This window comes from Trachinotus anak, unplaced genomic scaffold (assembly GCF_046630095.1).
Source record: "Trachinotus anak isolate AG129_WGS33_773 ecotype Australia unplaced genomic scaffold, CSIRO_AGI_Tana_v1 ptg000014l, whole genome shotgun sequence".
NCBI classification, from domain to species: Eukaryota; Metazoa; Chordata; class Actinopteri; order Carangiformes; family Carangidae; genus Trachinotus; species Trachinotus anak.
The window spans coordinates 1590537-1651484 of record NW_027273865.1 but is presented as its reverse complement, the minus strand read 5'-3'; the positions used below and the strand labels follow the sequence as shown (position 1 = coordinate 1651484).

Sequence of the window (60948 nt, the reverse complement as noted above, 5' to 3'; positions counted from 1 at the left end):
AGAGTGAGGACATCCTAAATAGCTATCACCACCTAGCTACATGCATTAAAAGTAGCGTCAGAAAAATGGTGACAAGGGCAAAACAAAACAAAATAACCTTCCTAACTGCAAGTCAACAAGAACACAATGTCAGACTGAGTCTGAAATAAAGTGGCAGTTCATTCTGATTTTCGGGGCTCCCTCCTAGCTTCTATTTCATCTCTGGTGTTCCAAATAAGCACAAAATTAAAGTCATTTATGTATTTTTTTCTTGCCAACCATGCTGCTTTTGTGTCTTGCCATGCATAACAACAAGACGTTTTAGCCACAAAGAAGAAGAAGAAATGTCCATAACACCGATACTGTGTGGTGCCTTAAAGGTTCTGTAAACAAGATTTTAATCAATAATACAGCAGCAAACAACTATTTTCCATGTAAGGCTATAGTGAAGTGATGGCATCCTGAGCAGAGAACTAAGCCACGCCCCCTCTGTGTGTAATGTGATCTGAGTTTCTCTGTTCTTTGTTTTGATAGCCAGTCTGGTAGCGTGTGCATGTTAGTTCATGTATGTGCACATATTAGTGCATGTGAGTCCCTCCTGTTAAACTGTTGGTCCTCCCCACATTTAAAAATACACGGGCACCGCCCACAGGTGAGATGGCGCAGTGCAGTACTCAGCATTCAAGTGCGAGCCACCTTCCAGAATTTCCTCCAAGAAACCACGTTTTCCTCTAAAAAGGCCTCAGGCAAAGAAAGAGATGAGACATACTGACTGCACAGACACAGGCAGACTGGCCATGGGGACTACTTGTACAGTCGGGCAGTGGCCCGTCAAAACATGCATAAAGTTTTTACCTGCTCTGTTGGAGCAACTGCGGTCCAAGAGGATAAGGCTGAATTTCTTTCCCAGTCCGACTGTGGAGCCAATACTGGTCTGGCTTCACTGAGATGGAAGAACCCTATGAGCTGCTAAAGGGCTCCAGCTTGATTCAGAAGAAGCTTTTCTTCCCCTTGAAGAAAAGCTAGATAAAGCTACATGTCTGTTTTCATTGGTGACCGGCTACAGTAGGCATGTTAACATTAGCTAACTTGCTGTTACCAATATTATTAATGCATTCAGCACTGCTGTGGAGCATATCAGGGCAATGGTAGCGTGGGCTAATGGTTGTGGCTAGATTGTTTTATGTTGGCTCTTATGTACACAGGGTAACTTTATTCAGTTAAGCTCCTTGTACTGTGTTTAGTGAACGCTTTCACTGGGCTTCGTAACACCTTGCTGACTGAAGGGTGACAAGAGTGGGAGGGGGGTTGGAGCCAAACAGAGGCCAGAAGTGTGGCTGATGAAGTATTTGTTTTGGTCTGAGATGGTGGTGGTCTAGTGCGCCATCTATTGGCAGTGACAATCATTCACAGAACCTTTAACAAATCTGCCTTTTGAAAGTGCCATGACTCTGCACTACTTTCTTTTGAAAGGGAAGATAAACAAAATGTGTACATAAAAGCTTTTTTTTTTCTTATTTGAGCTGAATCTTTTCAAGTGCTCATTTTGTCTCTTCTTGATCCTTTCTGTCAGGATTTGTCTTTGGATGTTGTTTAGTCTCTCCCCATGGGCCAAGTATGACATTCTAGTGTTTTCTGTCAAAATTAAATATACAAAGGCAGCCAGAGCTTTGACATTACTGTTGGACACAGAGCTTAACCAATTCAAGAGAGGGCGATGTTGTGATATAGACAGAAAATAATTCATAAGACTGCATTCTTCTTTTTTTTCCATGATGAAATTATGACTCAACCCTTCAACCATCTTTTAAATCTTTTGGGGGAATGTGGGACAAAAACATCAGACTTCACTCTTAGCTCCCTTCTCCTGCTCAGGCTATATATTAAAAATTATAATCCTTGAGATTTTAATCCTGGTTGATTTGCAGACACCTGCAGTTCCTGGTGGTATGTTTGAGTTCCACTGGAAACAGAATATGTATCGACCACTGCAGAAAGCAAACACACCTTGAACACCTACTCTGTCAGAAATGCAAGAGAGGAGGAGCAACTGCTGTATCTGGAAGTCAGCACTAACCTCAGGGACAGATACACTGCATCCGGAAGCTTCAGTCCCATTGTTTGCCACAAGAAATGAGTCAGTTAATACAGCTCTGATACAGCTGAAGGAGAGTGAGGCTGATATCTGAGGTAGAATTACATAAAAGCTGCAGTTGCAACATTACAGTGACACTGCAGTACATGTAGCATCATTTCCTGTGAATCCTGTGCTTGTTTCTGAGAGGTTATTACAGAATGCAATTACCATGAATGGCAATCGATAAAAAAAAGAATTAGGTTTGAAATGATGAAAAGCTTAAGGATAATAACTTTTATTTTGTTACTATATGTCTTTTTTTTTAGTGTTTAATAGGTGAAGTCATTGCTGGCATGAAAAGAGCTGCTACAAAGAATAGAAGTTTCCAAATATATCTATTGTTTCAAGCTTCGAGTTCCGTCTGCAGCCTCTACATCTATACGTTGCTGAGGTAAGACCATACTTTTACCAATCCGTCAACGAATGATGTTAGTTTATGTCTACATTTGGCTGGCGGGCCTGATGTCCCTGTAGGGTGAGTTATTTCCCATCATTTGGGTGCTAGGCTGTCGTGGCACACTCACACTATATATCAGTGAATGGAGCAACAAGAACTGCCTCCTTCTGAACACCTCCAAGACCAAGGAGATGGTCAATGACTTTTACAGGTCTAGGCTCACGCTTCAGCCAGTCAATGTTCAAGGGAAGGACATTGCCATGGTGCACACTTATAAATACCTTTGTGTGCACCGGTATAGTAAACTGGACTGGTCTTTGAACACAAATGCCATCTGCAGGAAGGGGCAGAGCTGACTCTTTTTCCTCAGGAAACTCAGGTCCTTTGATGTTTACAGTGAAATGCTGCATATGTTTTATTAGTCAATGCTGACAAGTGCTCTTTTTTATGCTGCGGTCTGCTGGGGCAGCAGCATAGGTCTGTTCTTGGAAGGAGTCGGGACTCATCGAAGACTGACACATGCATTTTAGAATGAAGGCCATCTTGGACAATACCGACCATCCTCTCAACAACATCCCTGTAAGCCAGAGAAGCAGCTACAGCAGCAGCCAACGTCTTATCTCTCTGCACTGCGTGACTGAGCAGTTCAGAAAATCCTTTGTTCCCACTGCCATCAGACTATTTAACAACTCAGACAAAGGGAGTGGATAATGACACAGACTCAATCTTAATTTAACTAAACACGTGATTAAGCTACTGGATAATTCTGAATTTTCCTATAGGGATAAATAAAGTATTTCTTATCTTATCTTATCCTTTGATAAAGGGCCCCTGCACAAGACTCAGATATAGGTAATAACCAAACAACAATCTTTTTCCTGTTGTAGTTGCATCTGTCAACAGGGTGCTGAGGGAGAGATGCCCTTTGGTTTGCGAACAACAACCTTTATAAATGCAGGTGTTTTCTACCAGGCACTCAGTGTAAGTCACCCCGAATAGGAGAACCTGACAAATGTAATGTAGCAACTCCAGGAGGGGGGTAAAGATAACACTGCCCCATCCAACCCCAGTTTCCACCTCCTCACTGGGCAGCCGGAACAGACAGGGGTTAAGCACCTTGCTCAGGGGCACTTCAACTCTATTTACTGAGACAGAACAGCTTTGGCTGATTTCCCATACCATAGTGGGGCTTTGAACTGCTGACCTTCCAATCACAAGTCCACTTCTCTAACCCCCCCGGGCTGGGAGTGAACCCTAAACCACCCTGACCGGGCCTGGATCAATGTAGGAGGGTAAAGTGGATGAGACAGAGGAGGCAGAGGTTGCTTTTCCTCTCTGTCACACTTACTCTTTCCATCTCACTGTATCTATCCGCAAGCGTTTTTTTCGCGCTTTACCGTGCTTCTTAGTTAGACCTGGGCTTCAGTTCTTAACAGTTGTACCCCTGGTGTGTTTGTGCATTGATGGGCATGACGCTGCATTGGAACATATGCAATTGAAATGCAGCACTGATTCTGTGTGAAATTTGTCTTGTGAAGCTCAGTTGCTTTGACTTGTGTTGCTGCTTGAGGCTGGAATATAAAACTTTCTTTTTCTTTTCTTTTCTACTGTGTAGCATCTCAATGATGTGACGAGTCAAACCATGATTGAAATTCAGCTGAAATTCAGTTACTGCTTTGGCAAGTGTCTGCAGACAGTATGAAGGTTAATGTCTTTGTCCTTCTCTTGTATTTTTGTTTTAATCGATACACAACTTTTATACTTCACCCAAGCATAAAAAAAATTTTGAGTTTTTTTCTAATTTTTGGTTTTCCAATCAATTTTTTTTCTGTGTAAATTGAAAATGTACTATAAAACTGGTGGATGAAAACCCAGTTTTTGACTATCAGTAAGGAACAGAAATGGGCGATGATGTCTTTTTTTGTTTTTTTTCTGATGGCACAGTTCAGAAGATTGTGGGGGGCAAATTGTGGGAAAAAATTCTCTTACTCTCAGCTGGACACAAACTAAAGAAGCCAGGCTGTATTCATGTTACCTAGAGGGAAAGTTTCTAATTTCTAATATATTTTTAATATTTCAATTTCACTTGTACCAATATGTATCTTGGGGCTAATTTTAAAAGTTATTGTTCCATTAAGGCATTGCTGTTCTGTTTTGTTTTTGTTTCACTAGACTTGTTCTGGTGGTTGCCACCAGGATCATATTAGTTAGTTCCACTCATAGATGAAAGCATAACCCAAAGTGTCCACATCAAAATATCCCTGTAGAAACATATGATATGATCTCAGATATGATATGTACATGCTTTATATAGTAAATAAAGTATTCAGAGAAGGTCTCAGTATTACTCTTGTCTTGATGTATTGGAATGATGGTTGGCATAGTAATCACGATAATCCACCAAAAAGCATTTGTTGTAATATTGGCTCAGTAGTGGAGGATGAGAATAGTGGAGGACCCACTTTAAACACAGATGGTCCAAACATTCTTTTCTTTCAATATATTCTGTTGAATAGAGACCAATCGATAAGTGTGAAGAACTCTGTCTCCTATCACCAGAAAGGAGAGAACCCAGACAGGAACTGTTGAAGACTGAGGGTGAGACAATGTGAGGGAGCAGGATGGAAAGCTCTTCTGTTTGCCATCTCTCCTTTGTATAGATTTCTTCTCTTTTTTGCTGTTACTGCCCTTGGGACATGACAGTGTCCTCTCACCTTGGTCATCTTGCCTTTTGAACACATAATATGTCATGTTCAACACTGATTTATAAAGGACTATATTCTAATATTCTATATCTCTGCTAAACCAAAATCTGAATGTGGGCCTTTTTTTTTCTTTAGTCAGTCAAATGCTGGCTTAAGAAATATGTATTGATTTTTCCACAGGACCGTAAACTGCTTATGTAGGGTGTAGTGTCTGGCATGTCTAAAACAAGAGCCACTGGAAACTCTTCTCAAGTTTGGCATCAACATGCCAACAGATGCAAATGGCAGTTAACAACAAAGCATCTCATGGTTGTTAATGGTAATATTCCCTTAAAGATGCTGACACTGATGACCCTCACTTAGGGTTAATGGATGAAAAGGATGTTGATGAAAGGGGACTGAGCACTGTTTATGTATGCCCCATTTTAAACTCTAAACTCTGCAGTCAGCAGCAGATTGGTTATGAGCAGATTTAACTGTTAGACAGCCCTTGCAACCCCCAAAACCCAACTACCACTGTCTTTACGTTGCATATGTGCTGTTACCTCCAAGTTCCTCTCCATGCATTGCAGCAGACAGCAGAGTAGGGCAGTTTCATTACTCTTTCTGTGTCACTGAGTTTGTGGTAGTTTAATTTTGACACAGGGCTTCTCTATGAGACAAAGCCAAAAAAAAATTAGCTAGCTAGACAATGTCAGATCCATTTTTACAAAGACTGTACTGCTTTTTTTTAGTTCAAAAAACCAATTGGCCCTGGCTGTCTGAACCTTGGAGCAATTGTCTCTTTCACCCATTTAGTAATCCATTCTTGCAAGTAATGAGACTGCTCCATGATCATCTCAGAAGTAAATAAATAATCACATCTTAAAATCAAAAAATTTTAAAAAATCAAAAAATTAAAAATAACTTCCCATAGTTGCAGTTTGAAACATGTCTGTCATTTATTCATTGTTTGTTTGTGCAGGAGGATATGGATATCTGAGCCTGTACGAAATATTCCCACAGGCCTTACTAAACATCTTTTCTCAATTTTCAAAATCAGGAAACTGGCAGCAATCATGATCCTGACTCTGAAATTACACAACTACATGAAGAAATTATTTTCCTAGTTTGTAAAATCTTAAATTCCTTCACAAAAGTCACTACCAGGGCATTTGCTCAAAGAAAAAAAACACCACCTGTTTGTAAATGAGTTTATATCCACCTTCTCTGTGGCTTTTCAAATCGCAGACTGACTCAAGTGTCGGAGGGCCTGTGGCTGCTCACGATCCATCTGCTTCAGACTGCAGTGATCAGCCTGTAATGGAACTATCACCCTGACAGAGCAGATGGAGAGAGCAGAGGCTCCGAGAACTAATGGAGGTGTGCTTGGGTCTGCTGTGTGTCTCTGGATGCATGTTTGTGCATTTGTGTGTGTGGAAAAAGTGGAAGCGAGGCAGAGACAAAGGCCAGACATATGTGCATGCTTCTCTGGCCTCCTCGAGGCCGAGCTAAAAGGGGTTAGCTGGTGTTGGTGGTGAAGTCAACCTCACCTCAAATCTATTTGTTTTTCTTTTGTACTATCTTGTACCATTTATTCTTCTCTTCCTCCTGTCTGTCTTTAATCTTCTTTTTGCTATAGCTGGGATGATCAACAGTGGGTCTGAGGGCCTCTTGGGTTCCTCAGCAAGTGCAACAGGGGACATTCAGTCAGAAATCAAAAAGAAGGTGCATGACTGGAAAACATGATCAGTCAATTACTTTTAAAATTGCTAAGGTCATACACTGTGTAAGAGTATAACAAGAGAGTACAAGATTTCTTACATTCCCCATACACAAATGTAATATATGTACATATATTCAGCTTCCATATATGACATGTGTACATATTAGATAAAAGCACATATGTAAAAAATATATATGGAACCTATTAGAAATAGCAATAATTTGTTGACATATGTCTAACCCAGACAAATATATATGTTAATATATGTATGCTTATATTGTAGACATGTTATGTAAATATATATCCATCCCAAAGCCTGTCAATATATGTGGATATTACATACAGTGAGTTCCAGAAGTCTGAGACCAGTTTCCTAGAATGGGAAGATAGACATATTTAAAATGAATTAGAAATAATGAGAAGAACATATATATGCATACGTATGTTGTTTTATTAAACTTGATTATATCTTTTAAAAATGTATCGTTAACATTTCTTATAGCATATAAAAATCCACAGTATAGATATTGCTATGCTATGAGCATATCATAGATGTTATAAACCTATACCCCTGTACCGTAAAACTATACCAGTTTATATCAGCATGATCACATATATCAGTATGTGATCATGATTTCTCCTTGACTAAAAATGCTGACAGAATGAACGCGTGTGGTTCCATCAGGTCAATGACAACTCATTAGTTGTTGAACGTTCTTGTTATTGAAGTTGATGACTCTGATTGGCCCCACCTGAGCTCAAGAGATAAGATGAGACCAGAAATAGACTGATCACATTGAGGGAAAAATCCACTTGTAGATAAGAGTGTTTATCATAAATGCTCAATCAGTGAGAAGAAAAAAATGAAATAGGCTTTATTAGAGACAAATCATTATTTCCCTGTTATATTTTTATCATACTTTAAGTAGAGACATCCTTGTTTTATGATCTTTGCTCATTTAAAATTTCTGTTATTGCAAATCGTTTACCTGTTGTCTTAACAAATTAAGTACAGTGTGGTCCAATGTACATATACATCGCAGTAATAGTGCTGTGGAGTGAGAGCTGTAATATTCTGTATAGACAAAATGAGATGATTGACAGTTTCAGCATTTCAAGGCTGAAAATATGGACATGAAACACTAATGGTTCAATTATCAGTACAACTGAAGAATGAACAACTGTGTTAGAAAATAAAAAGTCCAAGGTACAGGCTCATGGACTTAGAAATTAAAGGAGAGAAGTTATATTTTGGTGAGAAAGATTAACATTCTATTAGATGTGCCACTAACAACAACCAGAGGCAGAAGATGGTGCTTTTTAGAAAACTGATAACAGAATCTACACTTTTTGTATTTTTTTAATGAATTAGCTATGAAATTATGCAACTATTTTTGGTGTATTCAACAACTATGGTAATGTGTTTAGTTCTGAAATACAGCATAAGCCCAGACCGACCACCATGCCAAAATGAAAGAAAACAAGACTGGGTTAGATTAGGCTAGTATATGGCTATGGTCAAATCCTCATTTTATAACGTTACTGGTGTTTCTGTTGTTTACATGCAGTTAAGATCTGCTAGTTTCTTTAGCAGTTACCGATGACCTCCTCCCTCTCTCCTGCTCTCTCTTGTTCAGTGTGTCTTATGTTTAGTTATCCCTCTGCCTCCTTTAGCAGTAATGATACATGTTGCCGTAATGGAGGCAAGACGCAGTGTAGTGGAGTTCCTGCTTCCCTACAGGTCCTGAGCAGCCACGGACCCAGAGCAGCTTGGTAGTGTGCCCACAACAAGAGGTGTCGCCTTAAGTCCCCAATCATGTACCAGGTTTATACCAAATCTGTTTGAAAAAAAGTCTCTAAATCTAGAGACAGTGTGCTAAGTTGGCAATACTGCAGGCTGCAAACACTCCCTACTATAACCTATACTATAACACACACACAGACACACACACACACACAGTTTGTCAGCCCTCTTCAGTCAGTGACAGTGGAGTAGTGTAGTCTCTCCCGGGGCAACACCGACTCAGTAGAGTTCGGGTGAGTGGGGGGCAGCGTGACGGACAGAGCTGATGCCTGATCCCTGGACTTAGACTGTTCCCCCAGAGGAGAATACAGTGGCTGGACACGTTTCCTGTTTGTCATCTTCATGTTTCCTGTTTGTCATCTGCATGACATATACAGATTGAAGTTAAGATGCAAACCTTTGTTCATGAATATATTTTAATGAATTAATCAAATGTTTTGGGGTTTTTTCCCCTTTTTTTCTGAATTGCTAAAACCAAAAGCTAAATTCCATTATTTGAACCAATTGCTCAGTGGCCTGAACCCATTTATTGAATTAGTCACTCTTAAAACTAAAACCATAAACAATATTTACAGTGAGGGAAGCAGGACAAAGCGTACAACCCTCTGTAACCACCATGATCAGGAGGTTCAGAGAAGAGAACTGGTGTAGTATGAATGAATCACCTCTTGAGTTTGATTCCGCAGTTACATTTAGAGTGTAATGTGCTTTTCATTTGTCTTTGTCCCTTGTGTCTTTTGCCGTCCTGAAGTTTTATTGTTTGCAAGTGCTGAATCTGGCCATTCAATACTTTATTGTTTACAATACCGTATTTTCCGGACTATAAGACGCACTTAAAAGCCTTTAATTTTCTCAAAAAACGACAGTGCGCCTTATAATCCGGAGCGCCTTATATATGGATTCATTCTGGTAATGCTTACTGACCTCGAAGTGATTTTGTGTGGTACATGGCGCTCACGGCGCTCTGTCAAAATGTTTTAGTACGACTTTGGTAAACTACAAAGCCGCACCGCTTGCAGCATTACGGCTATTGTGTTATGGCTATGTGGACGAGGAATGAGCTGAAAAAGTGAGTGTATTGTGTTGTATTTTACGTGTTATAACTGAACAATTTTGAGAGTTATTGTGAATACGCTAACGTTTGATTTAGCGGTATCAGACTGTGTTTCTTTTACGTGTTACAACAAGGTTGGGAGTTATTGTGAACACGCTCATTAACGTTTGAATAATGTTGAGAGTTATTGTGAACGCGTTCAATAAAGTTTGACTGACTTATCTGACTGTTTTGTTTCGCTTAATGCGCCTTATAGTCCGGTGCGCTTTATATATGAAAAAAGTTCAAAAATAGACCATTCATTGACAGTGCGCCTTATAATCCAGTGCGTCCTATAGTGCGGAAAATATGGTACTTAAGGTAGGCAATACTGTTACTGAGTTGTGAATATTTTTTAAAAAACATAAAATGCCTTTACTCTATTACAAAGAGGAAACAATTCTGGAGCTACATGCTCTGCACAAGGAACAAAGGTACAAAGTTTGTGGCGGTGTTCCTGGATGACACCTGACCTGGTCAATTAACACCATGGCCATGATTAAATAAGCCCCACAGCGGCTCTACCCACTATTCTGACCTACTCCATCACCTCCTGGTTCAGTAACTGCAAAGTGACCAAACAGTACACGCTGAACAGGATGGTGAAAATTGCGAGGAAGATCACTGGCAACCTAGTGGAGACTTACCACACCAGATAATAACAGAATCACCAGAGACCCCCATCACAGCTTCTTCCCCCAGGTGGTCAAAATCATGAACATATTGTGCCCCCCCAAATCACATCCAGTCTGCCTACTTCCCCCCTAACACCCAAGCACTGCTCACTCTGAACTCCTAAATACACACCCTTATACTGCACAATTAATATAGACAATTAAAATGTTTTAATGCAAATCTAAATGTGGTTTTAGCATCTTATTTATTATCTGTACATTTTATTAGTTCTCAGCATTGGCCCCTGTGACACTGGACAACTTGAACACTAGCTGGTACTTATATTTATCAATTGCTACTGACTATGCCCTGTAGTTGATTTTTTTGTATATATATATATATATATATATATATATATATATATATATATATATATATATTTGTATTTTTTGTATATATATATATATATATATATATATATATATATATATATGTATGTATACAAAAGTTTTTCTAGATATATTATTTATTTTTTATTTTTCAGTGTTTTAGAATGGGAGGAACAACAATTCTTTTTTTTTTTATCTGTAACTGGGTTAAAAAAAAAAAACATGTTGTAATAAAAGTAATGTTAAGTCAAAGATATCTCCTACATATACAATATTAGTTCATGAAAGGTTAAAAGGGTACAGTGTAATAAATACATAAAGAAAATAACTATTCAGATGCATAGTTATAAATACTCTGTTTTATTGTGAAGAGTTCATTGTCATCACTAGTCACTCACACATTGGTTGAGGTGGGTGGAACACAGGGATGTGCAGGTAGCGAGAGAGTGAGGAAGTGAGCGACTGTTATGTTTTCGGTGCCTTGACTGACTAAGTTGCAATCTGTAATGTAGGTGAAGTTTGTACAAGTAAGTATGTAGTCTGTAGTAGTTTCTCAATCTGTGTTCTTCTCTGTACTTGTGTTCTTGCAGACCTGTGAAACGTCATCAGTCATAGCCCAAGTCTACATCTACCCAAGTACATTGGGATGTAACTCGCGTGGACTTGGGACAGCTAAGTATCCCAGAATGTGTTTCGCGCCAGAAATTGACAACGGCAGATATACTGAGCCAGGCCCACATCTGTGACAATTTTCACTCTAGAATTGTAATTATATATTATATATATATTAATTATATATATGTGGTCAGTTTGGAAATTTGATCGGGCATTTGAAAATTTAGTCGGGCGTTTTCAGAGATGTGAGGACCGCCCTATTGGGTGAAATCGGTGAGCTTGGTGTAAAAATGAATTAGATAACTTTTAAGTTTTTAGTTATTGATGGGAAGAAAAAAAAACTTAGGAAAAGAATAACATTCATTTAATTTTGTTTATTCTCAAAGTAAATAACATTAATTTATGCTAAAACTGCTTCCAGTGTGATGTCTGGTTATTTATTTGGTTAGAAGTAGCTAAGCTAAGAGAATATTAATTCATATTCAACTAATTTGTTTAAGAGGTCATAAGTTTTATGGCAGTATTCTAATTGTTTAAGTGTTTTTATTGTATAGATTTGGTACAAGGCTTAAATAAACCAGACCTGAAAATCAGGGTGTTATAGCTCATTAAAAGGTTTAAGAAGACTGGAGAGACTTAAAGGTGTAACAGGAGAGTGTAGGTCATTGACAAACAGAATGAACCTTTACAGGAGAACGTCCTCAAGGATGAGGATCTTAATCTTGGGCCATGAGTATGAAAACTTTCCCTACAGGACTAGATTGATGAAGTGATTCTTATTTCAAAAAGTCTTTTTCCAAAGTCTGGTGTTGTAAAAAGGCTAATATGGTTATTAATCTTCAACAGTGAAGACAAATAACAGATGAGAATTTGCAGTCCCAGATCAAAGTCTGATATATGACAGTTTTGTTCATATGTTTTAAGAATTAAATGAAATGGAAAGAAGCAGGATGCTGGAGGCGGACAGAAAAGAAGAGAAGGATGGAGGGAGGGATATGTAGGGATTAACAGGAGAGGAGAGGCGAATTGGAGCTAAACTAAAGGTCAGTGTGGATCAAACACTTATCCTCAAACCTCTGTGTACTGCTGCCAACCTGCCACACTGGCAGTGTGTGTGTGTATGTGTGTGTGTTGTCTGCAGTCCTCCCAGTAAATCTGTCCCTTCGCTTTGGCTTTGAATGGGATAGGTAAACTGTTGCAACACACATACATGAACACACACACACACACACACACACACACACACACAAACTTGATCATATAACTGCAGTGTGTCATAGCTCATTAGTTGTGGTAACACCACAAGTCTCTCATCCCTTCACACTTCCCTCACACTCCCATTATCCTCGTCTCTTCATATTAATTGGTGTTTGAGGACAGAACATTTGTCACAACAGGAACATGAGGAGAGCAACAGCTTCAGAACATTATGTTTTATTTTACATATTTAATTTTTATCAATATTTGGGATGATTTTAGGAAATAACAAAACAAAAAAAAAGCAGTTTAGGACATACCAGAAACTATTCTGACCATACCTACAACATGCCAATCTGTGCTCTATTTTAAAATGATGGCTATATATTTTTTCCCTTGATAGTCTTGCTAAGCTGTTAATACCACACCCAGTCTCTGAAATACTTACTTACTTTAAATTCTTACTGAGAGCTGCACTTATCAAACATCCTTCAGTGGCTCTTCTGGGTCTCCCTGAATCCTCGTTCTGAAATGTAAGAGCTCTTGAAAAACCCACAGCGCTGAAACCCATCATCATTCTTTTGCCCTTTGACTTGATTGAATCTGGATGCTTTCCCCTGGGGATGCTGGGAAAATTAAACACAAATGACTCCAGTTCGGAAAGACTCTGTTTAGGGCTGTAGGGCCAGTGTCAGCTTGTCTGGCTATGTTGTTTTATCTTACGGTAGGAATGTCAACTTTATTCAATTGTCTTTGTCAAAAAGTATGTGTGGCAATGCTGTCATTTGATATTTTAGTTCAGTAAGGCAGTGATGAGGTGGTCAGGATGGGCTTTTGAACTCTTCAAAAAGACAAGAACATCTACCCTGGAGGCATTCAAGTAAGCACTGACTTAGTGATTTGCAGCTGAAAAAGCAGAGGCCTGAATAATTAGGATAAAACTGGGCATATTTTATATATCAGCCCAGTTTTTACCCATAATTCTAGATCTTTCCCCTTGTAAATCATAGGGTTGCACATCTCTCTGTGATAAACGACTGGATATGCATCTAGATACACAGGTTACGATTCAATTCAAAAATGATATCCTTTTATTACAGACCAATTCGATACGAATCGATTCCATACACTCTAAGAAAAATTGGTTCTTTGTAAGTGCTCTGAAGCACTTTGAGTTCTCTGGAGAACCCTTTTTTGCTGAAGAACCTTTTCTTACTGTTTAAGGTTCTTTGAGGAACTGAATTTTTAAAAAAGAGTTCAATGTAGTACTTTTAGTGCTTTGAAGAACCTTCTTATGTTCCAAGTATGACCTTATGGTTACTGACCATATGCCTAGCCTATAATGACTAAGTTGTTTCTGTGAGTAGAATGGATTGTTGTGGGGACATTTTTATTTTAAATGGTTATATTTTGAAACAACTTTTTAGATAGAGCAGTTATAAGGTAATGTTATTATAAATTATATAAAGTAATTAGTAACTTTCAGCTACTTGATTCCTTTTTAATGACCCAACACTGAATTTGAACAAATTATTACATATTAAACCTTGTACTTTTGTATTTTATTTCATTTAAATGTTTTCTACATCACCTACCAGTTAAAAAATAGACATATAATAATAACATAATTCTCCACCAGTAACTTTACTCATGAGACAGAACCTTTAACAGAACCTGAAAAATTGCCAACAGGCCAAAACAAATCAGATAAAATAAATCTTCAACAAGATACAGGATATATAAATAATAAATAGATCCCTCCCTCTTTCTCGGGCTGTCTCTCTCACTCAAGTTCAGGGTGACAGTATCGTCACAAACGCCGCCATTTTTGTTACGTCGCCGTTTTGCCTCTCTCCTCCCTGCGCTGAACATCTACAGTCACGGTAAGTTCAGTAAAATTAAGTAATAATAAGAAATTGTATTCCTGTTGTGAATTGCTTGCTTGAGTTAACCGTAATTAAACTGTGTACAGAAGCGCGGCACCGAATTCTTCTTTTAAAATGGTTGTGTTTCTCAAACATAGTTAGCCGTCTAACACTAAGCTGGCTAGCTAACTAGCCATTGTAGCTCATTAGCGTTAGCCGCGTCAGCCCCGTTAGCTAACATTATTCGATGTTGTTGGTAAATTAAACTCGTGGACTGGGTATTATGCTATTTTGGGGGTGTAATGAAAAACAGTGTTTGTACGGAGAGAATAAATGTGGGATAATTTGCCCCAACAGTTAGATAAGTAGCGCCACTGGCGCCATAGCTCCTTAATGTTAGCCGTGTTCGCGCCACCTACCTGTCTATCAAACTAGCGCTAGGATGACGCAAGGGGCACTAGGCTCACACTTAAACTTTTTGCCTTGGCTTCCTCATACATAGTTTTTTTTTTTGTTTGTTTTGGGTTTTTTTTCCCAGGATTACTTTTTGGCATATAGATACTATTATGCACTTGCACAGTATTTGGTGAATTACTTGCTAAATCATGATATGATATAGAAGACAAGCAAAGGATGTAAAAAAGTGCAAGATTGTATGATATTAATTTAATGTAAATGCTTAATTGCAGTGATCATTTGTCTGTACTTGTGAATTCGCACTGTTTCTGCTTAGAGGTAATAAAAAATGCATAAATCAGTGGCTTGTTAAAGAGTGATGCCACCATCTTGACCATTCCAGCTGCCCTCATATGTGTCTGACTTCCCCTTTTCACCTCGTTTAATGCTCTTTAGAGGGTAGATAACACAATGGACACTTTACAATTCTGTAATGTTACAGAACAGCTTCAACATTGTTTAGCTGTGCACTAATGGTCTCTGTGTCTTTGTCTCCTCTAGGAATGACAAATTTGTTTTCAGTTGACCAAGTCTGCTCGTGGTTGAAGGTCAATGGATTTGAAGACTTCATACCATCATTCGTCGGTGAGCTGGGCATATGAATGACGGAGGTTTTCCAGTGCCAGAGATGTCCTGTTAAGACCCCAACTCACAAAAAGTGGCTGAAACATCTACAGCTTTACCATGAAAATGAAAGTGATTTTTCAGTAATCTGTGGACTTGATGGTTGTCCTCGAGAGTATTCCAGAGTCAAGTCTTTAAAAAATCACATTCGCCGACATCATCATAATGATGTAAACTGTGATTCATCTTTTGAACAGAAGTTGAGTTCATTAACTGAGGATTCAAACCCAGACTCTACTGTTGAGGGTTCAACTTCAACAGTGTGTGATATTGTTAACCAGCTCATCGACTCTATTCAAAAACAGTTAGCATTATTCTGTCTTAAGTTGCAAGAAAAGCATATTGTTCAGAGAGCAGTACAGTCAGCTGTGATCAATGAGTTGGAGTTACTATTTAGTCATTTTCATCAAACCTATCAGGCTCTTGTTACCACTTGTTTAAACAATGTAAACATAGATATTAATAATCCACACCTAGCTTTGCTCAGAGAGACATTTTTGGTTGAACACTGCTTCAGTGCAGTCAGTAGTGTGTACAAGCTTGACAAGTATTGTCTTGAAAGACTGTCATTAATTGAGCCCATAGAGCATACACTTGGGGGTGATTCTGACAGAACACACACTTTCCAATATATTCCATTACTTGAAGTGCTAAACCTAGTTCTGAGGGACAGAACATATCAGGAACAAATTTTTGATTGTTCTCAAAAAGAGTCGGATGCTTTAACCAACTTCAGTGATGGCACTGCTTTTCAAGAATCTCCATTCTTTAATTGTGGGCAGCCATGTTTAACTCTTCAGTTATACAATGATGAATTTGAGATAGTGAACCCTTTGGGATCTAAGAGAACCTTGCATAAAGTGTCAGCTTTTTATTTTTCTTTGGGAAATCTAAAACCCAAATTTAGATCAGCTTTGAAAAACATACACCTTCTAATTCTTGTGAGACATAGTCTTTTAAAGCAGTATGGTGTAGCAAAAGTTTTAGAACCACTTTTAAGTGATGTTTTAAAATTACAATCTGAAGGTGTGAGAGTCTGTTACAAGGATCAAGAATATTTTGTCAAAGGGACCATTGCAACTGTATGTGCAGATAATTTGTCAGCTCATGCCCTAGCAGGATTTTCTTGCAGTTTCAACAGTGGTAGAGTGTGCAGATATTGCTTATGTCATTACAAGGACATTGCTGCAAAGACAAGAGAGGAGGACTGTGTTCTGCATACACCTGAAGTTCACGAATATCATTTGAAATGTGTCGCAAATGATTCTAGTGCCACTACAGTGTATGGTGTAAATGGACCATGTGCTTTAAGTGTACTGCCTCATTTTGAAGTCAGCAAGTCATTTCCTCCTGATGTTATGCATGATGTTTTAGAGGGGGTTATACCACTCACACTTAGGCTGGTGATCAAGGCACTGCATAAGGACAAACTTTTGACTGTTACTGAACTCAATAATCGCCTGAAGGATTTTAGCTTTGGACATAACGATATTAGGAACAAGCCACCACCTATTCCAGAAAAACTTTCTGCCAATGGCCATTTAATTGGCAAAGCTGTTGAGAAGTGGACATTGTTTCGCTTGATATCTTTTGTAATTGGAGATAAGGTTCCTACTACTAATAAGGACTGGCAGTTGTATCTGCTCCTGCGTGAGATAACTGAAATACTCCTAGCTCCAACAATTGGTAAAAGCTGGGTTAGCTATTTAGATTGTCTAATTGCACAATTCATTGCTAATTTTAAAGACCTGTATCCTGATGCTCTTACTCCAAAGGTGCATTATCTGTTGCACTATCCTCGTCTCATACTGGAATTTGGACCTCCACGGTCCAATTGGTGTATGAGGTATGAATCAAAACATTTGTACTTCAAAAAAGTGGCCCAGGTTATGAATAATTTCAAAAATGTGTGTTACTCGCTGGCCAAAAGAAATCAACTCAGACAGTGCTGGGAGTGGAACACTTCAACTCAATTTGTAACAGACACTGTACCTCATGAAACAACAAAAATCAGACCAGAAGAATTGCCAGAAACTGTATTGACCTACCTCAGGAATCTGCAAACAGTGCTAACGGAGGAGGATGAACTCTGGATGACAAAAGCAGTGACAGTGGACACTGTAAGATATTGCATTGGGGACTTTTTCATCATTGACGTTTTGGAGGGGGAACAAGTACCATTGTTTATGCAAGTCTTTAAGATACTGCATTTTCGGTCAAGCTGGTTTCTAATGGCAAGAATTTTTGCAACTGTGGCATTTTCCAACCATCTACATGCTTTTCATGTGAAAGAAACTGATCATACAGTCATACTGAAGCCTGGAGATGAAATGGACTTCCACCCCCTTGACTGTTACCGCTGTTCAGGCAATGATTATATTGCCCTTTTACATCGTCCATTCAAATCACAAGTTTGAAGGTAAACTAACAGACTGGAGCATCGCACACTTGATTTCTACATTTGTGAGTGAAGTAACGATCTTGGTTTGTGTGTGGATCTGCCTCAGGATGCTTTAGTTAGGGATAAGTTTTATTTATTTTAGGATTTTAATAGAGAAATGTTGTTCTTAACAGCTCATGGAACAACCTCCACAGATTCCAATTACTCAAGTTGTATACGTTTTTCATGTCTACCACAGTTGAATTATTTTTGGTTAAAACTTGGCTAAATGTTCTTTTACTCCAAATAACAGTTTTAATAGTATGGAGAATAACACCAGTGTTGACCCTGTAACTGTGCCTCCATTAAGAAGTAGTACTGCAACAAGCCTATGGTTCATCTTAAGACTTATCTTCTGGCTGTCTTTCTTTTTCTGTCTGTCTTGCCCTTGTGTTCTGTCCCGTTTTTTGTCTATTGTCTATTTTTACTAGAGAATGAAATAGATGGCACAACACTTCTGGGATTATCAGAGCATATGTGTGAGCGGATATTTCCCAAAATTAAGGACCAGGTGCGCTTCATGAAAATCCTCAGCACCCTGAAAGAGTAAGCTAAAATTCATGTATTGACATTTGATTTTCCAAGTATGTGTCCAATATCTGGTGTAAGCAGTGAACATATAAACATTTTTATTAAAAACACTTACCTGTACTATTGTCCTGTGTTAAAGACACATTGAAAAGTATTACACTATCTCAAGGTGGCATTATGTAATTCAAGTAAGCTGACTTAATTTGGTAGTTAACTATTTTACTGGCAGGTAATATAACCTTTTTAATTTAATTTTTTTTTTGTATTTACTTATGTCAACAGAACAGAAATGAATGAAGCGCTGCCACATGAAGAACCAGATGTGCCAGGAAAACCCACCATAATCCTGTGGTGCCTATTTAGGTCTTTTTAAAACCAAAAGGTCATATTTTTAACATATATACTGTATTGTTTTGTTTGGGAGTTAATCAGGACTGACATAAACATAAAACTTGTGTGGCCACTAACTTAACTTACATCCTACCTACCGCCTGACTATCACAAAGTGCACACAATCCCACTACTTGAAGTACACTGGTCAGAGAAGTCAGAGGTGCACACAGTTGTGTGGTGTAATACTGACTTAAATAGCATGATGACTGAACACCCCTGAGAATGGATTTGAATTTTTTTTTTTTTAAACACTGCTTGCAGGTATCCAACACATACCCAGTATGTGGACTTGATGCGAACGCTTCTCATGCAGTACCCATTTTTGCGTGAGAAATGTGGATCAGGATATGTAAGTTTTCTCTAATACTATGCCTCATACAATGTGTAAGAAGTGCTGCTTTTGTTGTTTCCACCTTGTCCCTAATGCCAGTCTTTTGAGCATCAGAATGTCAAGACCATACTTTCAAACCATAAAAAAATTGAATTATTCTAGTGTGGGTCAACTTAAAAATTGTCAGATTTTGGCATCAACTTTGACTTCTTAACAATTAATGTTAGTTTTGTGATCAACTGTTGCTATATTTGGTCAGGATGCCCTGTTGGAGTCGCTGCACAACAAATTTAAAAAAGAGAGAATTCCCCTGATCAGCAACAGTGAAGTTGCAAAAATGAGGAAGAGATTCTCCTTACCAAATGGTGGAAGGAAGCTAAGAGCAGAGTCAGAGGGCAGTGAGTCTTCAGTGAAGAAACTCAGGGCTGTAAGTCATTAGTTCAGATTATCTAAGAGGTTTTGATCATATCCTGTTTAAAAGAGCCAAAATGCTTAAATGCCTAAATGGAATTAGGGAATATTCAAATAAACTTAAAACTGAATAGTACTTCTTTGAAATTGCTTTAATTTTTTTTCTTGCCTATGATTTAGGACTTGGAGATGCATGATGGAGAAGATGAGCACAGCATTCAACACCATAAAGAAGCAATGAAAATAGAAGCTCTAAAACAGGGGCCCAACTACAACCTCATAATTAATGGAATGGTTAAGACACAATAATACAGGGCTAACTTTATTCAGGAGCATTCAACAGTGGCAGTCCTTGAGGAGTTTCCATGTCTTCGCCATCCAATCTTGGTGAGGTCAAAGCACTTGCCTTGTATTACAAACTAAATTGTGGACCATGCCCATCCTCATGGACATTGGCGGATCTACCGGGGTGGCATAGGGTGGCAAATGCCAACCTAAAAGAAAGCCTTGCCACCCCAGCTTCCACCCCAGTTGGCAGCAACGAATTAAAAGAAATGTTATGGCCGATTACGAGCGCGAATCTTCAATGTCCGACTGCAGTGAATGCAGCACGAGATAACGCCAGAGCGGCGTTGTTTTGAAAACTGAGTGGCGCGAAGCGAAGGAGCCAGGAGTCGCGAGGAAAGGAGACACGGGAGGAAAGAGGTAAAAACGGATTAACGGATATAACGGACTGTCATCCACTCCACCTTGGGACAGCATGTAGTTCCAGATAGCAAACACACTTTTTGTGTCTCTGTGTACTATCCAGTTCTGGATAACATGATTGGAGAAATAGGAAGAAGATTTTCTAACACAAACTGTAACATTATGCAGGGTGTCCAGGCACTAAATCCGTCAAGTCCAACTTTTTTGAGAGAGGAGGCTGTTCTATTATTGGCTGAAGCTTATGATTAAAATATTGAGGATCTCAAACACGAGTTACATCAGACGAGGAGAGTACTAGACAGAAAAAAGGGGGGAAAGGAGAGTCCTACCACTCTAATGGAGTTCACTCAGTTTTTGGAACCATACCAGGATGTTTTTTATGAGCTGTTCAGGTTGTGTAAAATAGCGGTTGTCTTAGCTGTGAGCAGTGCATCCTGTGAACGAAGTTTTTCATCTCTCAGGCTCATAAAGACATATTTGCGGTCTACTATGACAGAAAAGAGACTATCAAGTTTGGCTGTACTCAGCATTGAATCAAAACGCACAAAAGCAGTAGATGTAGATAAATTTGTAAAGCGTTTTGCTGAGCAACATGGAAATCGCCGCATTCAGCTGTTATAGGCATAGACAACTTCATGTTATGCTCACTGGTGAGCCTTTACAAAGCTGTTAAAATGATCTTCAACAGAATCTGCACTTTAAATTTTTTCTTTAATAAAACCTAAAGTGTGAGAAAAAAAAGTTTAAAATGTGACACTGATGTAAATGGTGTAAATACTGCTGAACATGAAGCAGTGTTGTTGTTATTGTTGTTTTTTAATGCCTCTTCTTTTGTATATACAGTATGAAACGGGCTGTATGAACCTACTCACAAAATGTTTTTGTATTTTTTCAGACTGGGGGCAAAATGGATTTGGATGGATGGATCTGAGCCCTTTGTGTAATTTGTTGATACAGCAGCTCATATTTACATGCATGAAATGTCCCTTAACTGCTGTGAATATTGTATATACTGTACCATATTTCTCGTTACTTTATCAGTAAACACCTCATCTATCAAAAAATTGTTAAAGCTACTGAGGGACAGATGGGGAGAATGGCTGTTCTGAGTAAACAATAAAAGCGATGTGCAGTACCTCGTTTGAGTGCCGTGAACCATTTATTTCCACAGTGTATTTCTGCTCACCTTAGTACAGCTCAGTCCTCATGGGTAAGTTTTTCTTTGGATAGTTTCTTCTTGTACAAATGCTGCATGCAATGCTGCTTCCCCACTCACACATCTGCCACTCATCACCTGTGTCTTACTTTAATGCCTTTCCTGTGATAATGCCCCATTTACAGTAGTATTACCATACTTTTATTTATTAAATTCAGTATATATACGTCTGCCATATGTTGCCAGCCCTCAAAAATTCTTGCCCCCCTCTTGCCACCCCATAAATATTTTTCTAGATCCGCCCCTGCTCATGGAGCACAAGTTTTGAAAGCCTTTGAAGCAGTTTGAATGTAATGTAGGCCCATTTGACATTTGTGTAAACTGTGGTTTAGAACTCCTTTTCTCAATTTCTCAGAGTCAGTACTGTCAAAAAAAGACCTAGTAAAAGTGAAACATCTTGATAGACTTATTTGCTATTGCAGAAAATCTGATCTGGCAACAGAATGCAACTACAGATAATTTGTATGAGATATAAGCAGTTCTATTGAAAATGTTTATTAAATTCTGTTTACCATTTCCTTGTCATACTTGTGTCTTAGATTTTAGAGGAAATGAAGCTTGTAACCAAAGTAGATGTGGACAAACAAGGGGTTGTTAACCTCACCAAGATGTCAAAAAACATCCTTGACAAGGCTCCTAAAAGTGATCTCAAGGATAAGAGTGTGGCTGCGCTCGATGCCTCCAAGACAGAGGAGGAAAGAAGAGGTATGTTGTGCTCTTGCTCTTAATCCCCAACCTACATGATTGCTAAAACAACTGCCAAGCAGCACTATAGATTTTAACCCCTTTCAAAACCGTTCTTTTGACTCAAGAGAAGTCAACAGATAGGTCTTTATCTACATGGAAAGGATTTTACATTCTTAACATTCTTGCAGTTTCCTTATCTACTGTAAAGATGATAAAAAACAATTTAATGTAAAATTATGCCTTCTAGTTTACCATGCTCATTTGCATGTGTTATTTGAGACCCTCATCCTTTTCTTTACAATTCCTCTGCATTTTTAAGGCCAGATTGTCAATGCTGCAGTACTCCTTCTACCTTCAATCTTCAAAGAGGACCCACAGCAGCTGTTTGTTATTGACAAGGTATTCTGTCCCACATTCTGTAATTATTTTGGATTTTATGTTGCCTTTTAGAATTAGTGAGACATAGAATTTTTGTTGTGCTTTGAGGCTCCAAATTTATGTCACAAGAATGACTACTTTACCAGGAGTGATCTCCAAAATCAAGTGAATCCGGCCCAGCAAATTGACCTATAACCCAAAACTGAAATTTTTAAGGATGTACAGCAAAACTGGTTTGTTTGTGAATTAATTTTTGTTTTCTCAGATATGTACTGTATATGTATAGAATGTTGTGACAATATAATTGTATAAATTCTGCAGAACAAAGTGATATCAAACATTTGGCTACATAGCAATTCCAGCTGTATCTATTCTAGATAAATAAAAGAGTGAAATTGCAAAAAATAGGTTTGGACCCATTAAATTAATGCTATTTTATACTAGATACCATTATTTTTTTTAATGTTAAATGTCTAAATGGGAAAAAATTCTACTTCATTTTAACCTGTCTCTGACAAAGCAGTGTAAAACCTTTTTTTAAAATTACATTTCACAGAATCCAGTGTATGCCACACCAACAATTGTCCTGAGAGACGTCAGGAACGAATGCCCACTGCAGAGCAGTGCCATCACTGTGAAAATGGATGATACAGAGATGATCCTTGATGGTGGCAGTGTGGACATCTCCCCTGCCCTGGCCGTTGCCTTTTCCCTCTACCACGTGATCCAAGTGGAGTATCCCAGAAACTTGAGAAAGACTGTGTCCTTTCTGGAAGCCTTTGTTTTCAAAATCAAGGATCATGCTCCCATTGCAGTGCAAAGGTTTTATAACTCACTGTAAGAGCAGGTCTTATTTTAATGTTTTTATTTCTGGTTTATTTTGTGATTCTGTATGGTTTTGGCAGTTACTCTGTGGTTTGCCAGATGTTTGATTGTATAGTTAATTCTGCATGGTTCAACCTGGCACTAAAGGGATGAATTTTATTGTTGCTGTTTAAGAAAAATATGAAATATAAAATTAATATATGAGTAATTGTATGAATATAAAATATGTTGTCAAAATATATTTTATTGAAATATTGAAATATAAAATTCATGTATTGCAAAGAACTGCATATGTGTCTTTTTTCTCTAGCAGCACAGCAAGCTATTGTAGGCTACACTTGAATTGGTTCTTTAGAGAACCCCTCGATAAAAGGTTCTTTGTGGAACCTTAAAAGGTTCTCCTTTTAAGGTTCCACAAGGAACCTAATAAAGTTCTTTAAAGAACTTGATAATAAAGGGTTCTTTGAAGAACCAATAGGTAATAGGTTCCTCGTGGAACCTAAGAAGGTTCCCCTATGGCATCACTGTGAAGAACCACTTTTGGTTCTAACTTGAACCTTTATTTTTAAGGGTGTACAGTGTAAGAACGATACGATTTGATTTGATGGTTAATATTTGTTGTAGATATTTTATATAATAAAGAAGCCAAGTCTATGAAAGTGACAGTACAATAGTTTCTTTTTAAATATGTAAAAGACTGGCACTGGCAACAAAAACAACAAAATCACATGTCAATGTATTTATTTTTAGACATGGACCAAAAAAAAGTCTTCCTGAATCATTGGATGGGAACTCCAGAGGTAAAAGTAGCACAGAATAGTAACAACAAACTTTGTTCGAGCTTCCCTTCCTTCTCAGCTTCTTAAAACATCGACATGTTGTCTGGACACAATGCCTTCTGACTTTTTTAAAACTATTGTAAGCTCTGTCCAAACAGATCTGCAACAAATAATAAATTGCTCACTTCAATCAGGCACATTTCCTAAAGCCCTAAAAGTAGCTGCCATCAAGCCACTCTTAAAAAAGAGAACATTGGATAATACCATTTTAACCAACTACAGACCCATCTCAAATCTTCCCTTTACAGCCAAGATCGTTGAGAAAGTGGTTTTTAATCAGCTCAGCAACTTCTTGAACTCCAGTGGACTCTTTAACAAATTTCAATCAGGCTTCCGACCTCCCCACAGTACAGAAGCAGGTCTCATTAGAGTGTTAAATGACATAAGGTTGAACACTGACTCAGGCAAGGTGTCAGTTCTGGTCCTGTTGGATCTCAGTGCTGCGTTTGACACTGTGGATCACAGTATACTGTTGGACAGGTTGGAAACCTGGGCAGGACTCAGCGGGACAGTCCTAAAATGGTTCAGGTCCTACTTGGAGGAGCAGAGTTATTTTGTGACCATCGGTAGTTATCAATCTAATCGAGTGGCTATGACATGTGGAGTTCCTCAGGGGTCAGTCCTTGGACCCCTTCTGTTCAACCTGCTGCCTTTGGGTCAAATTCTGCAGAATTCTAATGTCAACTATCATAGTTATGCAGATGACACACAAATATATCTCGCACTGTCTCCAGATGACTGCAGTCCAATAGAATCATTGTGTCACTGTTTAGAGCAAGTCATAAATTGGATGAACCAAAATTCCCTTCAGTTAAATCAAGAAAAAACTGAGGTCATTGTTTTTGGCAATAAAGAGAAGAGGGTTGCTGTCAGTAAACACCTTGAGTCACTGTCTATAGAAACTAAAGACCAAGTCCGAAACCTTGGCGTGCTGATAGACTCAGATCTGACCTTCAACAGCCATATCAAATCAGTCACCAAATCAGCCTTTTATCAACTTAAGAACATATCCAGAATTAAGGGTTTCATGTCCCAAACTGATCAGGAGAAGCTGATTCATGCTTTTATCTCCAGTAGACTTGATTACTGTAACAGTCTTCTGACTGGACTCCCCCAAAAAAGTATCAAACAGCTGCAGCTCATTCAGAACGCTGCAGCTCGAGTTTTAACCAGAACAAAGAGATCAGATCATATCACCCCAGTTCTTAAGACCTTACATTGGCTCCCAGCCAACTACAGAATAGATTTTAAAGTTCTGCTACTGGTCTACAAATCACTGAATGGGTTAGGTCCAGAATACATGAATGACATGTTAGTAGAGTATAAACCCAGTAGAGCTCTGAGATCTACTGACTCAGGTCAGATAGTGGAGCACAGAGTTCAGACCAGACATGGTGCAGCAGCATTTAGTTGTTATGCTGCACACAACTGGAACAAACTACCAGCAGAACTGAGATCAGCCCCAACTGTAAGCACTTTTAAATCCAGGTTAAAAACATTTCTCTTTTCATGTGCTTATAGCTGAGCTCTTTTTAAGAACTTAAAACTCTATTTTCTTCTATTTTACTTTTTTGCCCCTGCTGTTTTCTTTTGTTTTTATGCTGTTTTATGCTGATCCTTTTTTATGTAAAGCACATTGAGTTGCCTTGGTATGAAATGCGCTATATAAATAAAGATGCCTTGCCTTGCCTTGCCTTCTTATAAAACCCAAAAACGGTCCACACCTTGGATTTTTGTTTCCCCGATGCGTTGAAAATCTTTCTCGGTGCATTATCACCTTCAGTCAGGCTGATGCTTTCGTTCTCCACCTCCTCCATTTTCCATGTCGCCCCTTGTTTATCACTCATGATAATACTAGCTAGGCAGCTATGGCGTTTCACGGGCAGCCTCAGCTCTCGCGTTGTTTTAGAGACCTAGCGCGTGTGTAATGCTGCCAACCGATTCAAAGTCTCGCGATACCCGATCCATGACTCTATAACCGATTCATCTAGGAATTCATTGATAATTCGTAACGATTGAGGAGGCTGCTACCGATGCAGCCGTATCTCTCACTTGTTGAACCGAATATCCGGTCACATCGGTTTATCGTTCACAACCCTAGTAAATCACCACATCAATGCATACCACCAAGGGTGTGGTTTCCACTGAGATGGGGGAAAAGATTCAACACTCATCTGAGTCACCTTCCTTTATCACTGTGCAGTCAGAGAATAAGCTTAACAAGCACAGAGATGCTGCGGTAAGAGCCTTGGGGACATTTTCACACTGGATTTGGCCTCTCAGGCTGTTCACAGACTGCCCTGTTCTCATTGGGTAACACTGTTAGGGCTGTATGAAACCTGCAAACAGTCATATTCTCCTAACAAGACGCTAGAATTGAACATCAGAGACAAAACAGTTAAGCACAGAACTCTTAGCAGAGTAAATTCTTCAAAGTAAACATACAAATACAACATTATTAGAAAGTACTAGTAATTTATAAAGACATATCAAGATAACAATAAATGTTTAACAAGCACAAATGCATTAATCATACACTCAACCACACTATAAAATATATGCTCTTGATTCCATCATCATACCTGTTACACTGGAGGTGCAATGCTTCAGTATTAAAGTGTAATTACCAGTCAGTCATTACATTGCAGATGCAACTAGTTGTTCGTATCCACAAAAAATGTTCTAAATAAAACTGAAAGGTTCAGACAAAATCACCTCAAAGACTGTGCTTTGATTTCAGCTATATTAAGTAATAAAATTGTCCCTCAGGGGTGTCTTATGTTCAGTTAGTCCTCTACCTCCTTTAGTAACAATGACAATAGCTGATTTGCTGTAATGGAGGTGAGGCTCAGTGTATTGGAAGCACTCCTCCGCTTCCCTGCAGGTCCTGAGCAGCCAGGAAAGCAGAGCAGCTCGGTAGACTGCCTGTAACAAGAGGTGTAGCCCTAAGCCCCTGGTTGGCATCCATCCACAGTCCAGCCATGTACCAGGTTTATAGTCTGAAAAAAAGTCTTTAAATCTTGTTACAATTCGCTCAGTTGGCCACACTGCAGACTGTAAACACCTCACTAATGGAACCTGTTTGTGCCAGAAACTCCAACTCAGTGATGAGGCATGTGGCTGACTCGTGGTCAGTGGTCAGTCAGTCAGTCAGTCAGTCAGTCAGGGACATGCCAGATTATAGGGCTGATCCCACTGTTGCAGTCCAGCCAAAGATGACTAACAAAATATTGTTTTTAAATTAAAAGATAAAGAGAGAGTTAAAGATAAACCAACTATGAAGGCTGAAGTGACTCTGAACCAAGAACTCCTTTTTTAGCTTTACCTTCATCATCATTTTCATGGTCCTGCACCAAACACCATCAAATCCTCAAGTTACCGTATATTTAGTAGTCAACTTGGCAACAAGGGTAATTCCTCATCTGTAGCATCCATAGGATCCTTGGAGGTGACTAAGGGATAATTGGGAGCACCAGGGAAAAAGAGAGAGGCAATAACTGAGAACGGTGTGAGACTGTAAAAGAGAGAAACTAGGAGACTGAAGTAGACAGAAAAGGGTTGAGAAATGAAGGGAGGGCAGGAGGATGAGTAATCTCTCTGTTCTCTGAGAGTTTGAACAACTTCTCTTCTCTCATCTGACCTCCCCTGTGCCAGTACAGATACACTGAGGAAGTATCGGGATGGAGAAGAGCCAGAACCAGAACCATTCCAGTACAGGACTAAAGTTGGGTTTATACGTGTGCTGACAGTTTATGTGCTACTCGTTAGCAACAGTGTAGCTCTGCCATAGTTGATGTACACCTTTATGAAAATATATCTACACATCAGGGTTACAGCAGCTACAGATAATCCATGTGAAGATGCACTGTGATTGGTCAGCTTGTGTGATTGTTGCTTATTTCTTTCTTCACTATCAACATAGCTTTGCACAAACCTTCTGCTCACAGCAATTGAAGCTCTCAGGCACAGTGGGAATGAGAGATATGAGCGGTTATGTTGGAGTATACACTGGCCTGATGATGTGTGAAGTTTCCACCACGTGATGCTAAAATTTGACACTGAGCTAGAAAACTATTTCTGCATTAGAAGTTCTTACAGATGGACTACAGCACATTGTAAAAGTAGTTCAGAAAAAAAAATCCTACTACATAGAAACATGACCATTCAGAAAAACTATCAGTTAAAAAGTGGGAAAGTGGGCTACTGGGCTTTTTAGAAGCTGACATGCAGTAAGATCAATTCACATAAAATCAATGGAAAAAGAAAAATGTGAATTCCTTGATAGAAATAACTTTTTGGAGTACCACTCACGTTGGAAGGGTCACAGTTCTGAAAAATCAAATCAAGTTTTAACACAAACAAAAACTTCTTCATTGATTTAGTCATGTTTATATATAACCTTTAAATTTCAGACATGCATTTAGTGAATGAAATACACTTCAGTGTAAAAGTGATGAATGTCTGCACTAGCACGACATTTTAAATCTATCACAGAAGTAACAATTTAGCTCATCACTATAGCAAGTCCATTTGCCACTGTGAGTTCCCCTGGCACACAAACTGATACGACCATTCACTTCCAACAGTGACCTTTATTGCACAGCCTGCATACACACACACCGCACTCTCCGCCATGCGTCTCTGGTTGCCTGGTCCTTCGGTGCATACGCTCTTGTCCTTTATCTTGTCTGTTCTCTCAGTAGTTCATGATAGGCCCACTGTGGCTGTCTTTCTACAGCTTCCTGTGGTCCAGCACAACACTGCATTTAACGAAAAGAGTCTGATTAGGTAACGAGTGACAGCTGATCCATCAACTCACCTGGCACCGCTCTCATAAGTCATCCCCACACGCTTTATGCCGACCACGCCCATCCCCACAATCACTATTTTTGTTCGAGCTGACTTTCTTTGTGTTCCAGTTGTACACTGCGATAGCCTCAACAGTGACTGATTTCACAGAAATTATTAAATGAAAATATATTTTTTATTATTAATTTAAAAAATATATATATAATTAATGAATATTCTTACCAGTTCCACCACTGATTAGGGGGATGAGAGAGAGAGAGAGAGTGGGAGTGTGATGCTGTGTGTGTGTTTAGTAGTGTACTGTATATCAAAGCTGACATTAACAGACAGGCCTCCTGCTCTGAGATGAATGAGAGGGCAGATTGTGTTGAAGCTGATGAAGTGGCCTGATGCTCATTAGATGGCTGACGATAGGTTGATGGATGCTTTGCAAGTTTAAGGTGGTTCCCGTGTAATGATGAATAAGGCTGGGCTTTTCTGGGCAGCGCCCCTGTCTCTTTCCTTCTCCCAGTGCAAACAAAATACCTTAGAGTTTATCAAATTATTTGATTTAATAAAGGCAGTCTCATTAAAACAAACGAGGATTCTGTGTGTGTGCGCATGTCTGTGTGTGATTAACGATTGTGATACAAGACTACTGGCTCAGGCTAACTTGTTCAGGCTATTGATTGGCCAATGCTAATTAGGGAAATATTTGCACCCATTCAGAAGAGTGCCTCACAACAATTACTGATAAATAATCTGTAGAGTGAGAGTTCAGTCATGGCTAGATAAACCTGTGTGTGGCTGCAGGGCAGAAATGTGCTGCTGGACCCCATCAGTACACATGGACCACAATAGATTGCAGCTCAGAGAGCCAGAGACAAACCAGTGCTGGAATACTAACTGACTTCAGGATGATCCCACCTGTTTATACAGTAAATGTGTGTGATGCTTGTTAGTCATTCATCTCTTCACCAGGTACAAAGCAGCACTGACAGACTGCAAAACATCAGTTAATAAAGACTCTATAGCCATACTAGCAGCTCCACAAGCCAGTCCATAGGCACAGTGGTGCTTTGAGCTAAAAGCTAACATAGTCACAAAGACAACTCTAACATTATGTTAAGCAGGTACAATGTTTATTATGTTCACCACCTGAGTTGAGCATGTTAAGTATGCCAACACATGCTAATTAGTATAAAACACAGAGTAGGCCTATAGTTTTTAAGTATTTAGTCATGAAAGAAATTATCGGACATCTCAAATTTCTATGTGTTGATGAGATCACTGAAGTACCGACATTTCATCTAAGGAGGGAATGAATGTCTTTGCCAAATTCACTATAGATTATTCTATCTAGTAGATGAGATATTTCAGTCTGGACTGCAGCAGACTGACTGACCAGCCCTGCCATTCCTAGAGCCACGCTGCTTGCATGGCTAGATTTTGTTATGGAAGCAAAGTATGTGAATTCCACTGTTTACCATCATACACGTGTGGAATCTGTTAAGATGTTTTTCTTAACTTGAGTTTTCCTTCATCAGTGGCCCACTTTGCACAGTTCCTCCTCCAGCCTTAGGTTGTTTATCTCTGTTTTACAACTTTAATTTTACAGGTACTTCATTCTAATTAGGATTAGGATTCATCTTCAGGGGACCATGAATATCTGAAAAAATTAATTCACTGGCAAAGCAATTTATTCAGTAGTTGTAATGATATTAGTGTGGACCAAAGTGGTGGACTAAATGACATTCCTGTCCCTGGAGCCACACTCTAGAGTGGTTGAAGCTGAATCTGCAGCAGAGTGAAAATAATAGAGGGATTAAGAGAGACAAATATCTATAAGAACTATAAAGAAGGATTAAACACAGATGATAAGTAACTGGGTGAACCTCAGTCATTATTAGATTATCAATTTTACACACGAGAGACAGAGAGAGAGTAAGAGAGAGAGAAAGACAGAGAGAGAGAGAGAAAGAGGCAGGAGATTGGAGTGTAAGCTATTGATTTCCTAACAGGAAGAACAAACAGCCTCTGAAATGATGCTCTGATTAGGCCAGACAGTATCATTAGTTCATCAATAAGACAAATGAAAACAATCTTTCACTATCTGTCTCTATAGCTGTCACTCTCTGCTATCATACTTTAATTCTGCCTCTCTTTCTGCCCCTGTGCAGTGGGCCTTTGGTGGATAAATCAATAATGTCACTGACACACTGGCTGGTGAATTTATGAAATGACAACATTCTCTTTTTTTCTGTCCTGTCCAGAACTTTGTCCCTGCTGGGACCAATCATGAACTATATCTCTTTATCAAGCTGGCTGCTGATTGGCTATGTCGTGAAGTAATATCTAAACTGCTGAAAATCTACTGAAGAATTGATTCAAGTCACAGCAGATATGAGGATACTGAAATGGCAAAATAAAGGGAGAAAGATTTTTTTACATAAAACTCTACATGACATTACACAATGTCTGATTCTACAGATTAAATATACTTGAGCATCAGCTAAATGAAATATTTGAGTGCCAAGTTCGTGTGTCTATTGATCATTTCAGCAAAATCAGAGACCTCTCACAGGGCTGACATATAGAGACAAACAACCATTCACACTTACCTTCACACCTACCTACTACCTACTACACAGTTTATTATGTTGATATAGCAGCAGAGCCTTGGGTCTTGTGTATCTCTTTATCAATATTAACTGTGGGAGTTTAAGTTGCATGTAGTTATTTGAATTGATAATGTTCTTTGGATAAAATTGTCGCTGGTATAAATGTGACTGGTCCACATGTTCGGGTAAGGATTACCATAAGCATATATGTTGCACTTGCTTCACAGTTTGTGGTCAGCAGATTTAACAGAGACTGAGCTTTTGAAATAATGTAAAAGTGTCCAACTGGAAAAAGCTGTGTTGTTTAGTCCACATCACAACTTTGAACCCCGGTTTAGTCGTGAAGGCCAAGACTGAGTGCATGTGTGCATGGGTGAACGAACGGCTTTGACAAGAACTCTTTTCTACTCAATTGTAAAAGTTCTGTATAAGTCCATTTACAATTACAGAATTCCAGCAAGTCTTAAGAAGTTCAGTTCAATGAGTTTCATACAACAATTAATGGAGACCAATGGCTGCTTGGGATGAAATGAAAATGTAAAGAAGAAAGAAGAAGAAAGAAAGAAGAAAGAGATGTAATGTAAATGTATGCACACACACACACGCACACACACACACACACACACACACGTGAAGTTACATTTCTATACATATAGCAACACCCATACAGATCTTAGCATGTCGCCCACAACAAAAACACATCACACACTCTCACCTTTCTTCTCATGTTCAGCTAAACACACACCACTTCACACAAACTCCACACACTGCACATCACCACCTCTTTCTCAAGACAACACAAACACACATCCACTTCATCTGCTCTCATTTCTCATTACCTCTCCTCATTCATCCTACTGAAAACACTACACACTCAGTGCACACACTCCCTTCTCACACACCACCTTGTGCATCCTACCTTGCCTACACCCCTCGCTTTCAGTTTTACCTGTAAAATCATTCCACGTCTCCAATACCTTTTCCTTTTCTCATCCCTCTGTCTTTATCACCTTTTTTTGCCATTCCTCTCATTTAAATTCATCTTTAATCTCCTGTACTTCTGTTTTAATTTCCCTCACATCAATCAGCTGTCTTGTTCTCTGTGCACTCTCTTTAAGCAAATGATGATACAATCACTGAACTAATGTAAAAGCCCATAAAAGTGATGTAATAAGGGAAGTTTAAGTCAATAGTGTAATAAAAATCATAACTTAAATATACACTCATTTAGGCAAATATCTAATCAGCCAATTGCATGGCAGCAACCCAATGCATTTCAACATGTAGATGTGGCCAGGACGACCAGAGGTCAGAGGAGAATGGCCAGACTGCTTTGAGGTGACAGGAAGGCAACAGTAACTCAAATATGCAGAAGAGCATCTCTGAACACACAGCATGTTGAACCTTGAAGCAGATGGGCTACAGCAGCAGAAGACCACACCGGGGGCCACTCCTGTCAGCTAAGAACAGGAAACTGAGGCTACAGTTCACACAGGCTCAACAAAACTGGACAATAGAAGATTGGGAAAACGTTGCCTGGTCTGATGAGTCCCAACTTCTGCTGTGACATTCTGATGGTAGGGTCAGAATTTGACTTCAACAACATGAAAGCATGGATCCATCCTGCCTTGTATCAACAGTTCAGGCTGGTGTTGGTGGTGTAATGGTGTGGGGGATATTTTCTTGGCACACTTTGGGCCCCTTAGTACCAACTGAGCATCATTTAAATGCCACAGCCTACCTGAGTGTCGTTGCTGACCATGTCCATCCCTTTATGACCACAGTGAACCATCTTCTGATGCTGCTTCCAGCAGGATAATGCACCATGTCACAAAAATTAAATCTTCTCAAACTGGTCAGTCCAATAGAGAACCTTTGGAATGTGGCACCTTCCCACACGGTTGGTATGGACAGGTTTACTTGTGCTTTAGAACACAACCAATGTAAAACAACCACAAAATAATGTTTTATTTCTCCATTTCATTGCGAAAAGCGGCGCTCCCATTAACTCTCTAGCTCGGTCGACCACTGCTGCACATGCTTCCTCTCTCTCTCCCTCTGGCTTGTTGAGCTTATGTGTATGGGCCATATGAGCCATAAACATACTGTGCTTTTAAACAGCAACTAACAAATCCTGCATATTATGCTTTTACTCACTGTTTACAATGTTACGAGATCAGAGAGATTTAAACTATTTAGTCGTGCTTGAAGCGGTGGTGGGAGATACAGATCTGTAGCAGGGTGATTGTAATGGCAAATAATGATTATTGATCATGTCATAATGTATGTTGTGTTGTATTTCGTTTTAACACTTTGACATGGAATAAAATAGAATTTGCCTAACAGTGAACTTCTAAAGTATACTGCATAGCATTTGTGTTTTGTTTTGTTTTATAACACCAAAAATTCCCCTTCATAAAATCAATTAACTTTAACTCATGTGATATTAAGTTACATTATTTTGTTTAATGTACTGTTAAGTTTTACACCCTGATATGTGATACTATAATGTTATGTTACTGTGTATGGTGTCACATGATGTAAAGGCACATTGTTCGGCTACTTAACGTCATGTCCTGTTGTTGTGACGTGGTGGTATGTAAGGTCATGTGACGTCACGTCAAGTGTGGTGTTATGGTATGAGATGTGACTCTATATGACGATGATGTGATGTAGGAAAGGGGCACCACTATGCACTAATAACTAATAAATCCATATACCTCCTTATAAATCTATGCTCTATAAGCTTGCATACTGGTATTTAAATTAGAAATAGCAGTGCAAGTTATTTGAAAATCTTCATTCGAAGAATTGAAAGGGAACTGGAAGGAAGTGATGATGAAAGGTAGGTCTGGACCTGTCTGATGTCTGACGTGCCTCCTGAGCACTTTCAGAGGACTGCCTTGTCTAATGACCATCTGTGGGGAAATGCTTTTAAGGATGCATGAGATTTTTCGGCTCCAGTGCCAACTTGTTAAATTGAACAGCAAGAAGCATCCCACAGGGCTGCCCCTCAACCCTCTCAAAACACACACACACACACACACACACACACACACACACACACACCCCTCTTCTGTACAGTAAGGAGGAGCCACAGCATGCTTTTAATGCAGGGAGCCTCCTCTGGATGAATAAATGATGCTCCTATGTTCAAAATGGAGACATCAATCAGCATCATTTTAATGTTTGCTCCATCGCCGTTTCTGCGTTATCTATATGATGTTCGTGTTGAATGTACTGTAATTTCTGTTTCCAGTGTGATGGAAACATATGAGGCCTGGGAGTGAAGTGAAATTCACTGCTGAGATGAACAGAAGGTATGCTGAATATGGGTTCTCCTAATGACTCTTATGCACTTCCTAAAATAAATATGTTTGTGCTGAATGAAGGCCAGTTCTGATATGAATGCAGTACAGGAGGTGCCAGTGTGATGGTATGGCATTTATTTTTGTGATAATACAACTCAATTCTGAGCTGTATTATTAAAACTACATAAATGACTTTTTATTCTACTTATTTATGTTCATTTCTTTGATTACTCAAATTATTAATTTATGTTTTAAATGTTCATGTTCCCCCCAGATGGTTATTACTTTGCACCAAAAATACATCCACCTGTTTCTAAATAAATCACATTAATTGATTCATTAATTTGCATCTGCTCAGCTTGTAATGAATGTTTTTGACTTTTTCAGTGCTCTTTTGCCACATTGTTATCTATGTGAAAATAAAAACAAAAAAACATATGCGCTTGACTGAGAATTGGTGGTTGGAGTGAATCCACTAATAAACGTTCAGTTGCTGCAGTCATTAACACGTACTAGGTCACTGTGGCAATTCAATAGAAATAGTTAAATAGAAGCAAGTTGACTTGTAAATACAACGGTATTGGTAGCCTATGTGTGTGTTCTGCTGTACAAATGTAAGTGTCTTTCCTTATATATATAGCCTATAATTGCATAGTATGTATTTATCACATTATTTACATGATCTTAACCATATTTATTTGAGCTTTCAATACATTAAACCACTGTAAACCAGAGTCTAATTCCTTGTATGCACAAACATAAGCTGATTCTGATTCTGTTTGTTTTTCACATTTAATGTGTTCAAGTTTATTATACTATCTTTTTATACACTCAACTGTAAATGTGTCATGAGCTGAATGTTACAAATGTGGGTATGTGTGTGTGTTCTTCTAAAACATCACTTCATTTTTGGAAGTTAATTTTTCAACATGAGGCAATTACAGTGAAATCAGCATCTTTCCACAGGAAAGATAAAATATGATGAATGCAGCAATCTTCTCTCTCCACTGCTCAGTAGTCGGGTCTGATGTGTGAAGAGAAGCCGCCGCTGCACTGAGCAGAGAATTACATCTTAAATTGAATTTTGAAATATTGTTCACTGTATAGCAGCGATACAGGACAGATGTGTGATGGTAGATTTTTGGCATGAATACCTGAGTGCTTTCATTACATGTGTAAGAAGATTTACAACTGTGCAGCAAATTCATTGTAATCTACTTACTCGTGGACAGCTATACAATAGGCGAGGTGGGATGGAAATTAGGATTGCATGTTGGCTTTCAAGCACACTGTAAGTCATATTCAGGAGTAAAAATGTCAGCGCCTCAATGGCTTAATGATGTTCCTGCAATTATATAGTGATTATATAAAGGAAAAGTGTCAGGAAAAGAAAAAAAAAATACAACTGGGATAAGACTCAAAGAAGTGGTTCTTTTGAGAAGAGAGCAATTAGAAAAAGCAAAGGGGGGATGTAATGTGGTTCTGCAGGTCCTTCTTCAGTAGATTAGTTTTCAGTCTCTAATGGAAAATGAGGTGTAGCTGTGAATTTACCCTAACAAAGAGATCACTGCAGCTCATATAAGGTGAGAGAAAAGAATTTTCTCTTGGATGAAGGTCCTGTGGTTAGAGAACACAGACAGCTCAGCAGTAGCATGAAATTTACCCAGAGAGGGTAAGACTGTAGCATGTTCTGGAGGCCTACCACACATTTCTTCTTGTTCTCTGTTTTTCCTCTTTTTTTTGTCTCCTCAGTGAAGCTGAGGAGATTGAGTCCTGACATTGGGGCAACTTTTGGACAAGGGATGAAAACACACACTCAGGAGGCAGAAATCACATTTTCTCCTCTCTCCTGAAGAGAAAGAGCAAGGGCAGGCAGGTTTGAGAACGGGCCAGAGGTTGGACACAGGCAGGCAGAACAAAAACAACTGAAAGGTTGAAGTTACAGTCTAACAAATCAGGGGAGTATACATGCTGGTGCTGATGACTGCTGAGGAGCAGGTGTGTGGCTGATGTGCAAACCTTCTGAGTACAACTAATGGCTTCTGCTTATTGTTTAGAGGAAAAGCACAGTTCATCAGTTCAATCAATCACAAATCACGAATCATAAACAGCCCTCCAGGCTAACCAAAGTTAGTGGAAGAGAAAATGAAGTCCAGTTTTACCCAAACTATTGTAAACCTCCAGCAGAGTTCACAGTTTGAGCTCCAGATTCAGCTGTGACCATAACCATAGTTTTGCTCATATACTTCTCCTGCAGGAAGGAATTATAACAATTCACATGCGTTTGCTTTCAGGTCATGATGGCTTATCTGTCAAAACTGTTGGCTTAATAAAACCTGTCAGATCTTCTGAATGCTTGTGTTAGTTGGACCCATATTTTTCTCTGAAACTAATAACCAATGGTTGGGAAATCAAAACAAAAAACATGTTATTTTAAACTGTAATCTAAGTGTTTAGCTATGTTTCCCTTGCAGCAACAAGGTCTGGAGTTCAAACCCAACAGCCATCTTTCTGTGAGGGCTTTGTGTGTGCTCTCTTTGTGTCATGTGTTTCATCTAGATACTCCAGTGTCTTCCCACCATCTCAAGACAGGTAGAGCAGACTTTAACTGCCCAAAGGTATCAGTATGGATGTGATTTATCTTCTCTTAGGCTACGTCCACAGTCCTGCACCTAAAACAGAGTTTTGGAAACACTGTTGGTCTTATTTTAGTTTGAAAACTCAGGGTTGCATTCTTGTGTGGATGGGCAAAAGCCCTGGGACCCTTGGAAGCAATGACATAGACACCCACTAAGGCCCTGATTGTGCCTTACCAGCCTTGACTTCCAGTGGTGGAAGCAACTGATTATGACTAATTACAAGCATTACTGACCTTGCTGTCTTTGCTAGCAGCTGTTGCACAGTTAAATTCTGCGCTTTAACCGCCTTTGTTGTTCCTCGTTCGTAAAAGTTTATAGAACTAATCAACTGCAGAACAGACAGTTTGCTTTGTTTACACTGACTTGCTCAGACACACTGTATGTGAATGATCATGCATGTTATGAGTTCTCAGGTGTGTTCACCTGGACAGAGATAGTTCCTGTTTTAAAACACCATTTTTAAAATGAAAATGTATTAGTGTGGACATAAACCTCTACTCTTCTTTTTTGAAGTGATTCTCTGTGACATTAGTCTGTGAAATAGATTTTTTCTATTCAGTTGTATATAATGTTATTTCTAACATTTGCTACTTGAACTGAACACTATAGCTTTCTTTGATAATTTACTTTAAAGGGAGCTGAATCATGATAAGATTTGATGCCAAATTTGCTCTCAATAATTAGCCACTGAGCCCCAAAATTACTCACGGCTGCCAAAGCCTTCATCACATCATCTGAGTGCACCTGTTGTAGGACCATAAAATTGACTTTGAACCAAAATCTGTTTTTTAAATTGACTTAAATGAAGTGGCTGGGCTGGGCTCATTAAGCAGTCCCTAACTGTAAAAGTCTCATTCGTCTTCAGATCTTAGTATGACCACCTTAACTACTAAGACCACATCTAAGGATCCTCTGTGAAGTCTTGGTACCCACAGAGGCCAGAAGGTCTGTGAAGAAGCTAGCTTTTTTTCTCCGTCTTACCATTTCATCTTTACATCTGTCACTTGACTCATGGCTCCAGTAAAGGAGTAAAGGCTTTAGGGTAAGTGCAGGATGTGAGGATACACAAACTGGGTATTGAAAGGTTTTTAAGAAAAGAGGGAGTAATGGCCTGCAGGTGCAAAATCCTCCAAACCTACAGCGGGATTTCTCTGTAATCGATGTTTACCTGCTGACTGTATGGGGCAGACATTTATTCTACAACCACATCACAAAATATACCACTTAGATGGCGTGATAAGGAAAATCCACTAGCAGAAAAGATATTTAGGGAAATAGACCCAGGTGCTCCTTAAAGGTGATCCATTGATGACCGAGCAACCTGAGGCAATGTTACATTCTCTACAAAGAGATGTGTAGGAAGGTTCAGGAAAGGAAATCAATGCTTCCAACATACTGCACCATCATGTGCAAAATCTGTACAGAGAAAATATTGCTGCCAATACAATGTCAGGACAACATAACACTATAAAATATCTTGAGGGGAAAAAAATAGACCCATCAAGTGGTTTTGGATGATGTTGTTGCCATGAAACATTCATTTAAGCCTGGTCCTTTCACAGCACGAGGGTGAGGATGACAGTGAGGTGTTATGAACTGTTTAAATGAGTTTGGACTCAAAATTTGAAAAACACAAGCACAGGAGGCTGACACAGGTTTTTTAAGAGATTTCAGGTATGGTTCAGTAGTGTGGCCAGGGGCTGGGCAGGTGAGTTCAGGTTTTTCTTGAAGACAGCGAACAGCTGGACGTGGCAAATGAACAGGAACCAGGTAGCAGGAGCAGTGGTGGACAGTAACGGAGTAAATTTACTTAAGTACTGTACTTAAGTACATATCCAGAGGATTTGTACTTTACTTGAGTATTAGATTTCTTTGGTACTTATTACTCTTACTTGAATACATTTCCAAGACAAATATTTTTACTTTTACTCGAGTAAATTTCTAGGAAGGCTGAAAAGTACTCGTTACTTTCAGGTCTGCTCTTTTTTTTTTTTTTTTTTTTTTTTTTTATTCTAAAATACTATTGGACAGAAGCTGTGTTTGTCAAAGAATGAAACCTATCACAGTGCACGCTCTCCACTGGGATCTACAGAAAAGCAGATAATAGAGACAAGAGACAAGACAAGACAGACATGGGGAGCCAGAGTTTGTTGTGCTCCTATATTGTACTTGCACATGTCCTTCCTGGAAAGTCAAGTGACTTCAACATTGAGTTATTGAAAGCAGAGATGTAGTTTTTTGTAAAGCAGTGGTTCTCAACCAGTGGTCTGGGGACAACATTGGTCTTTGAGGGGGTTCCAGTTCCCAACTTAGCTAAATGATAGAGAGTTAGTTGGACGGTGCAGGTTCATTTGGTTACAGTTTTAATGATTGTTAATAAACACTGCATCTGCAACATCTGCTGTCCTCTTACGATCCCATTCATTGTATTTGTTCTTATAGGTGTTTCTGCAGGCTTTATATAACATTGTGGTTCTAAAAGCAAGCACATCAGTGCAGGTGGTTTCAGTGCAGGAAATTTTCAAATTTCCAAACTCATTCAGTTAATTCTCAGAAACAAGACTTAAAAGGTCCTTAAATTCATTTAGAAAAAATTATAGTAATTCATTGATGTGAAAAATAAGAAGTTTACTCTTACTCTTACTTTTACTTAAAGTAAATTTAAAAGCATGTACTTTTGGATACTTAAGTACCTTTAAAAGCAAGTACTTTTTTACTCTTACTCGAGTAACATTTAGACTGAGCTACTTTTACTTGTAACGGAGTAAATTCTGACCGGTAGTATTTGTACTCTTACTCAAGTACTGGGGTCGAGTACTCTGTCCATCTCTGAGCAGGAGACATGCACGACCACAATGTGTCGTGGAACGATCTGGCGAAGACTGGAGATCCGGGAATATGTACAGATCAGGGTGGAGTCTTGATTAGGTGATGAGCTTCAGGTTAGTAGATGGTCTCAGCAGGATCGTGAAAGTAGGTCAGCCACACCCAGCCTCCCCGTAGTGTTAATGTGGGGGGGTAAAGGTGGAAGGAAGCATAGGTGGAGGGAGATGGCATATGCTGTCGAGGAATGATCAATTCTACAATCAGGAGAGCAGTGATGGAGTAGATTTAGACTGAAAAATCAAGATAATCAGAATCATATGGGTGAGATGGAGCGATGAATACATGGAAGGGAGAATGGAGAGAATTAATTATGCCTCGAGAGAGGGATAATTCATAGTGCATGGAAGGAAGCTGTGTGACTACAAAAAAATGAGGTGGTCAGATATGGAGTAGCTTTAATCAGAATTATAAGGGCTCAGCAGAAGGACAGATGGATTTACACGCAGGAACTGAGAGAGGGATGCAGTAATAGAGGGATGTTAAAAATGACTTATGACTTGATTTTGGAATAACCACGATGGAGATATAATAATTGTCACATAGAAAAATATGGTTTTCCAAAAGACTCTCTGAGTGATGACAGACAGATGGAGGGGCTATGAGGGATGAAGTGGTCCAAAAAGAAACAAAAACCCAAAAATGAAAATTGGATGGATGATGGAGGGGTGGCTATTCTAGATGATGTTGTCATCAACTAACAAAATGATTGGAAAAGTAAAATAATAACATTTAAGTTCCCCCATTTACCATTTTAACATTTGTGTTATATTGTTGTATTGCAACATGTGTATGTTCACTGTTGGCCTGTTGCTGTTGTTCGATTAGTTATTGTTTTTTTATTCCTGGGAAATTGTGTCTGTGTTGTAGAAATTTCTCCCTCTCTGTCCGTCCATCTATCCACTGATGGACAGTTGGTTGACTGATGGTGGCCAGACTGATGGATGAAGAGGGTGTTGTGGACAAGGACAACTTTGTAATTGTGTAACTGGACTGATTAGTGCTTACCACAAAGGAAAGAATGAAGGAAGAAAGTGATTGGCAGGTTGAAAAAGTTTGTTAAATTTAATAGAAAGTGTCACAGTCAACTTAAGTATCAGACGACTGGAATCACGATGAGTTGCCATGATCAGGAGGAGGACAGAAAACAGTGACTGATGGAAAATGACAAGTGGTGCAAAAAAAGAAAAAAAAAATGGATGGAGCCAAATAGCCAAATTAGAACAAACACTGCTACACACACGCACACATGCACACACACACACACAAACACACATACATAGTGATGCATAGCCATACCAGTGCCCAGCATGGGGAGGAGGAGGGCAGCCTGGCTGATGGATGGTGATGTCACCACGGTTACGAATGAAGCATTTATTCCCACATGAATAATGTATACACTTAACCATCAACTCATTTCTTCCCTCCCTTCATTCTTTCCTCTGCTCCCTGGCCACGACGGCGTCCATCCATCCATATCTCTCTGCCCGCCTCCTCATCTCCTAGCACAAATAGGAACAAATTGAAGCTGTAGGGAGTGTGTACAAGCATGTTTGTGCATCTGAGCAGATGAGTGTTTGCATGTAACTTTTTGTATTTATTTGTGTAAGTCGATGTGTTTCTGTCTATGTGTGTGCGTGTGTGTGTGTGTGTGTGTGTGTGCGTGTGTGTCTGACTGTTAAACCACTCATACCTCACAGAAATACAGAGCACTATATGGACACATTGATATTTCATCATACAGTAGTTTCACATTTAAAGTCAGTTAAACAATTATTTTTATTGTTTTGTCTCTGGACTCAAGCACATTGGATTTCAAATGAAACAGTGAGGTCAAAGTGCATGGTCTCAGCTCTATTTTTATAGAATTTCATATCCATATTTGTTGAACAGTCTAGGGTCCCTAAAACAGAGCTTGTGTATAAAGTGACTGCTAATACTATTTTTGCTACAAAGAGCTCAATCAAAAATAGGGATAGTCCCACTCATCTTTTGATCCTGAACTGACGCCTTTAATATTGAGTACTGCCCATTCAGAATGTAAATTATATTTTATATTTATTTTATTCCTACATAACAAAGCTGCACAGTACTTATATACTTTATTCAAGTAAATTAATTATTAAGTTGTTTTGAGAGACTATAACCAGAGCCACAGGCTACCTTTGAGGGTTTCCTGCAGTCAAGCCCACTAGGATGTTGTGGAGAGGAGAGTCAGTTTGGATCTGTTGTGAGAAGCAGCTTTGGAACACACTTGGACAGCCTCTCATCATCTGAGCAAAGTCATGACATTCAGGTGTTGCTTACAAACTTCTGCAGCACTTTACAGTTATGGTTAACTGTTGAAATGTTGCAGAAAGTGGAAGGATGGGATTGCTGCTGCATATTGCTGTACGGGCCCAGCGTCTCATAATCTGCCTATGCTAAACACACAGTATAAATCATTTTCAATTCAATTTCAATTCAACTGAACATGTATTTCAGACATGCCATAAATACGCTAGTGCGACTTTTTGGAAGTTAAACTTATTCACCATAGTGGGAGAGAAGCAAGAGTCATTAACTGATCTAAAGCTAATAAAGCTAAATTTGATTTAGTTTAACTGAAGAAGCAGATCTCTAATGTTTTGCTGTCGATGTGTAAACCACAAGGTAACACAGTGAACAAGATGCAGTCTGGTTACAAATGTAAAAGAAGCAAAGAAACATGTTTGACACGTCCGCTGTTTTAAATGAACATTGGTAATTATTATTCTGTAAGCCACCGGGCTAATGTGTGGGGGCTCCAGGAAGCAGGCAGTGGATTAAGCCATGTCTGGAGCTGCACACGTTGTTTCAGTACATATTATTATATTATTTCAACATTTACACTGCTGTTCTGAGCGGGATGATCCTCAGGAAGGGGGGACAGCATGTCGCCCCATCTCCCCAGGGATTTTCACAACTGGTTATAAGGTCAACCAAGGAGCAGTGCGCTGTCTGGGTCTGACAGCTTTTACGCTTTACCAAATGTACAAAAGTCCTATGGAAGATGGACTTGTGTCCACAATAAACTTCTAATGCCACTTCTATATGTTCATTAATTTAACAGTGTTCTGAGTTCGTTGTACACTTACACTGGAAAAATAACAAGTTGAAAATAGCTTCAAATGCCAGAGTGCAGTTTAAAACTGATTTTTGACCAACAATTTGCCACAATTCAGTGACAAAAACACAAAGGAGCAACTCATACTTCAAAAGACTGAAATAACTTGTCTCCAGCTCCAGCTTCAGTCTAGAAAAACAAACAAAAGTAAAAATCCGGACACTGTCAGTGTATTGTTGCATTTGCAGTTTGAAGTAGAAAAGACAGTCACTCCAAGTCCTAAGTGGGACTTAGTACAATTTTTACATTTTTCTGTCACAGCAGCAGGTTGTGTGATCAAACCAGTGATCTTGAACACAAAGACCGCCCACAAGCTGCATGTAAGTGAAAATGTGGAGCTTCCTCTGAACCAGGTCATCCTGCAGTGTCCACCTGGAGAGACCAGATGCCGGGACACAAGCGTCCATCCTCCCCACCTACCTGTAGCCACCGGATAGGGTGGACTTTGATCTGCTGATCCCCCTGCAGGGACCAGCCAGCCACCCCAAACACCTGACTTCCTTCCTCCTGCTTTGAAGGGATGCCATGTCAAAAGACACACACACACACATACACAAACAAAGCTGCATGTGTCCAGAAGGAAAAGGTGAGATGTTTTTAGAGATTAAGTAAAAACAAATCAAATGTAGATAAAACTTCACAAGCTTCACACAACTAATCCAAATAATAAATTGCCCTTGTCGATCAGTTACCACAGAGAGTTTCCCGCTTTTAATATGAATTATGTAGTTGGAGTGGAATTACAGTTAGATTAGTCTTCAGAGTCATTTCCTTTAATTTCCCTCTAAATAATAAGACTGGCTTATAAATTCATAACATTCATTTCAGTCTCCCTGCCCATACCCGCAAGACTTGATACAAAAAGCAGCCTGTCAACCGCAATTATCTCTAAATCAAATCTGGATCCGGCCCATTTGTGTGACATTAATTAAACGGTGAGAAACTCACTGCCTGCGTTGCATGTGCTGCGTGGCTGAACTGCCGTAGGTCGGACGCATGCGTGTGTTCACACAGACTGTGTGTTTGCTGCATCGCTGCTACTGCAAGCGTATCTTTCAACATAGTTTGCTTTGGATTGAATATGGATTTTTTTCTTCATTATAAATTAAGTTTTGGATTTATTTTTGACAGAAATTTTCCCTAAAATACCACTGGCCCCATGTGCAGCCGCTAAAATGGGATCCGCTCACCTGCACGCGTGAAAAAAAAGGCCCGATGCTGAATTTGTAGATCATAATGACTAAAGGCACCATAAGCTAAAGCTCCAGTGTGTATTCCATATGTCAATAATTTAGAGAGGAGCTATGCCATTCCTACATTAAAGAACACTAAGAAGTCATTTAAAACCAATTTTGTTTTACTGGAAGCCAATGAAGAGAAGTTAAAACCTTTTGGTTTTAGTTAATACTCTGGCTGCAGGATTTTGAATGAGCTGGAGTTTATTTAACACCAGCTTTGTCAATCCAGCAAAAAGTGCATTACACTAATCTAATCTACCAGAAATAAATGCACAAGCCAACTTTTGACTGAGACAGGACTACTTTCAGAGATTTAAATATATTTATAAAAGGCAGTCTTAGATTAGATTAGATATGTGCTTCTGGAAGTCAAGATCAGCATCCAAAATCACATCCAAGTTTACAGCATGCCCACAAGGTTTTACCGACCAGGAAGTTATCAAAGAGTGAATCTGGTGCCTCAAAGCCTTGTAAAAGAATTTTTGTTTTGTCCTCATTTAGCTGTAAAAAATGTTTGCCCATCCAGTATTTTATATCAGCAATCCATTGGATGAGGTCATTCACAGGGCTAAGGCTGTGGCAGAAACAGATACATTTATGTAAATACTGTATTGTTGAATGTTCTACAAATTAAACAGCAGTGGACCAAGAATTGGCCACTAAGGGCCTCCTTCTGAAATGCTGACTTCATCTGATTCAAAGTTATCCACAGAGAATGGTTTTCCAGTAAGATAAGAAGAAAGCCAGTTAAGAACTGTGCCTAAAGAGTGTTCAAGACAAACAAAAGAAAAATCACATGGTCAGCTGTATTTAAATTTGGTCAAGAAGTACCAGAATAGAAACTTAGTGGTTGTCTGAGCTAATTGTAAGATCATTAACAACTCTGACCAGGGTAGTTTCTGTACTCACAAACTGTTAAATCACAGATGCATATGTAATTGTTGATGCACAACCTTCACTGATAATTTTCACGGGAGGTTTGAGATCACCTTCACAAATCGATCAGAATTACTGTTTTTCAACAGAAGCATTAATGCTCTTAAGGACAACATCTACCAAATGGCTGAAAACATTTTTTTACAACTTAGTAGATACTGGGACAAAAGTGGATGTTGCAGAATGTAACAGGAGGTATAGTGGGTTATCCACTAATCAAAAGGTCAGTGGTTCAATTCTTGGTTCGTCCAGTATGCCCAGGGCAAGATACTGGACCCAAAATTGGTATGTGTGTGTGTGTGTATGGTGATAAAAGGGCTTTGTGTGTAGAAAAAAGCAGTGTGTGAATAGGTGAATGTGGCTTGTAGTGTAAAGGACTTTGAGTGGCGGTTTGAGACTAGAGTGTTATGTAAGTGCAGTCCATTTACTGAGCCAGAAACTTTATGAGTTATTCAAATTTCCAGTAATAATTTGAGGAAAAAAAAAAAAAAAAAAAAAAAAAAACCACCATTCTTACTGGAGAATCCTATTGCTCCCATCACTCTGCTGGCTGGTGATTTTACAGAATTTCACCCTAGAATCAAAACGCAGACACCCATTACTCATCTCTCTGTTGCTAAGAAAATCATCTTTCAAAGCTGGAACTCTATAAAATATTTCTATAGTAATTACTGTATCGACCTAATCACAGTACTCATTCAATAGAGGAAACAGCAGCTTAAAAGTATCCGTTTTTACTAAATCCTGGAATAAATTCTTAACCTTTCTGAATCTAAAACAGAATTCACCCCAAAACCAAAGTCACATCCATGACCACTGCCCCCAGCTATGATAACCACCTCTCTGTCTCCCCTCCGTCTCTCTTTCCCCCCTCTTTGTCCTCATGTCTCTGTCCCATTACTGTCTACCACACTGGCTATATATAACAGATCTAATCACTATTCATTTTCCCCTATTCCTATCTTTAACAAACTCACATTAACTTTATATTTCTTACTGTTGCAATTACATCACTCATATTTACGTTTCTTTTTTCTCTTTTTTTCAGTTTGTCATAATGTTATTTTAATCTGGATTGGTGAGTATTAGTTAGGTGTGTTTGTGAGAGTGTCAGTGTGTGTGTTTGTGTGTGTATATAAAAGTGTATATAAGTTCAGATATAAGTTCATACATACATGTATGTATGTATGTACACACATGTGTGCATATGTTTGTTAGATGTAGATCATAGATTATATTACTCACCCCCACCCACTCCCTACCTCCACCTTTCCCTAAAATCCATCTACCTAACACCCAATCGGGATTTCTCTTTTCTTTTCTTTTTTTCTTTTCTCTATTTCTCTGTCCTCTCTCGGTATGTTAATGTATGTCAATATGTTAGTATGTTGTTTGAGTATTGATCTTTAACAACAAGAAAAATGTGTCAGTTATTATGTTTTGTCATGCTGTATTGTATATCTGTACAATCCCTTTTCCAAAAAAAGACACTGTGTAAAATGTAAATAAGAACAGAATTTGATGATGTGCAAATCATGTGAACCCATATTTAATTGAAAATAGAACAAACACAACATATCAAATGTTGAAATGCTGAAATTTTCTTCTTTTATGAAAAATATCTGCTCAATTTGAATTTGATGCCGGCAACACATTTCAAAAAAGTTGGGACAGAGGCAACAAAAGACTGGAAAGGTTGTTTAATGCTGAAAAAACACCTGGTTGAATATCTAACAACTAATTAGGTTAATTGGCAACAGGTCAGTCGATGATTGGGTGTAAAAAAGAGCCTAACAGAGAGGCAGAGTCTCTGTGCAGTGAAGATGGGGAGAGGTTCACCACTCTGTGAAAGACTGTGTGGGCAAATAGTTTAAGAATAATGTTCCTCAACGTAAAACTGCAAAGAATTTGGGAATTTCAGCATCTACGGTTCATAATGTCATTTAAGATTCCGAGAATCCAGAGAAATCTCTGTGTGCAAAGGGAAAAGGCTGAAAACCAGTATTGGATGACTGTGATCTTCTAGTCCTCAGGCAGCACTGCATTAAAAAAAGAATCGATTCTATCATGGAAATCACTGCATGGGCTCAGGAACACTTCCTGAGCAAAACCGCATAATGAAACAGAAAATACAGCAAAGAAGACCTTGAAATGTTGAGCAGTTGAAATCCTATGTCAGGCAAGAATGGGACAACATTTCACTCAGGTGATAGCACCCTGGAGAGTTAAATACCTGTCAATAGAATCGCCCACTATCAAAATTTCCAGATTGCTGCTTACCACATCACTGTTGTAGATGGCTAGTTTCAGTGGAAACAGTCACACAACACTAACCAGGCTAGCTGGGATAGCATCAGCGTCACTCGTGCTTGGCAGATCCTTGGTCCCTCCAGCCAGGGTGCTGGAGGGACCAAGGATCAGTGGAGAGTGGACACAGCCAGAGCAACTGAAGAAGCTCTGAATGTTGGAGCTGGAGCTTTAAAGCTGCCAAATGAAAAGTGCTTTTATAAAAAAAAAAAAATCCAGCAATCTGATTACTAAAATCTTTCACCTTGATAAAACATAGGCTATTTGTAAAACAACTACTAAAAGCGTAGTGTAAATATGTGGCTTAAAACTGGTTAAAATGACAATTTTCCAACACGTGAACAGAAAATAATGGAAATATTTTTGCTTTTTGATCCACTGTCAATATAAAAATATTCATCAGTGTGGCTTTAAATGAGCAGTTTTTGTTTGTTAATGTTAACGAGATGTCAGCTATCATTTTTGCACAGCGTTATGTTTTGTAAAGCACAGATTAACCAGCTGTTTTCTGTTTTCAGCATTAGAAAAATGTATTTGCAAAGTTCTAATCACTTATCTATGCAGTTGACCAATATGCTGATCATCCAAAACTTGGTACAAACTTTTGTATATTAAATTCCAGTCCAGCTCAGTCCTCCTTCAGGCCTCCACTGGGTCAAGGGCTGAAATGGGAAGTGTTTTAATGACCGAAGTCACAGGGGAAGATGAGGATAAATGCACACAGTTTAGCCTCCTGGATTGAGAAAAATGTAATGACCTCCTCTGCTGGATTATATTACTAACAGCAGCGTGTGAATATAAAATGCCTATAAATACTTAGGTTCCAACTGCTGAAGATGTAAATTTTGAACTTGTAGTTCAGTGAAATGGCAAGTGTGTGTGTGTGTGTGTGTACTTGTACTTGCTACATAGTAAGGACCAAAAAAAGTATTTTACTGACAGAGTGAGGATATTTTGGGAAAGTGAGGACATTTTGGCCGGTCCTCACTTTTTGAGACACCTTCAAGTCACATTTTGAGGGTTAAGACTTGGTTTTAGAGTTATGGTTAGAATTAGGTTTAGGTTAGGCTTCTCTCTCCTCGAGGGGCCGTCTGCCTCTGTGAGCGCCTTCGTCATCCTGTTGGTACCGTCGTGAGCAGCTGCGATGTTGCAGTCGATCTGCAGAGCACTTGTTATGGTTCCAAATGGAGAGAACTCTTTACGCAGACGCTCGTCATCAAGACCATCATCCAGGTTCTTCACATACAGGTTGACACCCTGGTATCTTGTCATGCGATCTTGTTTCATCTGCTCAAATTTGCGTTTGAGCTCAGGGTTAGGGTTAGGCACTCAGTTGTGATGGTTAAGGTTAGGGTAAGGGGCTAGGGAATGCATTATGTCAATGAGTGTCCTCACAAAGATAGAAGTACAAGTATGAGTGTGTGTGTGTGTGTGTGTGTGCTCTCCATGGTCTATTCTGTCTATATCTTCGCAGTGAGAGAGTGACTGACTCACTCAAACTTGAACAGGTGGCTTCATCCATCTTTCTATTTCATCATCTTGGTTTACTGTTAACACACCTCTCCATTTAAAGAACAGAGGCACAGACAGGGAAAAAAGAAATGAAGTGGGCACCTCACAGCAGTGGAGTCCAAAAAAAATTTATAAAGTATAAACAGTTTTTATTAAAAAAAGTGAAATGCACACTCATGCAAATACATCCCAAATGGGATTGGAAGGAGGGAGAGACAGGAAATTAGGTTCGGGGAGGGACAAAAACAACAAGAGGAGGAGGTAGGGAGGTGGGAAGAGGTGGGCAGACAGAGCGAGGGAGGAAAAGAAGAAGATAGGGGAACAGAGAGAGGGAATCAAGTGTGCAGATGGTGGAACGGTTGCTGTCAACCTCTGTGAGAACAACATGATGTGCTTAACAAGATAAGTCCCTCTTCTTCCTCTTTGTCTCTGCCCCTTCCCTTCATGCTTGTCTCTTTTGCCTCCTCTTTTGTCGGTCTTATCTCTACCTCACAGTCCCCTCCTACCAAAAATGTCTCCTTCATGCCATCCAACCTCTCTGTCTCTCTCTGAAGCCTTTAAAGTGAGTGTTGCTTACTTGTTTGAGGAAATGCAAACATTTATTTAAATCAAACATTTATACCAGATTTAAAGAAATTCTCTCAAGGAATTACTGAGAAATTGCATTACCGAGAATAGAATGGATGTACATACGACCAGAAGACATACCTCCTCCAGTGCTGGCTGTCTCCGCCCTGGAGGCATAAAAACATTTTGAGCCTTGTAACAGTCCAGTGCATGTGGACTTATTTTTACTTTTTTTTTCTAGTCTGCTTTTTATTGTACAATGGATTTATTAGGACATACAACATACATAACCTCCCTGTTGTTGTAAAGTAGGAGTAGTGTCTCTCTTGCATAAAACTCTTGTGTAACTCTGAGAACAGTCACTAAATGCTCTTCGCTAACCATCACCACCTGAACAGTACTTACACAGCAACCCTGCTGCACCCATTCCTTGACAAAACTTCTAGTCTAACTTGGAGATTTGTACATGCAAATAAACAACAGTGAAATATCAGTACATTAAATGTACACGATTTTAAAATAAAACAGAAGAAAAGCTAGTGCAACACAAACAATTGCAACATTCTCTGTTAAACTACAGAAGATTTCTTGTGTGTAAGTGTAGGATTTCTGTGTGAATAATTCATCCCACAAATATGCAGTATCATTTTTGGAACTGAAGAAAAAACCTCCCACAAGTTAGTCTGGAGCTTTCAAGACGGAAGCCTAATGCTCTGTTCAGAATTTTGTATAGTTCTACATTAGTATCAATATAAAGATCAAATAATGGCAGCCTTATCTTTTGGGTCTTAGTTATGATATCAAAACAGCAGCTGCTGCATTTTTGGGGGTTATCCTGCATCAGGGCATACACCAGCGTGTCCGTGACTGTACATGTCAAAACATAGCATCCCTCCACAGAGTTCAAGCCATTGCCAAACTGTAGCCAAACAAAAATATGATGTCTCAACATTAGGAGCTGCTTCCCTTTGGCCACTCATCTCTGTCTGTGTTGTCTCCTATCCCAGGCCTTCAAAACAGGAAACATTTATTTGCCAGTTGTTTATGTGTTCATGTCATATCTCGAACTAAACTGCTAATCTTCTCCTCCTTTGTCTGTGGTCTTGTCACTGTCACAATGGACGAGGGGAAATTCATTGCTGCGCTCTGACAGCGTGTGGACCTCTTCAACCCACTGTCCTGCTTCATACAGATAATATTAGAAATGACAGTGACTGAGACACCGTAGCTGGAGAGGTTGAATCAAGAGAAAGAAAAGGCTCCTGGATCCAGGGCAGCCACTTCACTTTCACTTTATAGTCTGAGCATCACCTGCTGATGTGTTGCTCTGCAGCGTGTCCTGTGTGTGCCAGGGGCATGGGATGACATACATCCTATGGTGATGTGTCTTAGACTGGAGGGTAAAGATGTGATTTAATACAAAGCAAAGCAAAAGTTAGAGGATGGCACAACTGTATTGAATTCATATAGAGGAGAACAGACACATTTTACTGAACTCACACCAAGAGACAGCTTAATAGCATTAGGAAATATTTCAACTTCAGTGAGACACAGGCAAATAAAAAATGAGGCCGCCCCTCTCACCTATGTTTATTAATGATGATACTGGCTGATGCTAACACTGTATTTTCATACACAGATAAGCCCCCCCCACCCCCAGCCATTCCAAGTTAGAGAGTAAAGAGAATAAATTAATGGGGACTGAAACAGGGAAACTATTGTGTTTAATAATGTGTCTTCAACAAAGAATGTAAAGTCTGAGTATGACCCCATTTTGCACATGCCACCAACATTCAATGACAAAGCCTTTGCCTCAAGACATGGTTAAATGACATGTTCAGTCACATATGATCTTTAAAGTTGGTTTCTGCTCTAAGTAAACTGTCCCTACAAGGTCAGCAAAATCCCTGTGTGTGTGTGTGTGTGTGTGTGTTTATGTCTGTATGTTTTTTTTCCCACCATTTTCTCTTGATAGCTCCCTCCATCTCTCTGTCTGTCACGTCTGTCTCCTCTAGAGGGTGTTTTTCCTTCTGCACAGTTGCTAGAAATTGCTGTCTCTTTTCTCTGCAATTACACTGGAGCTAGAAATTGAGAAAATTCAGATTCTGCCTGTTTTTCCATTTTTATTTTTATTTTTTTCTTGAGCCAAATATAATCCAACATGCACCCTGCCTTTCTCTTCACATAAAGCCACAAATTGAGTGTCCTGTTACCGCCACAGATGTGTTAGACTGACAATACCTTGCTCAAAGTGTGAGCTGGTGAATGAAGCTTATTTTGAAGCTAAGCTAAGCGTTTTAAGTTGGACCCTGCCTGAAATCAAATTTACGATTTTTATGAAAAAAGGAAATGAGGTAGAAGAATTGACAAATACAATTCCCAAATCTACATGCCCCAAAACAACACAGGACACCAGGATTTTAAAACACAGACAGGATGCATGCTATGGTCACATAGTATGCATGGTCACATCTGTATTTATCTAAGACTGGTCATGCTGCACAGTAACTATAGGAGAATGAAATTGTCCCCTCAGTTCCTGTCTTCAGATGTTTAGGTGCTCTGAGGATTTTGAAGCAACTCTCTAGTAAAAAGTTCAATTCTTTTTTCTCAAGCACTTGCAATATTTTTTTGCATCATGGTGAGGAAAAAAGGGAGGAATATATTTGGAGTTTTACTGGACCTGATTTGAATTAAACCTCTCCAGGTCACCTTCATGTCAAATGAAGAAAAGAAGGAATAAAATATTTTGCCAGTGACTAGAGTGCTGAATGTAGTAATCTTTACTTTTCAATATAAAAATCATCAAACTGGCATTAAATTAAAAAATTCAGTAATGAATGGAAGCTGCTCTTTGCTAATTATGCTTTTAAAGTGAAAAAATAAACATGAGTAAGTGCTCTTTGATTTTGACTGATAAAAGAATGGATTTATTAGCAAACGAGAAAGAGAGGGGTACATAAGAAGTGAAATGCTTCATAATTGAAAGGTGCCCTTTGAAAAGATGGCATAAACCAAATGTAAAAAATACAATCAGGCCAAGTTAACAAAATCCTTTCCCTTTTAAGGACGATATAAACATGATCTGATTTTAATTAAACCTCACTGAGGTCTTCATGTGACACGAAGAAGAAAGGAATAAAATACCAGTCACACCTCAGGTAAAACAGGATTCAGTAGCATGGCTCAAGGGCACTGGTAAAAGTTCAGAACATTGGTTGTGGTGCCAGTGGTTAGTAACAGGCAGGTAAATAATCGTGACAAAAAAGTCTAGAGCAAACAAAAGGCAAAGTCCAAAAACAGGCAAGTGGTCAAAAACAGGCAAGTGGGCTGTCGTGCAAAGCAAAACAGAGAGTCTGGCAGAGAAGAAGTGGAAACAGGCTCGTATATATACTAACAGCTGATAGGGCAGGGGAGACTCAGGTGGATGCAAGGTGGGACAGTCAGGCGTACTGCAGGGCAGGAGGACGTAGCTGTGACAACATGTTGCAGATGACTGCTAAAATATCAAACTAATAGAGGCAATTAGATTTTACAGTTGTGAAAGCCTCGATTTCCAGGTTCTTTCTTGAATGTATGTGATTTAGGAATGAATCTGAAGCGCATAGATTCATTGAAAACTCTCAAATAACCAGCCAGTAACTTAAAAAAACCAAACATAAAATTAATTAATTAATTAATTAATTTATTTATTTATTTATTTATTTATTTTAGTTAACCTTCCTGGAAAAACTCCTCAGTGATCTGCCTTTTGACCGAAAATAAGAAGTAAAATACTATGTTAATTGTAGGGAAATGTTGTGTTCTTCTAATGTCAACTTTAACTTTTTCGACATTTAACCAATATTTAACCCAAACCATAATCTTTCCCTAGATGAAATAAGAAATCAAGTATTTAGTCAGCAGATTACATTATGGTTCCAAAACAACAATGTACTTGTCATGCTCAACAAACTTATTGACATTTTCGGGACTCTATTCACTTCCTGTTTTATTTTGGTATCCTAGACTCATCCTTGTTTCATACCCACTTCCTGTTAAGTTTCCAGCCTGTCTGTCAGCCACACCTGTTTCCAATTCATCGTCAACCAGTCAGTACATATACCCCAGAGTTCCATACTCACCTTGCCAGATTGTTTAAGTTCCTTGGTTCCGCGCTCGCTCTTGTTTCCTAGTGCACGTATTCTCGTGGTTATTGACCTTCTGCTTGTATTTTGATTCTGCCGTGCCCTGTTTGTTACCTTTGCTGATGTTTTTGGATTATTGGACTGTGTTTTTACTCTGCCTCTGCTTAGCCCTTGCCTGTACTTTCGCCTCGTGGACTGCCTCTCTGTGTATGACCCCTGCCTGTATTTTGAATGAAGTGTTTGTGTTATTGGGCTCTCCCAGTCAGATCTCTGTACTTGAGTCTTTTCAGGCCAGTCATTATAGTACTTGATTATTCAAATTAGTCATTTATGCATATAGTTTTAAGGAGACAGGGTTGTAGTGTTCTTTTAGATTTATTTTCCCCTTTAAAGATTTTTCAGTTTAGTTGTGAACAGGATGCTTTTATTCTGAAAGATTTGGCTCAAAGACTACATCTGTGCTTGTGTCTCTTTTCCCTCCATACCAAAATACTTTGCACAATATCCCCTCCAGGGATCCATATAACATAACCTTCAGACACCAAAAAAACAAATATGGCTCGATCTTGTACATTTTCAGTATCTCCAGTTTTAATGTGTTCCATCAATGTGTAATGATAAGGACAAAAACTCTGGACAGAATCTAATCTCACTGCCGAGCAGATGAATAAACAGCACCCCTCTGCATCACATTTAGTATGTCAGCCCTGCATCCAGCTGCGTGATTGTGACTGTGAATAAACGCCTTGCTGGAAGCCTCCCAGAGCTACTCTGCCGTTTGCTGCCTTTAAAATTCATTTATGTGGAACATGTATGCCAGTGAATCATTCCTTGTTTGAGTCATCTGGGCCTTATCTGCAGTTTTTAGCTAGTAATCGTGTTATATGCTAATTAGGATCTGATTGGACGAACAGAGACGACTCTAATTGCTCGTTATCCCCCGTTTTGTTGAGCTGTCATCTCAGGTGAGAGGTGCCTGTGTGCCGAGGACACACACACACACACACACACACACACACACACACACACACACACACACACACACACACACACACACACACACACACACACACACACAGAGAGAGAGAGAGTAGGTTGTAATTCACTGGAAGCTCTGGGTTAAATGAAGAATTGGTGTCTGATCAACACTTGTCTGATTTGTAGTTGAGCCTGTTCATCGAAGATGGACTTCCACATTTGAAGTTGGATAGAACAATTAGGAAGAACAATGCTCTATTGTACCAATAGCGGGCTTAAACTTCACAGGGTACTGTAATGAATTGGTTGACAAATATCTGAAAAACCCACACCCACTGATTTAACTGGAATAAACTTAACTTTCTTATTGAGAAAACAGACATTTTGTTTATCTCCTGACAGGATTTCTGTTTTGATAAAAACACACAGTGCAGTGCTACTGCCACAGTAGCCTTCACATGTTTAATGGACTTAATTGCAACAGTTACTCTGTGATTTTAAACTTTCATGCTGCAAACTGCATGAAAGGAATAGCTGCCTTTGAGGCGTTCATTCCACTCAGGGAATGAAAATAAGTAGGGCAGAGATGCTTGTTATGCACAAATACTACACAAATAATAATGTACAGTATATGGCACATTTTAAGAGCAGATGTTAAACAGTGCTACACTTTGGAAAAAACAAAAAAATGTAACTGAACATTTTAATCACAGCACCTGATAAAACTGATGCAGGTACAGCAGGTGTGTGTGTGTGTGTGTGTGTGTGTGTGTGTGTGTGTGTGTGTGTGTGTGTGTGTGCGTGCTTGTACTTGCTACATAGTAAGGACCAAAAAAAGTATTTTACTAACAGAGTGAGGACATTTTGGGAAAGTGAGGACATTTTGGCCGGTCCTCACTTTTTGAGACACCTTCAAATCACATGTTAAGGGTTAAGACTTGGTTTTAGAGTTATGGTTAGAATTAGGTTAAGGTTAGGGTCAGGGTTAGGGTTAGGCACTCAGTTGTGATGGTTAAGGTTAGGGTAAGGGGCTAGGGAATGCATTATGTCAATGAGTGTCCTCACAAAGATAGAAGTACGTGTGTGTGTGTGTGTGTGTGTGTGTGTGTGTGTGTGTGTGTGTGTGTGTGTGTGTGTGCGTGTGTGTGTGTGCATAAAGAAACTGTCAAACCTAGTAAAACATGTTGCAAAGCTTTTCTAATTCATTCTCCATGTCTTAAATACAAAGCATTGTACAGGATATAGTGTTCTCTGTTCACTAAGGGGATTCAGCCTTTGCCCTCTTGTAGAATAGAATACTGTCTTTGCTAAAGAATATTTGAAATTTCAGTTGCAATATATTATATGCTTTGAGTGAATGGTCATCTATATTTCTCAACAGTAAGTTTGGTATACATAATATCTTTGATAATTTGTGGGTGCCATTACTGAGTAAGAGACTTCATGTAAATGAAACCAGAAACAAAAGTACATGTCATTCATGTGGGGATGACATGTGAAAACAGTGGGTGAATAAAGCATTGTGCACCAGAGAACTGAGCAACATGTTTTAATTATGATGGACTCAAACTAAAAGTCTAACAGAAATTGGAGGGTTTCTATGATTTGAGCAGCTGAAAGGTTTTTAATGTGACACGTTAGTGCAGGAAGTGTTGAGTTTCAGTCACAGTAAATTAACAGCAAAGGCCAGTATTTCCATTAGAGATGAGAAAGTCAGAGCAGCAGAGTGGTCAGTTGTTGTAGTGATGGGATTCATGCAATGGAAAATGATATGTTGATTTTTTCAAGACAACAGGAAAACAGGGAAGTGAAGCAGAAACTGAAGCAGGAGCAGATGAGAAAACATGGAGGACCCACACTTTAATATGATCACAAAGTCACAATAAGCCACAAAGCAACAACTGCACTGCATCAAGATCAATACTGATGGGAAAACATGTTTCTTCTTTTGATGTTGGCACACAGATGGTTGTCAGTGTTCTGCCTCTATAGTGGATCATCTTCACCATTGAGTCAAACAGCTGCTGCAGACTGGGAAATGTCACATAACCAACACCTTACTCTTATGCAAAGAAGTTATCATACACAGAAATCCTTCACTGATCAGTGTCGGGTTCCTTTGTGATGTTATACCACATGCTCCTGAATTTGGAGTGAGTTTCAGATGTTTACTTACTTTTCAGAATGTGTGGTTGTCACAACGACTGCAGGAACACAGGGGAAGGGACGCAACAGCAGACACCAGAGGAAAGGTGATGCAGCTCAGTGATTTATTGAAACAAGTAGAAACAATGGTTTATGGGATGGTGAGGCAGACAAAGGTCAAAACCAAGAGAGCAGTCCAAACAGGCAAACAAGTCCAGTGAGCAGCAGGCAGAAATCCAAAGACAAGCAAAAGGGCAAAAAGTCCAAACACAGGTAAACAGGCAACGGAAACACCCAGGAACATAATGTTAACATAATGTTCTGGCAAGGAAAGGGGCAAAGACAAGGCTATATATACACAGAGGACTAAACTGATGGGACACATGTGACAGGGAAAATTGAGGGAAACTAAAGACTAAAACTAAAAATTATACAAACATCACTTAGTCTTAAGGGCAAGAGTGAAGACTCTAATATCAGCCACAACAACTTAGATGTACACAAGGTCCAGTCTTGTAGCAAAGTTGACATACTATGGGAATTTTGGCAAAGCAGTCTTTATTTGCATGACTGAAGTCACCAGCTATCACAGAAATTACATCAATGATAATGACATCAATAATCTATTACAACAGCAGTGAAGTCCCTCAGCAGATAATACGGCTGGCACCATTGTAAACTCCACTAGTGTAGCAGTAGACCACATTAGGTGATTGTCAAACACTAGGGGTAAAATAAGCTGACAGACACAAACCCTGACATATCATCAGCTTATAAAGCTGCTAATATAACATCCAGCAGCCATTATCAGCCCACTGCATTGGTGTCTCTATTCACCTAATGAATGTAAGTGCAATATTCACTCTCCATTTAGCTCTGGTTTGGTTTTTACCAACTCATGAGAGAAATATCCAGCTCTTTAGCTGCTTTACACAAAGTTAGCTTCAATGTTAATAATGTTATCAATACATAACACATGAAGTCCAAAACATTACATAAAACATTGACCAGTATATAACTTAGAAAAAAAAACAAAAAAAAACTCATATTGGCATCTATACAGCAGAGACAATTAAAAAAGGCATATTTTGCATTATGTTTAATAATTACCTTTTCTCAACCAGAATCTTGAGATAGGTAGTACAGCACACCAGTGAGACATGGCTCTGTGTTATGAACTTTTAGCTTTGTTTTTCACTGCAATTGCTTCATGTGGTTTAATTTGACCTCTTCTCACCTGCCATGTTGGTACTAACAGTTTCAGTGTGCACGAGTTCATGTTAACCTGTCTTCAACTTTCAGGAATACAAGGGCATGAAATTGGTGTGCAGCAATATTTGAGTGATCCTGCAGCCAACTGTGGCCATATGTTTCATAAGAATGGTGTCATCTGTAAATACTGACACTCTCAGTCTAAAGGAGAATCACATCCTGTCTCGTGGGTGTCAGCTGTCTGTCTACAGCCTGTCAAGATGCACTTCCTCTGTATATATGTGAAGGCATGTAAATATGGTTTCAGAGTTTTCTTTGTGCATGCATGTAGTGTCTGCTGATGTGTGTGTGTGTGTGTGTGTGTGTGTGTGTGTGTGTGTGTGTATACATGCCTCAAGTGACCTCATATCTCAATATCAAAGACTGCACTCACACTGGGCTGTCTGCCAGCATCAGCATTCTGCAGATCAGACAACCTGTGTGTGTGTGTGTGTGTGTGTGTGTGTGTGTGTGTGTGTGTGTGAGAGAGAGGGGGGTGTGGGCATTTGTTTTACTATATTTGTGGGCTCTGAAAACAGGGAGCCCACTATACTTCTGACAGCTTTGTGGGGACTCTCTGGCTCTTTGAGGGTTAAGACTTAACAAGATGGAAACAAGATGTCTAGTTCCTTCAGCAAGTCACCCTGTTTCAGGCTGTGACTTCTGCTGTGGCTACCAAGCTTTTGCCAAAACGAGCCCCACTGCACCTCAGTGAGTCCAGGAAATCTACAGTGAAGAAGCTGCTGGGTGGGTGTGTGATGTCAGGTGCTACTGTGCAATGCATATGATGGCCTTATAACTGAGGTCTGAGATGTCAGGTTTGAGGAAATCTATTATCTTGACAGCAGTGTTGGTTATGCAAGTATGTTTGGCCCGGTTTGTGACAGACAGCATGTTAAAGAAACAGATGAAGCAGTAGAGCAGGATGGGTGAACAATACTTTGGTAAAACAGGAGATGGGGACGGCATTGAGTCCTTTGTGTTTGAGCGATAGTCTTTGATTACTACTTTTTTGAATGTCATTTCTGTGCTCATCAAAACTGAGTTTATTGTCCATTGTGAGACAGAGATATCTGAAGCTGTCAACCACATCAACTGTTTCATTATTGATGAGGATGACAGTACCCCATCACTGAAGAATCCCATGGTCACTTTGCCATCACCGACTTGATGGTGTGAGGGACCTAGGACACTGACCATGTACCCTCAACGTCCCCAGTCAAGTCTGGCTGGGAACCTTTGTTGTAGGTCTTCTTCACCCTCTCTCATAATTTAAGCTTATTAAGTCAATAGTTTAGAATCAGGGGAACCAGTATTTGGAGAAAGTGTCATGGATTTTCTGTTAAAACACTGGACACGGACACAGGAATAAAAAAACAGACACTGTTTGACCAAAAGATTAATGAAAAAACAGATTATTGATCAATAAGGCTCCTTGTCCCAACAATACAGAATCAGCCTGTATTTTTTATCAAACAAAGAACAAAGGAAAAAGAAATGGACCTGATAGTCAAATGGGTAGGGCGCATACCATATCAACTCATATGCCCTGAGCAGCGAGTCCTCTTTTTGACTCCTGGTCTATTGTATAAAGGCATTAACAAATGGCCAACAAAAATATATATAAAAAAAAAACCAAACAAAAAAACATGATAGCAACTCTGCACAAAGCTGGTCAAGGTGATGCCAGCTGGAGCTAATTCGTAGTCTACGCCTTAAAAATGTGTTCACAGGCTGAAGCTGGCTAACATTTGTCACTCAGCCATAGAGTGAATCAGAATCAGAATCAGGTTTATTGCCAAGTATGTTTTCACGTACAAGGAATTTTTTCTGGTGATTGGTGCAGAGCGCACCAAAACACCGGGGCAGCCATCTGCGGCGCCAATAAAAAAGGGGGGGGGGGAAACAAGTGGAGAGGAGAGGAGAAAAAAATAACAGAACCCAAACTATAGCAACATAAGCATATGTAAACAAACACAGGGGAGGGGGGAAAGGGGGGAGGAGGTGATTCCAGTGCAGACAGGCAGCCAGCCGCAGCCGCTGCCATTATGGCGCAGCCATCGGACCCCGCCCGCCGCACTGGATGGGAGGAAGCGGCGAAGGCGTGGGATGGGGTAGTCGGATGGTGTGAGTTGCATATGTACATGTAAAAGGTGTCCG

General features: G+C 39.3%; 1 protein-coding gene and 1 long non-coding RNA gene across 2 annotated transcripts; both read left to right on the top strand.

Annotated features, from left to right (window-relative positions):
- The first annotated feature begins 13878 nt into the window (after positions 1–13878).
- On the top strand, positions 13879–18895 carry LOC139632233 (uncharacterized). Its single transcript, XR_011693524.1, has 3 exons — positions 13879–14519; positions 15459–18567; positions 18835–18895. It is a non-coding gene; the product is annotated as an uncharacterized lncRNA (long non-coding RNA).
- Positions 18896–19213: 318 nt separating this feature from the next.
- On the top strand, positions 19214–26445 carry LOC139632394 (uncharacterized; the record flags this gene model as incomplete). The annotated part of the gene is made up of 5 exons (XM_071497315.1): positions 19214–19294; positions 19536–19703; positions 22151–22316; positions 22618–22697; positions 23224–26445. Coding segments are annotated over 5 exons (789 nt in total), but the record flags the coding sequence as incomplete, so codon positions are not given.
- Positions 26446–60948: the final 34503 nt, after the last annotated feature.